The sequence below is a fragment of the Atractosteus spatula genome, chromosome 13 (assembly GCF_055471065.1).
Source record: "Atractosteus spatula isolate fAtrSpa1 chromosome 13, fAtrSpa1.hap1, whole genome shotgun sequence".
Classification (NCBI taxonomy): Eukaryota; Metazoa; Chordata; class Actinopteri; order Semionotiformes; family Lepisosteidae; genus Atractosteus; species Atractosteus spatula.
Genome location: NC_142718.1, coordinates 15,259,806 through 15,331,639, shown reverse-complemented (window position 1 = coordinate 15,331,639; position 71,834 = coordinate 15,259,806).

Here is a 71,834-nt window from a genome sequence, read left to right as displayed (position 1 = left end):
CCCATGTAACTTATAGGGCAGGAACAACACAGTTTTCAAAACGTGTTTTTCAAACCGAAATAAACGCGTTTTGTCAGCCCTTAGAATCGCTGTGTAACTGCCTGGCTCAGAAGAGCACATTGAGTCAGCCCTTAACCCCAGTGTACAGAAATTGTCAAAACGTGTTTTTCAGCAGAAATAAACATGTTTTGGCAACTTTGGTAACCCCCATGTAACTTATAGGGCAGGAACAGCACAGTTTTCAAAACGTGTTTTTCAGCCCGAAATATACGCTTTTTCTCAGCTCTTAGATTCGCAGTGTAACTGCCTGGCTCAGAAGAGCACACTGAGTCAGCCCTTAACCCCAGTGCTCAGAAATTGTCAAAACGTGTTTTTCAGCAGAAATAAACACGTTTTGGCAACTTTGGAAACCCCCATGTAACTTATAGGGCAGGAACAACACTGTTTTCAAAACGTGTTTTTCAGCCCGAAATAAACGCTTTTTCTCAGCTCTTAGATTCGCAGTGTAACTGCTTGGCTCAGAAGAGCACACTGAGTCAGCCCTTAACCCCAGTGCTCAGAAATTGTCAAAACGTGTTTTTCAGCAGAAATAAACACGTTTTGGCAACTTTGGTAACCCCCATGTAACTTATAGGGCAGGAACAACACAGTTTTCAAAACGTGTTTTTCAGCCCGAAATAAACGCGTTTTGTCAGCCCTTAGAATCGCTGTGTAACTGCCTGGCTCAGAAGAGCACATTGAGTCAGCCCTTAACCCCAGTGTACAGAAATTGTCAAAACGTGTTTTTCAGCAGAAATAAACATGTTTTGGCAACTTTGGTAACCCCCATGTAACTTATAGGGCAGGAACAGCACAGTTTTCAAAACGTGTTTTTCAGCCCGAAATAAACGCTTTTTCTCAGCTCTTAGATTCGCAGTGTAACTGCCTGGCTCAGAAGAGCACATTGAGTCAGCCCTTCACCCCAGTGTACAGAAATTGTCAAAACGTGTTTTTCAGCAGAAATAAACATGTTTTGGCAACTTTGGTAACCCCCATGTAACTTATAGGGCAGGAACAACACAGTTTTCAAAACGTGTTTTTCAGCCCGAAATAAACGCGTTTTGTCAGCCCTTAGAATCGCTGTGTAACTGCCTGGCTCAGAAGAGCACATTGAGTCAGCCCTTAACCCCAGAGTACAGAAATTGTCAAAACGTGTTTTTCAGCAGAAATAAACATGTTTTGGCAACTTTGGTAACCCCCATGTAACTTATAGGGCAGGAACAGCACAGTTTTCAAAACGTGTTTTTCAGCCCGAAATAAACGCTTTTTCTCAGCTCTTAGATTCGCAGTGTAACTGCCTGGCTCAGAAGAGCACATTGAGTCAGCCCTTCACCCCAGTGTACAGAAATTGTCAAAACGTGTTTTTCAGCAGAAATAAACATGTTTTGGCAACTTTGGTAACCCCCATGTAACTTATAGGGCAGGAACAGCACAGTTTTCAAAACGTGTTTTTCAGCCCGAAATAAACGCTTTTTCTCAGCTCTTAGATTCGCAGTGTAACTGCTTGGCTCAGAAGAGCACACTGAGTCAGCCCTTAACCCCAGTGCTCAGAAATTGTCAAAACGTGTTTTTCAGCAGAAATAAACACGTTTTGGCAACTTTGGTAACCCCCATGTAACTTATAGGGCAGGAACAACACAGTTTTCAAAACGTGTTTTTCAGCCCGAAATAAACGCGTTTTGTCAGCCCTTAGAATCGCTGTGTAACTGCCTGGCTCAGAAGAGCACATTGAGTCAGCCCTTAACCCCAGTGTACAGAAATTGTCAAAACGTGTTTTTCAGCAGAAATAAACATGTTTTGGCAACTTTGGTAACCCCCATGTAACTTAAAGGGCAGGAACAGCACAGTTTTCAAAACGTGTTTTTCAGCCAGAAATAAACGCTTTTTCTCAGCTCTTAGATTCGCAGTGTAACTGCCTGGCTCAGAAGAGCACATTGAGTCAGCCCTTCACCCCAGTGTACAGAAATTGTCAAAACTTGTTTTTCAGCAGAAATAAACATGTTTTGGCAACTTTGGTAACCCCCATGTAACTTATAGGGCAGGAACAGCACAGTTTTCAAAACGTGTTTTTCAGCCCGAAATAAACGCTTTTTCTCAGCTCTTAGATTCGCAGTGTAACTGCTTGGCTCAGAAGAGCACACTGAGTCAGCCCTTAACCCCAGTGCTCAGAAATTGTCAAAACGTGTTTTTCAGCAGAAATAAACACGTTTTGGCAACTTTGGTAACCCCCATGTAACTTATAGGGCAGGAACAACACAGTTTTCAAAACGTGTTTTTCAGCCCGAAATAAACGCGTTTTGTCAGCCCTTAGAATCGCTGTGTAACTGCCTGGCACAGAAGAGCACATTGAGTCAGCCCTTAACCCCAGTGTACAGAAATTGTCAAAACGTGTTTTTCAGCAGAAATAAACATGTTTTGGCAACTTTGGTAACCCCCATGTAACTTATAGGGCAGGAACAGCACAGTTTTCAAAACGTGTTTTTCAGCCCGAAATAAACGCTTTTTCTCAGCTCTTAGATTCGCAGTGTAACTGCCTGGCTCAGAAGAGCACACTGAGTCAGCCCTTAACCCCAGTGCTCAGAAATTGTCAAAACGTGTTTTTCAGCAGAAATAAACACGTTTTGGCAACTTTGGAAACCCCCATGTAACTTATAGGGCAGGAACAGCACAGTTTTCAAAACGTGTTTTTCAGCCCGAAATAAACGCTTTTTCTCAGCTCTTAGATTCGCAGTGTAACTGCCTGGCTCAGAAGAGCACATTGAGTCAGCCCTTCACCCCAGTGTACAGAAATTGTCAAAACGTGTTTTTCAGCAGAAATAAACATGTTTTGGCAACTTTGGTAACCCCCATGTAACTTATAGGGCAGGAACAGCACAGTTTTCAAAACGTGTTTTTCAGCCCGAAATAAACGCTTTTTCTCAGCTCTTAGATTCGCAGTGTAACTGATTGGCTCAGAAGAGCACACTGAGTCAGCCCTTAACCCCAGTGCTCAGAAATTGTCAAAACGTGTTTTTCAGCAGAAATAAACACGTTTTGGCAACTTTGGTAACCCCCATGTAACTTATAGGGCAGGAGCAACACAGTTTTCAAAACGTGTTTTTCAGCCCGAAATAAACGCGTTTTGTCAGTTCTTAGAATCGCTGTGTAACTGCCTGGCTCAGAAGAGCACATTGAGTCAGCCCTTAACCCCAGTGTACAGAAATTGTCAAAACGTGTTTTTCAGCAGAAATAAACACGTTTTGGCAACTTTGGTAACCCCCATGTAACTTATATGGCAGGAAAAGCACAGTTTTCAAAACGTGTTTTTCAGCCCGAAATAAACGCTTTTTCTCAGCTCTTAGATTCGCAGTGTAACTGCCTGGCTCAGAAGAGCACACTGAGTCAGCCCTTAACCCCAGTGCTCAGAAATTGTCAAAACGTGTTTTTCAGCAGAAATAAACACGTTTTGGCAACTTTGGTAACCCCCATGTAACTTATAGGGCAGGAACAACACTGTTTTCAAAACGTGTTTTTCAGCCCGAAATAAACGCGTTTTGTCAGCCCTTAGAATCGCTGTGTAACTGCCTGGCTCAGAAGAGCACATTGAGTCAGCCCTTAACCCCAGTGTACAGAAATTGTCAAAACGTGTTTTTCAGCAGAAATAAACATGTTTTGGCAACTTTGGTAACCCCCATGTAACTTATAGGGCAGGAACAGCACAGTTTTCAAAACGTGTTTTTCAGCCCGAAATAAACGCTTTTTCTCAGCTCTTAGATTCGCAGTGTAACTGCTTGGCTCAGAAGAGCACACTGAGTCAGCCCTTAACCCCAGTGCTCAGAAATTGTCAAAACGTGTTTTTCAGCAGAAATAAACACGTTTTGGCAACTTTTGTAACCCCCATGTAACTTATAGGGCAGGAACAACACAGTTTTCAAAACGTGTTCTTCAGCCCGAAATCAACGCGTTTTGTCAGCCCTTAGAATCGCTGTGTAACTGCCTGGCTCAGAAGAGCACACTGAGTCAGCCCTTAACCCCAGTGCTCAGAAATTGTCAAAACATGTTTTTCAGCAGAAATAAACACGTTTTGGCAAGTTTGGTAACCCCCATGTAACTTATAGGGCAGGAACAACACAGTTTTCAAAACGTGTTTTTCAGCCCGAAATAAACGCTTTTTGTCAGCCCTTAGAATCGCTGTGTAACTGCCTGGCACAGAAGAGCACATTGAGTCAGCCCTTAACCCCAGTGTACAGAAATTGTCAAAACGTGTTTTTCAGCAGAAATAAACATGTTTTGGCAACTTTGGTAACCCCCATGTAACTTATAGGGCAGGAACAACACAGTTTTCAAAACGTGTTTTTCAGCCCGAAATAAACGCGTTTTGTCAGCCCTTAGAATCGCTGTGTAACTGCCTGGCTCAGAAGAGCACATTGAGTCAGCCCTTAACCCCAGTGTACAGAAATTGTCAAAACGTGTTTTTCAGCAGAAATAAACATGTTTTGGCAACTTTGGTAACCCCCATGTAACTTATAGGGCAGGAACAGCACAGTTTTCAAAACGTGTTTTTCAGCCCGAAATAAACGCTTTTTCTCAGCTCTTAGATTCGCAGTGTAACTGCCTGGCTCAGAAGAGCACATTGAGTCAGCCCTTCACCCCAGTGTACAGAAATTGTCAAAACGTGTTTTTCAGCATAAATAAACATGTTTTGGCAACTTTGGTAACCCCCATGTAACTTATAGGGCAGGAACAGCACAGTTTTCAAAACGTGTTTTTCAGCCCGAAATAAACGCTTTTTCTCAGCTCTTAGATTCGCAGTGTAACTGCTTGGCTCAGAAGAGCACACTGAGTCAGCCCTTAACCCCAGTGCTCAGAAATTGTCAAAACGTGTTTTTCAGCAGAAATAAACACGTTTTGGCAACTTTGGTAACCCCCATGTAACTTATAGGGCAGGAACAACACAGTTTTCAAAACGTGTTTTTCAGCCCGAAATAAACGCGTTTTGTCAGCAATTAGAACCGCTGTGTAACTGCCTGGCACAGAAGAGCACATTGAGTCAGCCCTTAACCCCAGTGTACAGAAATTGTCAAAACGTGTTTTTCAGCAGAAATAAACATGTTTTGGCAACTTTGGTAACCCCCATGTAACTTATAGGGCAGGAACAGCACAGTTTTCAAAACGTGTTTTTCAGCCCGAAATAAACGCTTTTTCTCAGCTCTTAGATTCGCAGTGTAACTGCTTGGCTCAGAAGAGCACACTGAGTCAGCCCTTAACCCCAGTGCTCAGAAATTGTCAAAACGTGTTTTTCAGCAGAAATAAACACGTTTTGGCAACTTTGGTAACCCCCATGTAACTTATAGGGCAGGAACAACACAGTTTTCAAAACGTGTTTTTCAGCCCGAAATAAACGCGTTTTGTCAGCCCTTAGAATCGCTGTGTAACTGCCTGGCTCAGAAGAGCACATTGAGTCAGCCCTTAACCCCAGTGTACAGAAATTGTCAAAACGTGTTTTTCAGCAGAAATAAACATGTTTTGGCAACTTTGGTAACCCCCATGTAACTTAAAGGGCAGGAACAGCACAGTTTTCAAAACGTGTTTTTCAGCCAGAAATAAACGCTTTTTCTCAGCTCTTAGATTCGCAGTGTAACTGCCTGGCTCAGAAGAGCACATTGAGTCAGCCCTTCACCCCAGTGTACAGAAATTGTCAAAACGTGTTTTTCAGCAGAAATAAACATGTTTTGGCAACTTTGGTAACCCCCATGTAACTTATAGGGCAGGAACAGCACAGTTTTCAAAACGTGTTTTTCAGCCCGAAATAAACGCTTTTTCTCAGCTCTTAGATTCGCAGTGTAACTGCTTGGCTCAGAAAAGCACACTGAGTCAGCCCTTAACCCCAGTGCTCAGAAATTGTCAAAACGTGTTTTTCAGCAGAAATAAACACGTTTTGGCAACTTTGGTAACCCCCATGTAACTTATAGGGCAGGAACAACACAGTTTTCAAAACGTGTTTTTCAGCCCGAAATAAACGCGTTTTGTCAGCCCTTAGAATCGCTGTGTAACTGCCTGGCACAGAAGAGCACATTGAGTCAGCCCTTAACCCCAGTGTACAGAAATTGTCAAAACGTGTTTTTCAGCAGAAATAAACATGTTTTGGCAACTTTGGTAACCCCCATGTAACTTATAGGGCAGGAACAGCACAGTTTTCAAAACGTGTTTTTCAGCCCGAAATAAACGCTTTTTCTCAGCTCTTAGATTCGCAGTGTAACTGCCTGGCTCAGAAGAGCACACTGAGTCAGCCCTTAACCCCAGTGCTCAGAAATTGTCAAAACGTGTTTTTCAGCAGAAATAAACACGTTTTGGCAACTTTGGAAACCCCCATGTAACTTATAGGGCAGGAACAGCACAGTTTTCAAAACGTGTTTTTCAGCCCGAAATAAACGCTTTTTCTCAGCTCTTAGATTCGCAGTGTAACTGCCTGGCTCAGAAGAGCACATTGAGTCAGCCCTTCACCCCAGTGTACAGAAATTGTCAAAACGTGTTTTTCAGCAGAAATAAACATGTTTTGGCAACTTTGGTAACCCCCATGTAACTTATAGGGCAGGAACAGCACAGTTTTCAAAACGTGTTTTTCAGCCCGAAATAAACGCTTTTTCTCAGCTCTTAGATTCGCAGTGTAACTGATTGGCTCAGAAGAGCACACTGAGTCAGCCCTTAACCCCAGTGCTCAGAAATTGTCAAAACGTGTTTTTCAGCAGAAATAAACACGTTTTGGCAACTTTGGTAACCCCCATGTAACTTATAGGGCAGGAACAACACTGTTTTCAAAACGTGTTTTTCAGCCCGAAATAAACGCGTTTTGTCAGCCCTTAGAATCGCTGTGTAACTGCCTGGCTCAGAAGAGCACATTGAGTCAGCCCTTAACCCCAGTGTACAGAAATTGTCAAAACGTGTTTTTCAGCAGAAATAAACATGTTTTGGCAACTTTGGTAACCCCCATGTAACTTATAGGGCAGGAACAGCACAGTTTTCAAAACGTGTTTTTCAGCCCGAAATAAACGCTTTTTCTCAGCTCTTAGATTCGCAGTGTAACTGCTTGGCTCAGAAGAGCACATTGAGTCAGCCCTTAACCCCAGTGCTCAGAAATTGTCAAAACGTGTTTTTCAGCAGAAATAAACATGTTTTGGCAACTTTGGTAACCCCCATGTAACTTATAGGGCAGGAACAGCACAGTTTTCAAAACGTGTTTTTCAGCCAGAAATAAACGCTTTTTCTCAGCTCTTAGATTCGCAGTGTAACTGCCTGGCTCAGAAGAGCACACTGAGTCAGCCCTTAACCCCAGTGCTCAGAAATTGTCAAAACGTGTTTTTCAGCAGAAATAAACACGTTTTGGCAACTTTGGTAACCCCCATGTAACTTATATGGCAGGAACAACACTGTTTTCAAAACGTGTTTTTCAGCCCGAAATAAACGCTTTTTCTCAGCTCTTAGATTCGCAGTGTAACTGATTGGCTCAGAAGAGCACACTGAGTCAGCCCTTAACCCCAGTGCTCAGAAATTGTCAAAACGTGTTTTTCAGCAGAAATAAACACGTTTTGGCAACTTTGGTAACCCCCATGTAACTTATAGGGCAGGAACAACACAGTTTTCAAAACGTGTTTTTCAGCACGAAATAAACGCGTTTTGTCAGCCCTTAGAATCGCTGTGTAACTGCCTGGCTCAGAAGAGCACATTGAGTCAGCCCTTAACCCCAGTGTACAGAAATTGTCAAAACGTGTTTTTCAGCAGAAATAAACATGTTTTGGCAACTTTGGTAACCCCCATGTAACTTATAGGGCAGGAACAGCACAGTTTTCAAAACGTGTTTTTCAGCCCGAAATAAACGCTTTTTCTCAGCTCTTAGATTCGCAGAGTAACTGCCTGGCTCAGAAGAGCACATTGAGTCAGCCCTTCACCCCAGTGTACAGAAATTGTCAAAACGTGTTTTTCAGCAGAAATAAACATGTTTTGGCAACTTTGGTAACCCCCATGTAACTTATAGGGCAGGAACAGCACAGTTTTCAAAACGTGTTTTTCAGCCCGAAATAAACGCTTTTTCTCAGCTCTTAGATTCGCAGTGTAACTGCTTGGCTCAGAAGAGCACACTGAGTCAGCCCTTAACCCCAGTGCTCAGAAATTGTCAAAACGTGTTTTTCAGCAGAAATAAACACGTTTTGGCAACTTTGGTAACCCCCATGTAACTTATAGGGCAGGAACAACACAGTTTTCAAAACGTGTTTTTCAGCCCGAAATAAACGCGTTTTGTCAGCCCTTAGAATCGCTGTGTAACTGCTTGGCACATAAGAGCACATTGAGTCAGCCCTTAACCCCAGTGTACAGAAATTGTCAAAACGTGTTTTTCAGCAGAAATAAAGATGTTTTGGCAACTTTGGTAACCCCCATGTAACTTATAGGGCAGGAACAACACAGTTTTCAAAACGTGTTTTTCAAACCGAAATAAACGCGTTTTGTCAGCCCTTAGAATCGCTGTGTAACTGCCTGGCTCAGAAGAGCACATTGAGTCAGCCCTTAACCCCAGTGTACAGAAATTGTCAAAACGTGTTTTTCAGCAGAAATAAACATGTTTTGGCAACTTTGGTAACCCCCATGTAACTTATAGGGCAGGAACAGCACAGTTTTCAAAACGTGTTTTTCAGCCCGAAATATACGCTTTTTCTCAGCTCTTAGATTCGCAGTGTAACTGCCTGGCTCAGAAGAGCACACTGAGTCAGCCCTTAACCCCAGTGCTCAGAAATTGTCAAAACGTGTTTTTCAGCAGAAATAAACACGTTTTGGCAACTTTGGAAACCCCCATGTAACTTATAGGGCAGGAACAACACTGTTTTCAAAACGTGTTTTTCAGCCCGAAATAAACGCTTTTTCTCAGCTCTTAGATTCGCAGTGTAACTGCTTGGCTCAGAAGAGCACACTGAGTCAGCCCTTAACCCCAGTGCTCAGAAATTGTCAAAACGTGTTTTTCAGCAGAAATAAACACGTTTTGGCAACTTTGGTAACCCCCATGTAACTTATAGGGCAGGAACAACACAGTTTTCAAAACGTGTTTTTCAGCCCGAAATAAACGCGTTTTGTCAGCCCTTAGAATCGCTGTGTAACTGCCTGGCTCAGAAGAGCACATTGAGTCAGCCCTTAACCCCAGTGTACAGAAATTGTCAAAACGTGTTTTTCAGCAGAAATAAACATGTTTTGGCAACTTTGGTAACCCCCATGTAACTTATAGGGCAGGAACAGCACAGTTTTCAAAACGTGTTTTTCAGCCCGAAATAAACGCTTTTTCTCAGCTCTTAGATTCGCAGTGTAACTGCCTGGCTCAGAAGAGCACATTGAGTCAGCCCTTCACCCCAGTGTACAGAAATTGTCAAAACGTGTTTTTCAGCAGAAATAAACATGTTTTGGCAACTTTGGTAACCCCCATGTAACTTATAGGGCAGGAACAGCACAGTTTTCAAAACGTGTTTTTCAGCCCGAAATAAACGCTTTTTCTCAGCTCTTAGATTCGCAGTGTAACTGCTTGGCTCAGAAGAGCACACTGAGTCAGCCCTTAACCCCAGTGCTCAGAAATTGTCAAAACGTGTTTTTCAGCAGAAATAAACACGTTTTGGCAACTTTGGTAACCCCCATGTAACTTATAGGGCAGGAACAACACAGTTTTCAAAACGTGTTTTTCAGCCCGAAATAAACGCGTTTTGTCAGCCCTTAGAATCGCTGTGTAACTGCCTGGCTCAGAAGAGCACATTGAGTCAGCCCTTAACCCCAGAGTACAGAAATTGTCAAAACGTGTTTTTCAGCAGAAATAAACATGTTTTGGCAACTTTGGTAACCCCCATGTAACTTATAGGGCAGGAACAGCACAGTTTTCAAAACGTGTTTTTCAGCCCGAAATAAACGCTTTTTCTCAGCTCTTAGATTCGCAGTGTAACTGCCTGGCTCAGAAGAGCACATTGAGTCAGCCCTTCACCCCAGTGTACAGAAATTGTCAAAACGTGTTTTTCAGCAGAAATAAACATGTTTTGGCAACTTTGGTAACCCCCATGTAACTTATAGGGCAGGAACAGCACAGTTTTCAAAACTTGTTTTTCAGCCCGAAATAAACGCTTTTTCTCAGCTCTTAGATTCGCAGTGTAACTGCTTGGCTCAGAAGAGCACACTGAGTCAGCCCTTAACCCCAGTGCTCAGAAATTGTCAAAACGTGTTTTTCAGCAGAAATAAGCACGTTTTGGCAACTTTGGTAACCCCCATGTAACTTATAGGGCAGGAACAACACAGTTTTCAAAACGTGTTTTTCAGCCCGAAATAAACGCGTTTTGTCAGCCCTTAGAATCGCTGTGTAACTGCCTGGCTCAGAAGAGCACATTGAGTCAGCCCTTAACCCCAGTGTACAGAAATTGTCAAAACGTGTTTTTCAGCAGAAATAAACATGTTTTGGCAACTTTGGTAACCCCCATGTAACTTATAGGGCAGGAACAGCACAGTTTTCAAAACGTGTTTTTCAGCCCGAAATAAACGCTTTTTCTCAGCTCTTAGATTCGCAGTGTAACTGCCTGGCTCAGAAGAGCACATTGAATCAGCCCTTCACCCCAGTGTACAGAAATTGTCAAAACGTGTTTTTCAGCAGAAATAAACATGTTTTGGCAACTTTGGTAACCCCCATGTAACTTATAGGGCAGGAACAGCACAGTTTTCAAAACGTGTTTTTCAGCCCGAAATAAACGCTTTTTCTCAGCTCTTAGATTCGCAGTGTAACTGCTTGGCTCAGAAGAGCACACTGAGTCAGCCCTTAACCCCAGTGCTCAGAAATTGTCAAAACGTGTTTTTCAGCAGAAATAAACACGTTTTGGCAACTTTGGTAACCCCCATGTAACTTATAGGGCAGGAACAACACTGTTTTCAAAACGTGTTTTTCAGCCCGAAATAAACGCGTTTTGTCAGCCCTTAGAATCGCTGTGTAACTGCTTGGCACATAAGAGCACATTGAGTCAGCCCTTAACCCCAGTGTACAGAAATTGTCAAAACGTGTTTTTCAGCAGAAATAAAGATGTTTTGGCAACTTTGGTAACCCCCATGTAACTTATAGGGCAGGAACAACACAGTTTTCAAAACGTGTTTTTCAAACCGAAATAAACGCGTTTTGTCAGCCCTTAGAATCGCTGTGTAACTGCCTGGCTCAGAAGAGCACATTGAGTCAGCCCTTAACCCCAGTGTACAGAAATTGTCAAAACGTGTTTTTCAGCAGAAATAAACATGTTTTGGCAACTTTGGTAACCCCCATGTAACTTATAGGGCAGGAACAGCACAGTTTTCAAAACGTGTTTTTCAGCCCGAAATATACGCTTTTTCTCAGCTCTTAGATTCGCAGTGTAACTGCCTGGCTCAGAAGAGCACACTGAGTCAGCCCTTAACCCCAGTGCTCAGAAATTGTCAAAACGTGTTTTTCAGCAGAAATAAACACGTTTTGGCAACTTTGGAAACCCCCATGTAACTTATAGGGCAGGAACAACACTGTTTTCAAAACGTGTTTTTCAGCCCGAAATAAACGCTTTTTCTCAGCTCTTAGATTCGCAGTGTAACTGCTTGGCTCAGAAGAGCACACTGAGTCAGCCCTTAACCCCAGTGCTCAGAAATTGTCAAAACGTGTTTTTCAGCAGAAATAAACACGTTTTGGCAACTTTGGTAACCCCCATGTAACTTATAGGGCAGGAACAACACAGTTTTCAAAACGTGTTTTTCAGCCCGAAATAAACGCGTTTTGTCAGCCCTTAGAATCGCTGTGTAACTGCCTGGCTCAGAAGAGCACATTGAGTCAGCCCTTAACCCCAGTGTACAGAAATTGTCAAAACGTGTTTTTCAGCAGAAATAAACATGTTTTGGCAACTTTGGTAACCCCCATGTAACTTATAGGGCAGGAACAGCACAGTTTTCAAAACGTGTTTTTCAGCCCGAAATAAACGCTTTTTCTCAGCTCTTAGATTCGCAGTGTAACTGCCTGGCTCAGAAGAGCACATTGAGTCAGCCCTTCACCCCAGTGTACAGAAATTGTCAAAACGTGTTTTTCAGCAGAAATAAACATGTTTTGGCAACTTTGGTAACCCCCATGTAACTTATAGGGCAGGAACAACACAGTTTTCAAAACGTGTTTTTCAGTCCGAAATAAACGCGTTTTGTCAGCCCTTAGAATCGCTGTGTAACTGCCTGGCTCAGAAGAGCACATTGAGTCAGCCCTTAACCCCAGAGTACAGAAATTGTCAAAACGTGTTTTTTCAGCAGAAATAAACATGTTTTGGCAACTTTGGTAACCCCCATGTAACTTATAGGGCAGGAACAGCACAGTTTTCAAAACGTGTTTTTCAGCCCGAAATAAACGCTTTTTCTCAGCTCTTAGATTCGCAGTGTAACTGCCTGGCTCAGAAGAGCACATTGAGTCAGCCCTTCACCCCAGTGTACAGAAATTGTCAAAACGTGTTTTTCAGCAGAAATAAACATGTTTTGGCAACTTTGGTAACCCCCATGTAACTTATAGGGCAGGAACAGCACAGTTTTCAAAACTTGTTTTTCAGCCCGAAATAAACGCTTTTTCTCAGCTCTTAGATTCGCAGTGTAACTGCTTGGCTCAGAAGAGCACACTGAGTCAGCCCTTAACCCCAGTGCTCAGAAATTGTCAAAACGTGTTTTTCAGCAGAAATAAACACGTTTTGGCAACTTTGGTAACCCCCATGTAACTTATAGGGCAGGAACAACACAGTTTTCAAAACGTGTTTTTCAGCCCGAAATAAACGCGTTTTGTCAGCCCTTAGAATCGCTGTGTAACTGCCTGGCACAGAAGAGCACATTGAGTCAGCCCTTAACCCCAGTGTACAGAAATTGTCAAAACGTGTTTTTCAGCAGAAATAAACATGTTTTGGCAACTTTGGTAACCCCCATGTAACTTATAGGGCAGGAACAGCACAGTTTTCAAAACGTGTTTTTCAGCCCGAAATAAACGCTTTTTCTCAGCTCTTAGATTCGCAGTGTAAATGCCTGGCTCAGAAGAGCACACTGAGTCAGCCCTTAACCCCAGTGCTCAGAAATTGTCAAAACGTGTTTTTCAGCAGAAATAAACACGTTTTGGCAACTTTGGTAACCCCCATGTAACTTATAAGGCAGGAACAACACTGTTTTCAAAACGTGTTTTTCAGCCCGAAATAAACGCTTTTTCTCAGCTCTTAGATTCGCAGTGTAACTGCTTGGCTCAGAAGAGCACACTGAGTCAGCCCTTAACCCCAGTGCTCAGAAATTGTCAAAACGTGTTTTTCAGCAGAAATAAACACGTTTTGGCAACTTTGGTAACCCCCATGTAACTTATAGGGCAGGAACAACACAGTTTTCAAAACGTGTTTTTCAGCCCGAAATAAACGCGTTTTGTCAGCCCTTAGAATCGCTGTGTAACTGCCTGGCTCAGAAGAGCACATTGAGTCAGCCCTTAACCCCAGTGTACAGAAATTGTCAAAACGTGTTTTTCAGCAGAAATAAACATGTTTTGGCAACTTTGGTAACCCCCATGTAACTTATAGGGCAGGAACAGCACAGTTTTCAAAACGTGTTTTTCAGCCAGAAATAAACGCTTTTTCTCAGCTCTTAGATTCGCTGTGTAACTGCCTGGCTCAGAAGAGCACATTGAGTCAGCCCTTAACCCCAGTGTACAGAAATTGTCAAAACGTGTTTTTCAGCAGAAATAAACATGTTTTGGCAACTTTGGTAACCCCCATGTAACTTATAGGGCAGGAACAGCACAGTTTTCAAAACGTGTTTTTCAGCCCGAAATAAACGCTTTTTCTCAGCTCTTAGATTCGCAGTGTAACTGCCTGGCTCAGAAGAGCACATTGAGTCAGCCCTTCACCCCAGTGTACAGAAATTGTCAAAACGTGTTTTTCAGCAGAAATAAACATGTTTTGGCAACTTTGGTAACCCCCATGTAACTTATAGGGCAGGAACAGCACAGTTTTCAAAACTTGTTTTTCAGCCCGAAATAAACGCTTTTTCTCAGCTCTTAGATTCGCAGTGTAACTGCTTGGCTCAGAAGAGCACACTGAGTCAGCCCTTAACCCCAGTGCTCAGAAATTGTCAAAACGTGTTTTTCAGCAGAAATAAACACGTTTTGGCAACTTTGGTAACCCCCATGTAACTTATAGGGCAGGAACAACACAGTTTTCAAAACGTGTTTTTCAGCCCGAAATAAACGCGTTTTGTCAGCCCTTAGAATCGCTGTGTAACTGCTTGGCACATAAGAGCACATTGAGTCAGCCCTTAACCCCAGTGTACAGAAATTGTCAAAACGTGTTTTTCAGCAGAAATAAAGATGTTTTGGCAACTTTGGTAACCCCCATGTAACTTATAGGGCAGGAACAACACAGTTTTCAAAACGTGTTTTTCAAACCGAAATAAACGCGTTTTGTCAGCCCTTAGAATCGCTGTGTAACTGCCTGGCTCAGAAGAGCACATTGAGTCAGCCCTTAACCCCAGTGTACAGAAATTGTCAAAACGTGTTTTTCAGCAGAAATAAACATGTTTTGGCAACTTTGGTAACCCCCATGTAACTTATAGGGCAGGAACAGCACAGTTTTCAAAACGTGTTTTTCAGCCCGAAATATACGCTTTTTCTCAGCTCTTAGATTCGCAGTGTAACTGCCTGGCTCAGAAGAGCACACTGAGTCAGCCCTTAACCCCAGTGCTCAGAAATTGTCAAAACGTGTTTTTCAGCAGAAATAAACACGTTTTGGCAACTTTGGAAACCCCCATGTAACTTATAGGGCAGGAACAACACTGTTTTCAAAACGTGTTTTTCAGCCCGAAATAAACGCTTTTTCTCAGCTCTTAGATTCGCAGTGTAACTGCTTGGCTCAGAAGAGCACACTGAGTCAGCCCTTAACCCCAGTGCTCAGAAATTGTCAAAACGTGTTTTTCAGCAGAAATAAACACGTTTTGGCAACTTTGGTAACCCCCATGTAACTTATAGGGCAGGAACAACACAGTTTTCAAAACGTGTTTTTCAGCCCGAAATAAACGCGTTTTGTCAGCCCTTAGAATCGCTGTGTAACTGCCTGGCTCAGAAGAGCACATTGAGTCAGCCCTTAACCCCAGTGTACAGAAATTGTCAAAACGTGTTTTTCAGCAGAAATAAACATGTTTTGGCAACTTTGGTAACCCCCATGTAACTTATAGGGCAGGAACAGCACAGTTTTCAAAACGTGTTTTTCAGCCCGAAATAAACGCTTTTTCTCAGCTCTTAGATTCGCAGTGTAACTGCCTGGCTCAGAAGAGCACATTGAGTCAGCCCTTCACCCCAGTGTACAGAAATTGTCAAAACGTGTTTTTCAGCAGAAATAAACATGTTTTGGCAACTTTGGTAACCCCCATGTAACTTATAGGGCAGGAACAACACAGTTTTCAAAACGTGTTTTTCAGCCCGAAATAAACGCGTTTTGTCAGCCCTTAGAATCGCTGTGTAACTGCCTGGCTCAGAAGAGCACATTGAGTCAGCCCTTAACCCCAGAGTACAGAAATTGTCAAAACGTGTTTTTCAGCAGAAATAAACATGTTTTGGCAACTTTGGTAACCCCCATGTAACTTATAGGGCAGGAACAGCACAGTTTTCAAAACGTGTTTTTCAGCCCGAAATAAACGCTTTTTCTCAGCTCTTAGATTCGCAGTGTAACTGCCTGGCTCAGAAGAGCACATTGAGTCAGCCCTTCACCCCAGTGTACAGAAATTGTCAAAACGTGTTTTTCAGCAGAAATAAACATGTTTTGGCAACTTTGGTAACCCCCATGTAACTTATAGGGCAGGAACAGCACAGTTTTCAAAACTTGTTTTTCAGCCCGAAATAAACGCTTTTTCTCAGCTCTTAGATTCGCAGTGTAACTGCTTGGCTCAGAAGAGCACACTGAGTCAGCCCTTAACCCCAGTGCTCAGAAATTGTCAAAACGTGTTTTTCAGCAGAAATAAACACGTTTTGGCAACTTTGGTAACCCCCATGTAACTTATAGGGCAGGAACAACACAGTTTTCAAAACGTGTTTTTCAGCCCGAAATAAACGCGTTTTGTCAGCCCTTAGAATCGCTGTGTAACTGCCTGGCACAGAAGAGCACATTGAGTCAGCCCTTAACCCCAGTGTACAGAAATTGTCAAAACGTGTTTTTCAGCAGAAATAAACATGTTTTGGCAACTTTGGTAACCCCCATGTAACTTATAGGGCAGGAACAGCACAGTTTTCAAAACGTGTTTTTCAGCCCGAAATAAACGCTTTTTCTCAGCTCTTAGATTCGCAGTGTAAATGCCTGGCTCAGAAGAGCACACTGAGTCAGCCCTTAACCCCAGTGCTCAGAAATTGTCAAAACGTGTTTTTCAGCAGAAATAAACACGTTTTGGCAACTTTGGTAACCCCCATGTAACTTATAAGGCAGGAACAACACTGTTTTCAAAACGTGTTTTTCAGCCCGAAATAAACGCTTTTTCTCAGCTCTTAGATTCGCAGTGTAACTGCTTGGCTCAGAAGAGCACACTGAGTCAGCCCTTAACCCCAGTGCTCAGAAATTGTCAAAACGTGTTTTTCAGCAGAAATAAACACGTTTTGGCAACTTTGGTAACCCCCATGTAACTTATAGGGCAGGAACAACACAGTTTTCAAAACGTGTTTTTCAGCCCGAAATAAACGCGTTTTGTCAGCCCTTAGAATCGCTGTGTAACTGCCTGGCTCAGAAGAGCACATTGAGTCAGCCCTTAACCCCAGTGTACAGAAATTGTCAAAACGTGTTTTTCAGCAGAAATAAACATGTTTTGGCAACTTTGGTAACCCCCATGTAACTTATAGGGCAGGAACAGCACAGTTTTCAAAACGTGTTTTTCAGCCAGAAATAAACGCTTTTTCTCAGCTCTTAGATTCGCTGTGTAACTGCCTGGCTCAGAAGAGCACATTGAGTCAGCCCTTAACCCCAGTGTACAGAAATTGTCAAAACGTGTTTTTCAGCAGAAATAAACATGTTTTGGCAACTTTGGTAACCCCCATGTAACTTATAGGGCAGGAACAGCACAGTTTTCAAAACGTGTTTTTCAGCCCGAAATAAACGCTTTTTCTCAGCTCTTAGATTCGCAGTGTAACTGCCTGGCTCAGAAGAGCACACTGAGTCAGCCCTTAACCCCAGTGCTCAGAAATTGTCAAAACGTGTTTTTCAGCAGAAATAAACACGTTTTGGCAACTTTGGAAACCCCCATGTAACTTATAGGGCAGGAACAGCACAGTTTTCAAAACGTGTTTTTCAGCCCGAAATAAACGCTTTTTCTCAGCTCTTAGATTCGCAGTGTAACTGCCTGGCTCAGAAGAGCACATTGAGTCAGCCCTTCACCCCAGTGTACAGAAATTGTCAAAACGTGTTTTTCAGCAGAAATAAACATGTTTTGGCAACTTTGGTAACCCCCATGTAACTTATAGGGCAGGAACAGCACAGTTTTCAAAACGTGTTTTTCAGCCCGAAATAAACGCTTTTTCTCAGCTCTTAGATTCGCAGTGTAACTGCTTGGCTCAGAAGAGCACACTGAGTCAGCCCTTAACCCCAGTGCTCAGAAATTGTCAAAACGTGTTTTTCAGCAGAAATAAACACGTTTTGGCAGCTTTGGTAACCCCCATGTAACTTATAGGGCAGGAACAACACAGTTTTCAAAACGTGTTTTTCAGCCCGAAATAAACGCGTTTTGTCAGCCCTTAGAATCGCTGTGTAACTGCCTGGCACAGAAGAGCACATTGAGTCAGCCCTTAACCCCAGTGTACAGAAATTGTCAAAACGTGTTTTTCAGCAGAAATAAACATGTTTTGGCAACTTTGGTAACCCCCATGTAACTTATAGGGCAGGAACAACACAGTTTTCAAAACGTGTTTTTCAGCCCGAAATAAACGCGTTTTGTCAGCCCTTAGAATCGCTGTGTAACTGCCTGGCTCAGAAGAGCACATTGAGTCAGCCCTTAACCCCAGTGTACAGAAATTGTCAAAACGTGTTTTTCAGCAGAAATAAACATGTTTTGGCAACTTTGGTAACCCCCATGTAACTTATAGGGCAGGAACAGCACAGTTTTCAAAACGTGTTTTTCAGCCCGAAATAAACGCTTTTTCTCAGCTCTTAGATTCGCAGTGTAAATGCCTGGCTCAGAAGAGCACACTGAGTCAGCCCTTAACCCCAGTGCTCAGAAATTGTCAAAACGTGTTTTTCAGCAGAAATAAACACGTTTTGGCAACTTTGGTAACCCCCATGTAACTTATAAGGCAGGAACAACACTGTTTTCAAAACGTGTTTTTCAGCCCGAAATAAACGCTTTTTCTCAGCTCTTAGATTCGCAGTGTAACTGCTTGGCTCAGAAGAGCACACTGAGTCAGCCCTTAACCCCAGTGCTCAGAAATTGTCAAAACGTGTTTTTCAGCAGAAATAAACACGTTTTGGCAACTTTGGTAACCCCCATGTAACTTATAGGGCAGGAACAACACAGTTTTCAAAACGTGTTTTTCAGCCCGAAATAAACGCGTTTTGTCAGCCCTTAGAATCGCTGTGTAACTGCCTGGCTCAGAAGAGCACATTGAGTCAGCCCTTAACCCCAGTGTACAGAAATTGTCAAAACGTGTTTTTCAGCAGAAATAAACATGTTTTGGCAACTTTGGTAACCCCCATGTAACTTATAGGGCAGGAACAGCACAGTTTTCAAAACGTGTTTTTCAGCCAGAAATAAACGCTTTTTCTCAGCTCTTAGATTCGCTGTGTAACTGCCTGGCTCAGAAGAGCACATTGAGTCAGCCCTTAACCCCAGTGTACAGAAATTGTCAAAACGTGTTTTTCAGCAGAAATAAACATGTTTTGGCAACTTTGGTAACCCCCATGTAACTTATAGGGCAGGAACAGCACAGTTTTCAAAACGTGTTTTTCAGCCCGAAATAAACGCTTTTTCTCAGCTCTTAGATTCGCAGTGTAACTGCCTGGCTCAGAAGAGCACACTGAGTCAGCCCTTAACCCCAGTGCTCAGAAATTGTCAAAACGTGTTTTTCAGCAGAAATAAACACGTTTTGGCAACTTTGGAAACCCCCATGTAACTTATAGGGCAGGAACAGCACAGTTTTCAAAACGTGTTTTTCAGCCCGAAATAAACGCTTTTTCTCAGCTCTTAGATTCGCAGTGTAACTGCCTGGCTCAGAAGAGCACATTGAGTCAGCCCTTCACCCCAGTGTACAGAAATTGTCAAAACGTGTTTTTCAGCAGAAATAAACATGTTTTGGCAACTTTGGTAACCCCCATGTAACTTATAGGGCAGGAACAGCACAGTTTTCAAAACGTGTTTTTCAGCCCGAAATAAACGCTTTTTCTCAGCTCTTAGATTCGCAGTGTAACTGCTTGGCTCAGAAGAGCACACTGAGTCAGCCCTTAACCCCAGTGCTCAGAAATTGTCAAAACGTGTTTTTCAGCAGAAATAAACACGTTTTGGCAGCTTTGGTAACCCCCATGTAACTTATAGGGCAGGAACAACACAGTTTTCAAAACGTGTTTTTCAGCCCGAAATAAACGCGTTTTGTCAGCCCTTAGAATCGCTGTGTAACTGCCTGGCACAGAAGAGCACATTGAGTCAGCCCTTAACCCCAGTGTACAGAAATTGTCAAAACGTGTTTTTCAGCAGAAATAAACATGTTTTGGCAACTTTGGTAACCCCCATGTAACTTATAGGGCAGGAACAACACAGTTTTCAAAACGTGTTTTTCAGCCCGAAATAAACGCGTTTTGTCAGCCCTTAGAATCGCTGTGTAACTGCCTGGCTCAGAAGAGCACATTGAGTCAGCCCTTAACCCCAGTGTACAGAAATTGTCAAAACGTGTTTTTCAGCAGAAATAAACATGTTTTGGCAACTTTGGTAACCCCCATGTAACTTATAGGGCAGGAACAGCACAGTTTTCAAAACGTGTTTTTCAGCCCGAAATAAACGCTTTTTCTCAGCTCTTAGATTCGCAGTGTAACTGCTTGGCTCAGAAGAGCACACTGAGTCAGCCCTTAACCCCAGTGCTCAGAAATTGTCAAAACGTGTTTTTCAGCAGAAATAAACACGTTTTGGCAACTTTGGTAACCCCCATGTAACTTATAGGGCAGGAACAACACAGTTTTCAAAACGTGTTTTTCAGCCCGAAATAAACGCGTTTTGTCAGCCCTTAGAATCGCTGTGTAACTGCCTGGCTCAGAAGAGCACATTGAGTCAGCCCTTAACCCCAGTGTACAGAAATTGTCAAAACGTGTTTTTCAGCAGAAATAAACATGTTTTGGCAACTTTGGTAACCCCCATGTAACTTAAAGGGCAGGAACAGCACAGTTTTCAAAACGTGTTTTTCAGCCAGAAATAAACGCTTTTTCTCAGCTCTTAGATTCGCAGTGTAACTGCCTGGCTCAGAAGAGCACATTGAGTCAGCCCTTCACCCCAGTGTACAGAAATTGTCAAAACTTGTTTTTCAGCAGAAATAAACATGTTTTGGCAACTTTGGTAACCCCCATGTAACTTATAGGGCAGGAACAGCACAGTTTTCAAAACGTGTTTTTCAGCCCGAAATAAACGCTTTTTCTCAGCTCTTAGATTCGCAGTGTAACTGCTTGGCTCAGAAGAGCACACTGAGTCAGCCCTTAACCCCAGTGCTCAGAAATTGTCAAAACGTGTTTTTCAGCAGAAATAAACACGTTTTGGCAACTTTGGTAACCCCCATGTAACTTATAGGGCAGGAACAACACAGTTTTCAAAACGTGTTTTTCAGCCCGAAATAAACGCGTTTTGTCAGCCCTTAGAATCGCTGTGTAACTGCCTGGCACAGAAGAGCACATTGAGTCAGCCCTTAACCCCAGTGTACAGAAATTGTCAAAACGTGTTTTTCAGCAGAAATAAACATGTTTTGGCAACTTTGGTAACCCCCATGTAACTTATAGGGCAGGAACAGCACAGTTTTCAAAACGTGTTTTTCAGCCCGAAATAAACGCTTTTTCTCAGCTCTTAGATTCGCAGTGTAACTGCTTGGCTCAGAAGAGCACACTGAGTCAGCCCTTAACCCCAGTGCTCAGAAATTGTCAAAACGTGTTTTTCAGCAGAAATAAACACGTTTTGGCAACTTTGGTAACCCCCATGTAACTTATAGGGCAGGAACAACACAGTTTTCAAAACGTGTTTTTCAGCCCGAAATAAACGCGTTTTGTCAGCCCTTAGAATCGCTGTGTAACTGCCTGGCTCAGAAGAGCACATTGAGTCAGCCCTTAACCCCAGTGTACAGAAATTGTCAAAACGTGTTTTTCAGCAGAAATAAACATGTTTTGGCAACTTTGGTAACCCCCATGTAACTTATAGGGCAGGAACAGCACAGTTTTCAAAACGTGTTTTTCAGCCAGAAATAAACGCTTTTTCTCAGCTCTTAGATTCGCTGTGTAACTGCCTGGCTCAGAAGAGCACATTGAGTCAGCCCTTAACCCCAGTGTACAGAAATTGTCAAAACGTGTTTTTCAGCAGAAATAAACATGTTTTGGCAACTTTGGTAACCCCCATGTAACTTATAGGGCAGGAACAGCACAGTTTTCAAAACGTGTTTTTCAGCCCGAAATAAACGCTTTTTCTCAGCTCTTAGATTCGCAGTGTAACTGCCTGGCTCAGAAGAGCACATTGAGTCAGCCCTTCACCCCAGTGTACAGAAATTGTCAAAACGTGTTTTTCAGCAGAAATAAACATGTTTTGGCAACTTTGGTAACCCCCATGTAACTTATAGGGCAGGAACAGCACAGTTTTCAAAACTTGTTTTTCAGCCCGAAATAAACGCTTTTTCTCAGCTCTTAGATTCGCAGTGTAACTGCTTGGCTCAGAAGAGCACACTGAGTCAGCCCTTAACCCCAGTGCTCAGAAATTGTCAAAACGTGTTTTTCAGCAGAAATAAACACGTTTTGGCAACTTTGGTAACCCCCATGTAACTTATAGGGCAGGAACAACACAGTTTTCAAAACGTGTTTTTCAGCCCGAAATAAACGCGTTTTGTCAGCCCTTAGAATCGCTGTGTAACTGCTTGGCACATAAGAGCACATTGAGTCAGCCCTTAACCCCAGTGTACAGAAATTGTCAAAACGTGTTTTTCAGCAGAAATAAAGATGTTTTGGCAACTTTGGTAACCCCCATGTAACTTATAGGGCAGGAACAACACAGTTTTCAAAACGTGTTTTTCAAACCGAAATAAACGCGTTTTGTCAGCCCTTAGAATCGCTGTGTAACTGCCTGGCTCAGAAGAGCACATTGAGTCAGCCCTTAACCCCAGTGTACAGAAATTGTCAAAACGTGTTTTTCAGCAGAAATAAACATGTTTTGGCAACTTTGGTAACCCCCATGTAACTTATAGGGCAGGAACAGCACAGTTTTCAAAACGTGTTTTTCAGCCCGAAATATACGCTTTTTCTCAGCTCTTAGATTCGCAGTGTAACTGCCTGGCTCAGAAGAGCACACTGAGTCAGCCCTTAACCCCAGTGCTCAGAAATTGTCAAAACGTGTTTTTCAGCAGAAATAAACACGTTTTGGCAACTTTGGAAACCCCCATGTAACTTATAGGGCAGGAACAACACTGTTTTCAAAACGTGTTTTTCAGCCCGAAATAAACGCTTTTTCTCAGCTCTTAGATTCGCAGTGTAACTGCTTGGCTCAGAAGAGCACACTGAGTCAGCCCTTAACCCCAGTGCTCAGAAATTGTCAAAACGTGTTTTTCAGCAGAAATAAACACGTTTTGGCAACTTTGGTAACCCCCATGTAACTTATAGGGCAGGAACAACACAGTTTTCAAAACGTGTTTTTCAGCCCGAAATAAACGCGTTTTGTCAGCCCTTAGAATCGCTGTGTAACTGCCTGGCTCAGAAGAGCACATTGAGTCAGCCCTTAACCCCAGTGTACAGAAATTGTCAAAACGTGTTTTTCAGCAGAAATAAACATGTTTTGGCAACTTTGGTAACCCCCATGTAACTTATAGGGCAGGAACAGCACAGTTTTCAAAACGTGTTTTTCAGCCCGAAATAAACGCTTTTTCTCAGCTCTTAGATTCGCAGTGTAACTGCCTGGCTCAGAAGAGCACATTGAGTCAGCCCTTCACCCCAGTGTACAGAAATTGTCAAAACGTGTTTTTCAGCAGAAATAAACATGTTTTGGCAACTTTGGTAACCCCCATGTAACTTATAGGGCAGGAACAACACAGTTTTCAAAACGTGTTTTTCAGCCCGAAATAAACGCGTTTTGTCAGCCCTTAGAATCGCTGTGTAACTGCCTGGCTCAGAAGAGCACATTGAGTCAGCCCTTAACCCCAGAGTACAGAAATTGTCAAAACGTGTTTTTCAGCAGAAATAAACATGTTTTGGCAACTTTGGTAACCCCCATGTAACTTATAGGGCAGGAACAGCACAGTTTTCAAAACGTGTTTTTCAGCCCGAAATAAACGCTTTTTCTCAGCTCTTAGATTCGCAGTGTAACTGCCTGGCTCAGAAGAGCACATTGAGTCAGCCCTTCACCCCAGTGTACAGAAATTGTCAAAACGTGTTTTTCAGCAGAAATAAACATGTTTTGGCAACTTTGGTAACCCCCATGTAACTTATAGGGCAGGAACAGCACAGTTTTCAAAACTTGTTTTTCAGCCCGAAATAAACGCTTTTTCTCAGCTCTTAGATTCGCAGTGTAACTGCTTGGCTCAGAAGAGCACACTGAGTCAGCCCTTAACCCCAGTGCTCAGAAATTGTCAAAACGTGTTTTTCAGCAGAAATAAACACGTTTTGGCAACTTTGGTAACCCCCATGTAACTTATAGGGCAGGAACAACACAGTTTTCAAAACGTGTTTTTCAGCCCGAAATAAACGCGTTTTGTCAGCCCTTAGAATCGCTGTGTAACTGCCTGGCACAGAAGAGCACATTGAGTCAGCCCTTAACCCCAGTGTACAGAAATTGTCAAAACGTGTTTTTCAGCAGAAATAAACATGTTTTGGCAACTTTGGTAACCCCCATGTAACTTATAGGGCAGGAACAGCACAGTTTTCAAAACGTGTTTTTCAGCCCGAAATAAACGCTTTTTCTCAGCTCTTAGATTCGCAGTGTAAATGCCTGGCTCAGAAGAGCACACTGAGTCAGCCCTTAACCCCAGTGCTCAGAAATTGTCAAAACGTGTTTTTCAGCAGAAATAAACACGTTTTGGCAACTTTGGTAACCCCCATGTAACTTATAAGGCAGGAACAACACTGTTTTCAAAACGTGTTTTTCAGCCCGAAATAAACGCTTTTTCTCAGCTCTTAGATTCGCAGTGTAACTGCTTGGCTCAGAAGAGCACACTGAGTCAGCCCTTAACCCCAGTGCTCAGAAATTGTCAAAACGTGTTTTTCAGCAGAAATAAACACGTTTTGGCAACTTTGGTAACCCCCATGTAACTTATAGGGCAGGAACAACACAGTTTTCAAAACGTGTTTTTCAGCCCGAAATAAACGCGTTTTGTCAGCCCTTAGAATCGCTGTGTAACTGCCTGGCTCAGAAGAGCACATTGAGTCAGCCCTTAACCCCAGTGTACAGAAATTGTCAAAACGTGTTTTTCAGCAGAAATAAACATGTTTTGGCAACTTTGGTAACCCCCATGTAACTTATAGGGCAGGAACAGCACAGTTTTCAAAACGTGTTTTTCAGCCAGAAATAAACGCTTTTTCTCAGCTCTTAGATTCGCTGTGTAACTGCCTGGCTCAGAAGAGCACATTGAGTCAGCCCTTAACCCCAGTGTACAGAAATTGTCAAAACGTGTTTTTCAGCAGAAATAAACATGTTTTGGCAACTTTGGTAACCCCCATGTAACTTATAGGGCAGGAACAGCACAGTTTTCAAAACGTGTTTTTCAGCCCGAAATAAACGCTTTTTCTCAGCTCTTAGATTCGCAGTGTAACTGCCTGGCTCAGAAGAGCACACTGAGTCAGCCCTTAACCCCAGTGCTCAGAAATTGTCAAAACGTGTTTTTCAGCAGAAATAAACACGTTTTGGCAACTTTGGAAACCCCCATGTAACTTATAGGGCAGGAACAGCACAGTTTTCAAAACGTGTTTTTCAGCCCGAAATAAACGCTTTTTCTCAGCTCTTAGATTCGCAGTGTAACTGCCTGGCTCAGAAGAGCACATTGAGTCAGCCCTTCACCCCAGTGTACAGAAATTGTCAAAACGTGTTTTTCAGCAGAAATAAACATGTTTTGGCAACTTTGGTAACCCCCATGTAACTTATAGGGCAGGAACAGCACAGTTTTCAAAACGTGTTTTTCAGCCCGAAATAAACGCTTTTTCTCAGCTCTTAGATTCGCAGTGTAACTGCTTGGCTCAGAAGAGCACACTGAGTCAGCCCTTAACCCCAGTGCTCAGAAATTGTCAAAACGTGTTTTTCAGCAGAAATAAACACGTTTTGGCAGCTTTGGTAACCCCCATGTAACTTATAGGGCAGGAACAACACAGTTTTCAAAACGTGTTTTTCAGCCCGAAATAAACGCGTTTTGTCAGCCCTTAGAATCGCTGTGTAACTGCCTGGCACAGAAGAGCACATTGAGTCAGCCCTTAACCCCAGTGTACAGAAATTGTCAAAACGTGTTTTTCAGCAGAAATAAACATGTTTTGGCAACTTTGGTAACCCCCATGTAACTTATAGGGCAGGAACAACACAGTTTTCAAAACGTGTTTTTCAGCCCGAAATAAACGCGTTTTGTCAGCCCTTAGAATCGCTGTGTAACTGCCTGGCTCAGAAGAGCACATTGAGTCAGCCCTTAACCCCAGTGTACAGAAATTGTCAAAACGTGTTTTTCAGCAGAAATAAACATGTTTTGGCAACTTTGGTAACCCCCATGTAACTTATAGGGCAGGAACAGCACAGTTTTCAAAACGTGTTTTTCAGCCCGAAATAAACGCTTTTTCTCAGCTCTTAGATTCGCAGTGTAAATGCCTGGCTCAGAAGAGCACACTGAGTCAGCCCTTAACCCCAGTGCTCAGAAATTGTCAAAACGTGTTTTTCAGCAGAAATAAACACGTTTTGGCAACTTTGGTAACCCCCATGTAACTTATAAGGCAGGAACAACACTGTTTTCAAAACGTGTTTTTCAGCCCGAAATAAACGCTTTTTCTCAGCTCTTAGATTCGCAGTGTAACTGCTTGGCTCAGAAGAGCACACTGAGTCAGCCCTTAACCCCAGTGCTCAGAAATTGTCAAAACGTGTTTTTCAGCAGAAATAAACACGTTTTGGCAACTTTGGTAACCCCCATGTAACTTATAGGGCAGGAACAACACAGTTTTCAAAACGTGTTTTTCAGCCCGAAATAAACGCGTTTTGTCAGCCCTTAGAATCGCTGTGTAACTGCCTGGCTCAGAAGAGCACATTGAGTCAGCCCTTAACCCCAGTGTACAGAAATTGTCAAAACGTGTTTTTCAGCAGAAATAAACATGTTTTGGCAACTTTGGTAACCCCCATGTAACTTATAGGGCAGGAACAGCACAGTTTTCAAAACGTGTTTTTCAGCCAGAAATAAACGCTTTTTCTCAGCTCTTAGATTCGCTGTGTAACTGCCTGGCTCAGAAGAGCACATTGAGTCAGCCCTTAACCCCAGTGTACAGAAATTGTCAAAACGTGTTTTTCAGCAGAAATAAACATGTTTTGGCAACTTTGGTAACCCCCATGTAACTTATAGGGCAGGAACAGCACAGTTTTCAAAACGTGTTTTTCAGCCCGAAATAAACGCTTTTTCTCAGCTCTTAGATTCGCAGTGTAACTGCCTGGCTCAGAAGAGCACACTGAGTCAGCCCTTAACCCCAGTGCTCAGAAATTGTCAAAACGTGTTTTTCAGCAGAAATAAACACGTTTTGGCAACTTTGGAAACCCCCATGTAACTTATAGGGCAGGAACAGCACAGTTTTCAAAACGTGTTTTTCAGCCCGAAATAAACGCTTTTTCTCAGCTCTTAGATTCGCAGTGTAACTGCCTGGCTCAGAAGAGCACATTGAGTCAGCCCTTCACCCCAGTGTACAGAAATTGTCAAAACGTGTTTTTCAGCAGAAATAAACATGTTTTGGCAACTTTGGTAACCCCCATGTAACTTATAGGGCAGGAACAGCACAGTTTTCAAAACGTGTTTTTCAGCCCGAAATAAACGCTTTTTCTCAGCTCTTAGATTCGCAGTGTAACTGCTTGGCTCAGAAGAGCACACTGAGTCAGCCCTTAACCCCAGTGCTCAGAAATTGTCAAAACGTGTTTTTCAGCAGAAATAAACACGTTTTGGCAGCTTTGGTAACCCCCATGTAACTTATAGGGCAGGAACAACACAGTTTTCAAAACGTGTTTTTCAGCCCGAAATAAACGCGTTTTGTCAGCCCTTAGAATCGCTGTGTAACTGCCTGGCACAGAAGAGCACATTGAGTCAGCCCTTAACCCCAGTGTACAGAAATTGTCAAAACGTGTTTTTCAGCAGAAATAAACATGTTTTGGCAACTTTGGTAACCCCCATGTAACTTATAGGGCAGGAACAACACAGTTTTCAAAACGTGTTTTTCAGCCCGAAATAAACGCGTTTTGTCAGCCCTTAGAATCGCTGTGTAACTGCCTGGCTCAGAAGAGCACATTGAGTCAGCCCTTAACCCCAGTGTACAGAAATTGTCAAAACGTGTTTTTCAGCAGAAATAAACATGTTTTGGCAACTTTGGTAACCCCCATGTAACTTATAGGGCAGGAACAGCACAGTTTTCAAAACGTGTTTTTCAGCCCGAAATAAACGCTTTTTCTCAGCTCTTAGATTCGCAGTGTAACTGCTTGGCTCAGAAGAGCACACTGAGTCAGCCCTTAACCCCAGTGCTCAGAAATTGTCAAAACGTGTTTTTCAGCAGAAATAAACACGTTTTGGCAACTTTGGTAACCCCCATGTAACTTATAGGGCAGGAACAACACAGTTTTCAAAACGTGTTTTTCAGCCCGAAATAAACGCGTTTTGTCAGCCCTTAGAATCGCTGTGTAACTGCCTGGCTCAGAAGAGCACATTGAGTCAGCCCTTAACCCCAGTGTACAGAAATTGTCAAAACGTGTTTTTCAGCAGAAATAAACATGTTTTGGCAACTTTGGTAACCCCCATGTAACTTAAAGGGCAGGAACAGCACAGTTTTCAAAACGTGTTTTTCAGCCAGAAATAAACGCTTTTTCTCAGCTCTTAGATTCGCAGTGTAACTGCCTGGCTCAGAAGAGCACATTGAGTCAGCCCTTCACCCCAGTGTACAGAAATTGTCAAAACTTGTTTTTCAGCAGAAATAAACATGTTTTGGCAACTTTGGTAACCCCCATGTAACTTATAGGGCAGGAACAGCACAGTTTTCAAAACGTGTTTTTCAGCCCGAAATAAACGCTTTTTCTCAGCTCTTAGATTCGCAGTGTAACTGCTTGGCTCAGAAGAGCACACTGAGTCAGCCCTTAACCCCAGTGCTCAGAAATTGTCAAAACGTGTTTTTCAGCAGAAATAAACACGTTTTGGCAACTTTGGTAACCCCCATGTAACTTATAGGGCAGGAACAACACAGTTTTCAAAACGTGTTTTTCAGCCCGAAATAAACGCGTTTTGTCAGCCCTTAGAATCGCTGTGTAACTGCCTGGCACAGAAGAGCACATTGAGTCAGCCCTTAACCCCAGTGTACAGAAATTGTCAAAACGTGTTTTTCAGCAGAAATAAACATGTTTTGGCAACTTTGGTAACCCCCATGTAACTTATAGGGCAGGAACAGCACAGTTTTCAAAACGTGTTTTTCAGCCCGAAATAAACGCTTTTTCTCAGCTCTTAGATTCGCAGTGTAACTGCTTGGCTCAGAAGAGCACACTGAGTCAGCCCTTAACCCCAGTGCTCAGAAATTGTCAAAACGTGTTTTTCAGCAGAAATAAACACGTTTTGGCAACTTTGGAAACCCCCATGTAACTTATAGGGCAGGAACAGCACAGTTTTCAAAACGTGTTTTTCAGCCCGAAATAAACGCTTTTTCTCAGCTCTTAGATTCGCAGTGTAACTGCCTGGCTCAGAAGAGCACATTGAGTCAGCCCTTCACCCCAGTGTACAGAAATTGTCAAAACGTGTTTTTCAGCAGAAATAAACATGTTTTGGCAACTTTGGTAACCCCCATGTAACTTATAGGGCAGGAACAGCACAGTTTTCAAAACGTGTTTTTCAGCCCGAAATAAACGCTTTTTCTCAGCTCTTAGATTCGCAGTGTAACTGATTGGCTCAGAAGAGCACACTGAGTCAGCCCTTAACCCCAGTGCTCAGAAATTGTCAAAACGTGTTTTTCAGCAGAAATAAACACGTTTTGGCAACTTTGGTAACCCCCATGTAACTTATAGGGCAGGAACAACACAGTTTTCAAAACGTGTTTTTCAGCCCGAAATAAACGCGTTTTGTCAGTTCTTAGAATCGCTGTGTAACTGCCTGGCTCAGAAGAGCACATTGAGTCAGCCCTTAACCCCAGTGTACAGAAATTGTCAAAACGTGTTTTTCAGCAGAAATAAACACGTTTTGGCAACTTTGGTAACCCCCATGTAACTTATAGGGCAGGAAAAGCACAGTTTTCAAAACGTGTTTTTCAGCCCGAAATAAACGCTTTTTCTCAGCTCTTAGATTCGCAGTGTAACTGCCTGGCTCAGAAGAGCACACTGAGTCAGCCCTTAACCCCAGTGCTCAGAAATTGTCAAAACGTGTTTTTCAGCAGAAATAAACACGTTTTGGCAACTTTGGTAACCCCCATGTAACTTATAGGGCAGGAACAACACTGTTTTCAAAACGTGTTTTTCAGCCCGAAATAAACGCGTTTTGTCAGCCCTTAGAATCGCTGTGTAACTGCCTGGCTCAGAAGAGCACATTGAGTCAGCCCTTAACCCCAGTGTACAGAAATTGTCAAAACGTGTTTTTCAGCAGAAATAAACATGTTTTGGCAACTTTGGTAACCCCCATGTAACTTATAGGGCAGGAACAGCACAGTTTTCAAAACGTGTTTTTCAGCCCGAAATAAACGCTTTTTCTCAGCTCTTAGATTCGCAGTGTAACTGCTTGGCTCAGAAGAGCACACTGAGTCAGCCCTTAACCCCAGTGCTCAGAAATTGTCAAAACGTGTTTTTCAGCAGAAATAAACACGTTTTGGCAACTTTTGTAACCCCCATGTAACTTATAGGGCAGGAACAACACAGTTTTCAAAACGTGTTCTTCAGCCCGAAATAAACGCGTTTTGTCAGCCCTTAGAATCGCTGTGTAACTGCCTGGCTCAGAAGAGCACACTGAGTCAGCCCTTAACCCCAGTGCTCAGAAATTGTCAAAACGTGTTTTTCAGCAGAAATAAACACGTTTTGGCAACTTTGGGAACCCCCATGTAACTTATAGGGCAGGAACAACACAGTTTTCAAAACGTGCTTTTCAGCCCGAAATAAACGCTTTTTCTCATCTGTTAGATTCGCAGTGTAACTGCTTGGCTCAGAAGAGCACACTGAGTCAGCCCTTAACCCCAGTGCTCAGAAATTGTCAAAACGTGTTTTTCAGCAGAAATAAACACGTTTTGGCAACTTTTGTAACCCCCATGTAACTTATAGGGCAGGAACAACACAGTTTTCAAAACGTGTTCTTCAGCCCGAAATCAACGCGTTTTGTCAGCCCTTAGAATCGCTGTGTAACTGCCTGGCTCAGAAGAGCACACTGAGTCAGCCCTTAACCCCAGTGCTCAGAAATTGTCAAAACATGTTTTTCAGCAGAAATAAACACGTTTTGGCAAGTTTGGTAACCCCCATGTAACTTATAGGGCAGGAACAACACAGTTTTCAAAACGTGTTTTTCAGCCCGAAATAAACGCGTTTTGTCAGCCCTTAGAATCGCTGTGTAACTGCCTGGCACAGAAGAGCACATTGAGTCAGCCCTTAACCCCAGTGTACAGAAATTGTCAAAACGTGTTTTTCAGCAGAAATAAACATGTTTTGGCAACTTTGGTAACCCCCATGTAACTTATAGGGCAGGAACAGCACAGTTTTCAAAACGTGTTTTTCAGCCCGAAATAAACGCTTTTTCTCAGCTCTTAGATTCGCAGTGTAACTGCCTGGCTCAGAAGAGCACATTGAGTCAGCCCTTCACCCCAGTGTACAGAAATTGTCAAAACGTGTTTTTCAGCAGAAATAAACATGTTTTGGCAACTTTGGTAACCCCCATGTAACTTATAGGGCAGGAACAGCACAGTTTTCAAAACGTGTTTTTCAGCCCGAAATAAACGCTTTTTCTCAGCTCTTAGATTCGCAGTGTAACTGCTTGGCTCAGAAGAGCACACTGAGTCAGCCCTTAACCCCAGTGCTCAGAAATTGTCAAAACGTGTTTTTCAGCAGAAATAAACACGTTTTGGCAACTTTGGTAACCCCCATGTAACTTATAGGGCAGGAACAACACAGTTTTCAAAACGTGTTTTTCAGCCCGAAATAAACGCGTTTTGTCAGCCCTTAGAATCGCTGTGTAACTGCCTGGCACAGAAGAGCACATTGAGTCAGCCCTTAACCCCAGTGTACAGAAATTGTCAAAACGTGTTTTTCAGCAGAAATAAACATGTTTTGGCAACTTTGGTAACCCCCATGTAACTTATAGGGCAGGAACAGCACAGTTTTCAAAACGTGTTTTTCAGCCCGAAATAAACGCTTTTTCTCAGCTCTTAGATTCGCAGTGTAACTGCTTGGCTCAGAAGAGCACACTGAGTCAGCCCTTAACCCCAGTGCTCAGAAATTGTCAAAACGTGTTTTTCAGCAGAAATAAACACGTTTTGGCAACTTTGGTAACCCCCATGTAACTTATAGGGCAGGAACAACACAGTTTTCAAAACGTGTTTTTCAGCCCGAAATAAACGCGTTTTGTCAGCCCTTAGAATCGCTGTGTAACTGCCTGGCTCAGAAGAGCACATTGAGTCAGCCCTTAACCCCAGTGTACAGAAATTGTCAAAACGTGTTTTTCAGCAGAAATAAACATGTTTTGGCAACTTTGGTAACCCCCATGTAACTTAAAGGGCAGGAACAGCACAGTTTTCAAAACGTGTTTTTCAGCCAGAAATAAACGCTTTTTCTCAGCTCTTAGATTCGCAGTGTAACTGCCTGGCTCAGAAGAGCACATTGAGTCAGCCCTTCACCCCAGTGTACAGAAATTGTCAAAACGTGTTTTTCAGCAGAAATAAACATGTTTTGGCAACTTTGGTAACCCCCATGTAACTTATAGGGCAGGAACAGCACAGTTTTCAAAACGTGTTTTTCAGCCCGAAATAAACGCTTTTTCTCAGCTCTTAGATTCGCAGTGTAACTGCTTGGCTCAGAAGAGCACACTGAGTCAGCCCTTAACCCCAGTGCTCAGAAATTGTCAAAACGTGTTTTTCAGCAGAAATAAACACGTTTTGGCAACTTTGGTAACCCCCATGTAACTTATAGGGCAGGAACAACACAGTTTTCAAAACGTGTTTTTCAGCCCGAAATAAACGCGTTTTGTCAGCCCTTAGAATCGCTGTGTAACTGCCTGGCACAGAAGAGCACATTGAGTCAGCCCTTAACCCCAGTGTACAGAAATTGTCAAAACGTGTTTTTCAGCAGAAATAAACATGTTTTGGCAACTTTGGTAACCCCCATGTAACTTATAGGGCAGGAACAGCACAGTTTTCAAAACGTGTTTTTCAGCCCGAAATAAACGCTTTTTCTCAGCTCTTAGATTCGCAGTGTAACTGCTTGGCTCAGAAGAGCACACTGAGTCAGCCCTTAACCCCAGTGCTCAGAAATTGTCAAAACGTGTTTTTCAGCAGAAATAAACACGTTTTGGCAACTTTGGAAACCCCCATGTAACTTATAGGGCAGGAACAGCACAGTTTTCAAAACGTGTTTTTCAGCCCGAAATAAACGCTTTTTCTCAGCTCTTAGATTCGCAGTGTAACTGCCTGGCTCAGAAGAGCACATTGAGTCAGCCCTTCACCCCAGTGTACAGAAATTGTCAAAACGTGTTTTTCAGCAGAAATAAACATGTTTTGGCAACTTTGGTAACCCCCATGTAACTTATAGGGCAGGAACAGCACAGTTTTCAAAACGTGTTTTTCAGCCCGAAATAAACGCTTTTTCTCAGCTCTTAGATTCGCAGTGTAACTGATTGGCTCAGAAGAGCACACTGAGTCAGCCCTTAACCCCAGTGCTCAGAAATTGTCAAAACGTGTTTTTCAGCAGAAATAAACACGTTTTGGCAACTTTGGTAACCCCCATGTAACTTATAGGGCAGGAACAACACTGTTTTCAAAACGTGTTTTTCAGCCCGAAATAAACGCGTTTTGTCAGCCCTTAGAATCGCTGTGTAACTGCCTGGCTCAGAAGAGCACATTGAGTCAGCCCTTAACCCCAGTGTACAGAAATTGTCAAAACGTGTTTTTCAGCAGAAATAAACATGTTTTGGCAACTTTGGTAACCCCCATGTAACTTATAGGGCAGGAACAGCACAGTTTTCAAAACGTGTTTTTCAGCCCGAAATAAACGCTTTTTCTCAGCTCTTAGATTCGCAGTGTAACTGCTTGGCTCAGAAGAGCACATTGAGTCAGCCCTTAACCCCAGTGCTCAGAAATTGTCAAAACGTGTTTTTCAGCAGAAATAAACATGTTTTGGCAACTTTGGTAACCCCCATGTAACTTATAGGGCAGGAACAGCACAGTTTTCAAAACGTGTTTTTCAGCCCGAAATAAACGCTTTTTCTCAGCTCTTAGATTCGCAGTGTAACTGCCTGGCTCAGAAGAGCACACTGAGTCAGCCCTTAACCCCAGTGCTCAGAAATTGTCAAAACGTGTTTTTCAGCAGAAATAAACACGTTTTGGCAACTTTGGTAACCCCCATGTAACTTATAGGGCAGGAACAACACTGTTTTCAAAACGTGTTTTTCAGCCCGAAATAAACGCTTTTTCTCAGCTCTTAGATTCGCAGTGTAACTGATTGGCTCAGAAGAGCACACTGAGTCAGCCCTTAACCCCAGTGCTCAGAAATTGTCAAAACGTGTTTTTCAGCAGAAATAAACACGTTTTGGCAACTTTGGTAACCCCCATGTAACTTATAGGGCAGGAACAACACAGTTTTCAAAACGTGTTTTTCAGCACGAAATAAACGCGTTTTGTCAGCCCTTAGAATCGCTGTGTAACTGCCTGGCTCAGAAGAGCACATTGAGTCAGCCCTTAACCCCAGTGTACAGAAATTGTCAAAACGTGTTTTTCAGCAGAAATAAACATGTTTTGGCAACTTTGGTAACCCCCATGTAACTTATAGGGCAGGAACAGCACAGTTTTCAAAACGTGTTTTTCAGCCCGAAATAAACGCTTTTTCTCAGCTCTTAGATTCGCAGAGTAACTGCCTGGCTCAGAAGAGCACATTGAGTCAGCCCTTCACCCCAGTGTACAGAAATTGTCAAAACGTGTTTTTCAGCAGAAATAAACATGTTTTGGCAACTTTGGTAACCCCCATGTAACTTATAGGGCAGGAACAGCACAGTTTTCAAAACGTGTTTTTCAGCCCGAAATAAACGCTTTTTCTCAGCTCTTAGATTCGCAGTGTAACTGCTTGGCTCAGAAGAGCACACTGAGTCAGCCCTTAACCCCAGTGCTCAGAAATTGTCAAAACGTGTTTTTCAGCAGAAATAAAGATGTTTTGGCAACTTTGGTAACCCCCATGTAACTTATAGGGCAGGAACAACACAGTTTTCAAAACGTGTTTTTCAAACCGAAATAAACGCGTTTTGTCAGCCCTTAGAATCGCTGTGTAACTGCCTGGCTCAGAAGAGCACATTGAGTCAGCCCTTAACCCCAGTGTACAGAAATTGTCAAAACGTGTTTTTCAGCAGAAATAAACATGTTTTGGCAACTTTGGTAACCCCCATGTAACTTATAGGGCAGGAACAGCACAGTTTTCAAAACGTGTTTTTCAGCCCGAAATATACGCTTTTTCTCAGCTCTTAGATTCGCAGTGTAACTGCCTGGCTCAGAAGAGCACACTGAGTCAGCCCTTAACCCCAGTGCTCAGAAATTGTCAAAACGTGTTTTTCAGCAGAAATAAACACGTTTTGGCAACTTTGGAAACCCCCATGTAACTTATAGGGCAGGAACAACACTGTTTTCAAAACGTGTTTTTCAGCCCGAAATAAACGCTTTTTCTCAGCTCTTAGATTCGCAGTGTAACTGCTTGGCTCAGAAGAGCACACTGAGTCAGCCCTTAACCCCAGTGCTCAGAAATTGTCAAAACGTGTTTTTCAGCAGAAATAAACACGTTTTGGCAACTTTGGTAACCCCCATGTAACTTATAGGGCAGGAACAACACAGTTTTCAAAACGTGTTTTTCAGCCCGAAATAAACGCGTTTTGTCAGCCCTTAGAATCGCTGTGTAACTGCCTGGCTCAGAAGAGCACATTGAGTCAGCCCTTAACCCCAGTGTACAGAAATTGTCAAAACGTGTTTTTCAGCAGAAATAAACATGTTTTGGCAACTTTGGTAACCCCCATGTAACTTATAGGGCAGGAACAGCACAGTTTTCAAAACGTGTTTTTCAGCCCGAAATAAACGCTTTTTCTCAGCTCTTAGATTCGCAGTGTAACTGCCTGGCTCAGAAGAGCACATTGAGTCAGCCCTTCACCCCAGTGTACAGAAATTGTCAAAACGTGTTTTTCAGCAGAAATAAACATGTTTTGGCAACTTTGGTAACCCCCATGTAACTTATAGGGCAGGAACAGCACAGTTTTCAAAACGTGTTTTTCAGCCCGAAATAAACGCTTTTTCTCAGCTCTTAGATTCGCAGTGTAACTGCTTGGCTCAGAAGAGCACACTGAGTCAGCCCTTAACCCCAGTGCTCAGAAATTGTCAAAACGTGTTTTTCAGCAGAAATAAACACGTTTTGGCAACTTTGGTAACCCCCATGTAACTTATAGGGCAGGAACAACACAGTTTTCAAAACGTGTTTTTCAGCCCGAAATAAACGCGTTTTGTCAGCCCTTAGAATCGCTGTGTAACTGCTTGGCACAGAAGAGCACATTGAGTCAGCCCTTAACCCCAGTGTACAGAAATTGTCAAAACGTGTTTTTCAGCAGAAATAAACATGTTTTGGCAACTTTGGTAACCCCCATGTAACTTATAGGGCAGGAACAACACAGTTTTCAAAACGTGTTTTTCAGCCCGAAATAAACGCGTTTTGTCAGCCCTTAGAATCGCTGTGTAACTGCCTGGCTCAGAAGAGCACATTGAGTCAGCCCTTAACCCCAGAGTACAGAAATTGTCAAAACGTGTTTTTCAGCAGAAATAAACATGTTTTGGCAACTTTGGTAACCCCCATGTAACTTATAGGGCAGGAACAGCACAGTTTTCAAAACGTGTTTTTCAGCCCGAAATAAACGCTTTTTCTCAGCTCTTAGATTCGCAGTGTAACTGCTTGGCTCAGAAGAGCACACTGAGTCAGCCCTTAACCCCAGTGCTCAGAAATTGTCAAAACGTGTTTTTCAGCTGAAATAAACACGTTTTGGCAACTTTGGTAACCCCCATGTAACTTATAGGGCAGGAACAACACAGTTTTCAAAACGTGTTTTTCAGCCCGAAATAAACGCGTTTTGTCAGCCCTTAGAATCGCTGTGTAACTGCTTGGCTCAGAAGAGCACACTGAGTCAGCCCTTAACCCCAGTGCTCAGAAATTGTCAAAACGTGTTTTTCAGCAGAAATAAACACGTTTTGGCAACTTTGGTAACCCCCATGTAACTTATAGGGCAGGAACAACACAGTTTTCAAAACGTGTTTTTCAGCCCGAAATAAACGCGTTTTGTCAGCCCTTAGAATCGCTGTGTAACTGCCTGGCACAGAAGAGCACATTGAGTCAGCCCTTAACCCCAGTGTACAGAAATTGTCAAAACGTGTTTTTCAGCAGAAATAAACATGTTTTGGCAACTTTGGTAACCCCCATGTAACTTATAGGGCAGGAACAGCACAGTTTTCAAAACGTGTTTTTCAGCCCGAAATAAACGCTTTTTCTCAGCTCTTAGATTCGCAGTGTAACTGCTTGGCTCAGAAGAGCACACTGAGTCAGCCCTTAACCCCAGTGCTCAGAAATTGTCAAAACGTGTTTTTCAGCAGAAATAAACACGTTTTGGCAACTTTGGTAACCCCCATGTAACTTATAGGGCAGGAACAACACAGTTTTCAAAACGTGTTTTTCAGCCCGAAATAAACGCGTTTTGTCAGCCCTTAGAATCGCTGTGTAACTGCCTGGCTCAGAAGAGCACATTGAGTCAGCCCTTAACCCCAGTGTACAGAAATTGTCAAAACGTGTTTTTCAGCAGAAATAAACATGTTTTGGCAACTTTGGTAACCCCCATGTAACTTAAAGGGCAGGAACAGCACAGTTTTCAAAACGTGTTTTTCAGCCAGAAATAAACGCTTTTTCTCAGCTCTTAGATTCGCAGTGTAACTGCCTGGCTCAGAAGAGCACATTGAGTCAGCCCTTCACCCCAGTGTACAGAAATTGTCAAAACGTGTTTTTCAGCAGAAATAAACATGTTTTGGCAACTTTGGTAACCCCCATGTAACTTATAGGGCAGGAACAGCACAGTTTTCAAAACGTGTTTTTCAGCCCGAAATAAACGCTTTTTCTCAGCTCTTAGATTCGCAGTGTAACTGCTTGGCTCAGAAGAGCACACTGAGTCAGCCCTTAACCCCAGTGCTCAGAAATTGTCAAAACGTGTTTTTCAGCTGAAATAAACACGTTTTGGCAACTTTGGTAACCCCCATGTAACTTATAGGGCAGGAACAACACAGTTTTCAAAACGTGTTTTTCAGCCCGAAATAAACGCGTTTTGTCAGCCCTTAGAATCGCTGTGTAACTGCCTGGCTCAGAAGAGCACATTGAGTCAGCCCTTAACCCCAGTGTACAGAAATTGTCAAAACGTGTTTTTCAGCAGAAATAAACATGTTTTGGCAACTTTGGTAACCCCCATGTAACTTAAAGGGCAGGAACAGCACAGTTTTCAAAACGTGTTTTTCAGCCAGAAATAAACGCTTTTTCTCAGCTCTTAGATTCGCAGTGTAACTGCCTGGCTCAGAAGAGCACATTGAGTCAGCCCTTCACCCCAGTGTACAGAAATTGTCAAAACGTGTTTTTCAGCAGAAATAAACATGTTTTGGCAACTTTGGTAACCCCCATGTAACTTAAAGGGCAGGAACAGCACAGTTTTCAAAACGTGTTTTTCAGCCAGAAATAAACGCTTTTTCTCAGCTCTTAGATTCGCAGTGTAACTGCCTGGCTCAGAAGAGCACATTGAGTCAGCCCTTCACCCCAGTGTACAGAAATTGTCAAAACGTGTTTTTCAGCAGAAATAAACATGTTTTGGCAACTTTGGTAACCCCCATGTAACTTATAGGGCAGGAACAGCACAGTTTTCAAAACGTGTTTTTCAGCCCGAAATAAACGCTTTTTCTCAGCTCTTAGATTCGCAGTGTAACTGCTTGGCTCAGAAGAGCACACTGAGTCAGCCCTTAACCCCAGTGCTCAGAAATTGTCAAAACGTGTTTTTCAGCTGAAATAAACACGTTTTGGCAACTTTGGTAACCCCCATGTAACTTATAGGGCAGGAACAACACAGTTTTCAAAACGTGTTTTTCAGCCCGAAATAAACGCGTTTTGTCAGCCCTTAGAATCGCTGTGTAACTGCCTGGCTCAGAAGAGCACATTGAGTCAGCCCTTAACCCCAGTGTACAGAAATTGTCAAAACGTGTTTTTCAGCAGAAATAAACATGTTTTGGCAACTTTGGTAACCCCCATGTAACTTAAAGGGCAGGAACAGCACAGTTTTCAAAACGTGTTTTTCAGCCAGAAATAAACGCTTTTTCTCAGCTCTTAGATTCGCAGTGTAACTGCCTGGCTCAGAAGAGCACATTGAGTCAGCCCTTCACCCCAGTGTACAGAAATTGTCAAAACGTGTTTTTCAGCAGAAATAAACATGTTTTGGCAACTTTGGTAACCCCCATGTAACTTATAGGGCAGGAACAGCACAGTTTTCAAAACGTGTTTTTCAGCCCGAAATAAACGCTTTTTCTCAGCTCTTAGATTCGCAGTGTAACTGCTTGGCTCAGAAGAGCACACTGAGTCAGCCCTTAACCCCAGTGCTCAGAAATTGTCAAAACGTGTTTTTCAGCAGAAATAAACACGTTTTGGCAACTTTGGTAACCCCCATGTAACTTATAGGGCAGGAACAACACAGTTTTCAAAACGTGTTTTTCAGCACGAAATAAACGCGTTTTGTCAGCCCTTAGAATCGCTGTGTAACTGCCTGGCTCAGAAGAGCACATTGAGTCAGCCCTTAACCCCAGTGTACAGAAATTGTCAAAACGTGTTTTTCAGCAGAAATAAACATGTTTTGGCAACTTTGGTAACCCCCATGTAACTTATAGGGCAGGAACAGCACAGTTTTCAAAACGTGTTTTTCAGCCCGAAATAAACGCTTTTTCTCAGCTCTTAGATTCGCAGAGTAACTGCCTGGCTCAGAAGAGCACATTGAGTCAGCCCTTCACCCCAGTGTACAGAAATTGTCAAAACGTGTTTTTCAGCAGAAATAAACATGTTTTGGCAACTTTGGTAACCCCCATGTAACTTATAGGGCAGGAACAGCACAGTTTTCAAAACGTGTTTTTCAGCCCGAAATAAACGCTTTTTCTCAGCTCTTAGATTCGCAGTGTAACTGCTTGGCTCAGAAGAGCACACTGAGTCAGCCCTTAACCCCAGTGCTCAGAAATTGTCAAAACGTGTTTTTCAGCAGAAATAAACACGTTTTGGCAACTTTGGTAACCCCCATGTAACTTATAGGGCAGGAACAACACAGTTTTCAAAACGTGTTTTTCAGCCCGAAATAAACGCGTTTTGTCAGCCCTTAGAATCGCTGTGTAACTGCTTGGCACATAAGAGCACATTGAGTCAGCCCTTAACCCCAGTGTACAGAAATTGTCAAAACGTGTTTTTCAGCAGAAATAAAGATGTTTTGGCAACTTTGGTAACCCCCATGTAACTTATAGGGCAGGAACAACACAGTTTTCAAAACGTGTTTTTCAAACCGAAATAAACGCGTTTTGTCAGCCCTTAGAATCGCTGTGTAACTGCCTGGCTCAGAAGAGCACATTGAGTCAGCCCTTAACCCCAGTGTACAGAAATTGTCAAAACGTGTTTTTCAGCAGAAATAAACATGTTTTGGCAACTTTGGTAACCCCCATGTAACTTATAGGGCAGGAACAGCACAGTTTTCAAAACGTGTTTTTCAGCCCGAAATATACGCTTTTTCTCAGCTCTTAGATTCGCAGTGTAACTGCCTGGCTCAGAAGAGCACACTGAGTCAGCCCTTAACCCCAGTGCTCAGAAATTGTCAAAACGTGTTTTTCAGCAGAAATAAACACGTTTTGGCAACTTTGGAAACCCCCATGTAACTTATAGGGCAGGAACAACACTGTTTTCAAAACGTGTTTTTCAGCCCGAAATAAACGCTTTTTCTCAGCTCTTAGATTCGCAGTGTAACTGCTTGGCTCAGAAGAGCACACTGAGTCAGCCCTTAACCCCAGTGCTCAGAAATTGTCAAAACGTGTTTTTCAGCAGAAATAAACACGTTTTGGCAACTTTGGTAACCCCCATGTAACTTATAGGGCAGGAACAACACAGTTTTCAAAACGTGTTTTTCAGCCCGAAATAAACGCGTTTTGTCAGCCCTTAGAATCGCTGTGTAACTGCCTGGCTCAGAAGAGCACATTGAGTCAGCCCTTAACCCCAGTGTACAGAAATTGTCAAAACGTGTTTTTCAGCAGAAATAAACATGTTTTGGCAACTTTGGTAACCCCCATGTAACTTATAGGGCAGGAACAGCACAGTTTTCAAAACGTGTTTTTCAGCCCGAAATAAACGCTTTTTCTCAGCTCTTAGATTCGCAGTGTAACTGCCTGGCTCAGAAGAGCACATTGAGTCAGCCCTTCACCCCAGTGTACAGAAATTGTCAAAACGTGTTTTTCAGCAGAAATAAACATGTTTTGGCAACTTTGGTAACCCCCATGTAACTTATAGGGCAGGAACAGCACAGTTTTCAAAACGTGTTTTTCAGCCCGAAATAAACGCTTTTTCTCAGCTCTTAGATTCGCAGTGTAACTGCCTGGCTCAGAAGAGCACATTGAGTCAGCCCTTCACCCCAGTGTACAGAAATTGTCAAAACGTGTTTTTCAGCAGAAATAAACACGTTTTGGCAACTTTGGTAACCCCCATGTAACTTATAGGGCAGGAACAACACAGTTTTCAAAACGTGTTTTTCAGCCCGAAATAAACGCGTTTTGTCAGCCCTTAGAATCGCTGTGTAACTGCCTGGCTCAGAAGAGCACATTGAGTCAGCCCTTAACCCCAGTGTACAGAAATTGTCAAAACGTGTTTTTCAGCAGAAATAAACATGTTTTGGCAACTTTGGTAACCCCCATGTAACTTATAGGGCAGGAACAGCACAGTTTTCAAAACGTGTTTTTCAGCCCGAAATAAACGCTTTTTCTCAGCTCTTAGATTCGCAGTGTAACTGCCTGGCTCAGAAGAGCACATTGAGTCAGCCCTTCACCCCAGTGTACAGAAATTGTCAAAACGTGTTTTTCAGCAGAAATAAACATGTTTTGGCAACTTTGGTAACCCCCATGTAACTTATAGGGCAGGAACAGCACAGTTTTCAAAACGTGTTTTTCAGCCCGAAATAAACGCTTTTTCTCAGCTCTTAGATTCGCAGTGTAACTGCTTGGCTCAGAAGAGCACACTGAGTCAGCCCTTAACCCCAGTGCTCAGAAATTGTCAAAACGTGTTTTTCAGCAGAAATAAACACGTTTTGGCAACTTTGGTAACCCCCATGTAACTTATAGGGCAGGAACAACACAGTTTTCAAAACGTGTTTTTCAGCCCGAAATAAACGCGTTTTGTCAGCCCTTAGAATCGCTGTGTAACTGCTTGGCACATAAGAGCACATTGAGTCAGCCCTTAACCCCAGTGTACAGAAATTGTCAAAACGTGTTTTTCAGCAGAAATAAAGATGTTTTGGCAACTTTGGTAACCCCCATGTAACTTATAGGGCAGGAACAACACAGTTTTCAAAACGTGTTTTTCAAACCGAAATAAACGCGTTTTGTCAGCCCTTAGAATCGCTGTGTAACTGCCTGGCTCAGAAGAGCACATTGAGTCAGCCCTTAACCCCAGTGTACAGAAATTGTCAAAACGTGTTTTTCAGCAGAAATAAACATGTTTTGGCAACTTTGGTAACCCCCATGTAACTTATAGGGCAGGAACAGCACAGTTTTCAAAACGTGTTTTTCAGCCCGAAATATACGCTTTTTCTCAGCTCTTAGATTCGCAGTGTAACTGCCTGGCTCAGAAGAGCACACTGAGTCAGCCCTTAACCCCAGTGCTCAGAAATTGTCAAAACGTGTTTTTCAGCAGAAATAAACACGTTTTGGCAACTTTGGAAACCCCCATGTAACTTATAGGGCAGGAACAACACTGTTTTCAAAACGTGTTTTTCAGCCCGAAATAAACGCTTTTTCTCAGCTCTTAGATTCGCAGTGTAACTGCTTGGCTCAGAAGAGCACACTGAGTCAGCCCTTAACCCCAGTGCTCAGAAATTGTCAAAACGTGTTTTTCAGCAGAAATAAACACGTTTTGGCAACTTTGGTAACCCCCATGTAACTTATAGGGCAGGAACAACACAGTTTTCAAAACGTGTTTTTCAGCCCGAAATAAACGCGTTTTGTCAGCCCTTAGAATCGCTGTGTAACTGCCTGGCTCAGAAGAGCACATTGAGTCAGCCCTTAACCCCAGTGTACAGAAATTGTCAAAACGTGTTTTTCAGCAGAAATAAACATGTTTTGGCAACTTTGGTAACCCCCATGTAACTTATAGGGCAGGAACAGCACAGTTTTCAAAACGTGTTTTTCAGCCCGAAATAAACGCTTTTTCTCAGCTCTTAGATTCGCAGTGTAACTGCCTGGCTCAGAAGAGCACATTGAGTCAGCCCTTCACCCCAGTGTACAGAAATTGTCAAAACGTGTTTTTCAGCAGAAATAAACATGTTTTGGCAACTTTGGTAACCCCCATGTAACTTATAGGGCAGGAACAGCACAGTTTTCAAAACGTGTTTTTCAGCCCGAAATAAACGCTTTTTCTCAGCTCTTAGATTCGCAGTGTAACTGCTTGGCTCAGAAGAGCACACTGAGTCAGCCCTTAACCCCAGTGCTCAGAAATTGTCAAAACGTGTTTTTCAGCAGAAATAAACACGTTTTGGCAACTTTGGTAACCCCCATGTAACTTATAGGGCAGGAACAACACAGTTTTCAAAACGTGTTTTTCAGCCCGAAATAAACGCGTTTTGTCAGCCCTTAGAATCGCTGTGTAACTGCTTGGCACATAAGAGCACATTGAGTCAGCCCTTAACCCCAGTGTACAGAAATTGTCAAAACGTGTTTTTCAGCAGAAATAAACATGTTTTGGCAACTTTGGTAACCCCCATGTAACTTATAGGGCAGGAACAACACAGTTTTCAAAACGTGTTTTTCAAACCGAAATAAACGCGTTTTGTCAGCCCTTAGAATCGCTGTGTAACTGCCTGGCTCAGAAGAGCACATTGAGTCAGCCCTTAACCCCAGTGTACAGAAATTGTCAAAACGTGTTTTTCAGCAGAAATAAACATGTTTTGGCAACTTTGGTAACCCCCATGTAACTTATAGGGCAGGAACAGCACAGTTTTCAAAACGTGTTTTTCAGCCCGAAATATACGCTTTTTCTCAGCTCTTAGATTCGCAGTGTAACTGCCTGGCTCAGAAGAGCACACTGAGTCAGCCCTTAACCCCAGTGCTCAGAAATTGTCAAAACGTGTTTTTCAGCAGAAATAAACACGTTTTGGCAACTTTGGAAACCCCCATGTAACTTATAGGGCAGGAACAACACTGTTTTCAAAACGTGTTTTTCAGCCCGAAATAAACGCTTTTTCTCAGCTCTTAGATTCGCAGTGTAACTGCTTGGCTCAGAAGAGCACACTGAGTCAGCCCTTAACCCCAGTGCTCAGAAATTGTCAAAACGTGTTTTTCAGCAGAAATAAACACGTTTTGGCAACTTTGGTAACCCCCATGTAACTTATAGGGCAGGAACAACACAGTTTTCAAAACGTGTTTTTCAGCCCGAAATAAACGCGTTTTGTCAGCCCTTAGAATCGCTGTGTAACTGCCTGGCTCAGAAGAGCACATTGAGTCAGCCCTTAACCCCAGTGTACAGAAATTGTCAAAACGTGTTTTTCAGCAGAAATAAACATGTTTTGGCAACTTTGGTAACCCCCATGTAACTTATAGGGCAGGAACAGCACAGTTTTCAAAACGTGTTTTTCAGCCCGAAATAAACGCTTTTTCTCAGCTCTTAGATTCGCAGTGTAACTGCCTGGCTCAGAAGAGCACATTGAGTCAGCCCTTCACCCCAGTGTACAGAAATTGTCAAAACGTGTTTTTCAGCAGAAATAAACATGTTTTGGCAACTTTGGTAACCCCCATGTAACTTATAGGGCAGGAACAGCACAGTTTTCAAAACGTGTTTTTCAGCCCGAAATAAACGCTTTTTCTCAGCTCTTAGATTCGCAGTGTAACTGCTTGGCTCAGAAGAGCACACTGAGTCAGCCCTTAACCCCAGTGCTCAGAAATTGTCAAAACGTGTTTTTCAGCAGAAATAAACACGTTTTGGCAACTTTGGTAACCCCCATGTAACTTATAGGGCAGGAACAACACAGTTTTCAAAACGTGTTTTTCAGCCCGAAATAAACGCGTTTTGTCAGCCCTTAGAATCGCTGTGTAACTGCTTGGCACAGAAGAGCACATTGAGTCAGCCCTTAACCCCAGTGTACAGAAATTGTCAAAACGTGTTTTTCAGCAGAAATAAACATGTTTTGGCAACTTTGGTAACCCCCATGTAACTTATAGGGCAGGAACAGCACAGTTTTCAAAACGTGTTTTTCAGCCCGAAATAAACGCTTTTTCTCAGCTCTTAGATTCGCAGTGTAACTGCCTGGCTCAGAAGAGCACATTGAGTCAGCCCTTCACCCCAGTGTACAGAAATTGTCAAAACGTGTTTTTCAGCAGAAATAAACATGTTTTGGCAACTTTGGTAACCCCCATGTAACTTATAGGGCAGGAACAGCACAGTTTTCAAAACGTGTTTTTCAGCCCGAAATAAACGCTTTTTCTCAGCTCTTAGATTCGCAGTGTAACTGCTTGGCTCAGAAGAGCACACTGAGTCAGCCCTTAACCCCAGTGCTCAGAAATTGTCAAAACGTGTTTTTCAGCAGAAATAAACACGTTTTGGCAACTTTGGTAACCCCCATGTAACTTATAGGGCAGGAACAACACAGTTTTCAAAACGTGTTTTTCAGCCCGAAATAAACGCGTTTTGTCAGCCCTTAGAATCGCTGTGTAACTGCTTGGCACATAAGAGCACATTGAGTCAGCCCTTAACCCCAGTGTACAGAAATTGTCAAAACGTGTTTTTCAGCAGAAATAAAGATGTTTTGGCAACTTTGGTAACCCCCATGTAACTTATAGGGCAGGAACAACACAGTTTTCAAAACGTGTTTTTCAAACCGAAATAAACGCGTTTTGTCAGCCCTTAGAATCGCTGTGTAACTGCCTGGCTCAGAAGAGCACATTGAGTCAGCCCTTAACCCCAGTGTACAGAAATTGTCAAAACGTGTTTTTCAGCAGAAATAAACATGTTTTGGCAACTTTGGTAACCCCCATGTAACTTATAGGGCAGGAACAGCACAGTTTTCAAAACGTGTTTTTCAGCCCGAAATATACGCTTTTTCTCAGCTCTTAGATTCGCAGTGTAACTGCCTGGCTCAGAAGAGCACACTGAGTCAGCCCTTAACCCCAGTGCTCAGAAATTGTCAAAACGTGTTTTTCAGCAGAAATAAACACGTTTTGGCAACTTTGGAAACCCCCATGTAACTTATAGGGCAGGAACAACACTGTTTTCAAAACGTGTTTTTCAGCCCGAAATAAACGCTTTTTCTCAGCTCTTAGATTCGCAGTGTAACTGCTTGGCTCAGAAGAGCACACTGAGTCAGCCCTTAACCCCAGTGCTCAGAAATTGTCAAAACGTGTTTTTCAGCAGAAATAAACACGTTTTGGCAACTTTGGTAACCCCCATGTAACTTATAGGGCAGGAACAACACAGTTTTCAAAACGTGTTTTTCAGCCCGAAATAAATGCGTTTTGTCAGCCCTTAGAATCGCTGTGTAACTGCCTGGCTCAGAAGAGCACATTGAGTCAGCCCTTAACCCCAGTGTACAGAAATTGTCAAAACGTGTTTTTCAGCAGAAATAAACATGTTTTGGCAACTTTGGTAACCCCCATGTAACTTATAGGGCAGGAACAGCACAGTTTTCAAAACGTGTTTTTCAGCCCGAAATAAACGCTTTTTCTCAGCTCTTAGATTCGCAGTGTAACTGCCTGGCTCAGAAGAGCACATTGAGTCAGCCCTTCACCCCAGTGTACAGAAATTGTCAAAACGTGTTTTTCAGCAGAAATAAACATGTTTTGGCAACTTTGGTAACCCCCATGTAACTTATAGGGCAGGAACAGCACAGTTTTCAAAACGTGTTTTTCAGCCCGAAATAAACGCTTTTTCTCAGCTCTTAGATTCGCAGTGTAACTGCTTGGCTCAGAAGAGCACACTGAGTCAGCCCTTAACCCCAGTGCTCAGAAATTGTCAAAACGTGTTTTTCAGCAGAAATAAACACGTTTTGGCAACTTTGGTAACCCCCATGTAACTTATAGGGCAGGAACAACACAGTTTTCAAAACGTGTTTTTCAGCCCGAAATAAACGCGTTTTGTCAGCCCTTAGAATCGCTGTGTAACTGCTTGGCACAGAAGAGCACATTGAGTCAGCCCTTAACCCCAGTGTACAGAAATTGTCAAAACGTGTTTTTCAGCAGAAATAAACATGTTTTGGCAACTTTGGTAACCCCCATGTAACTTATAGGGCAGGAACAACACAGTTTTCAAAACGTGTTTTTCAGCCCGAAATAAACGCGTTTTGTCAGCCCTTAGAATCGCTGTGTAACTGCCTGGCTCAGAAGAGCACATTGAGTCAGCCCTTAACCCCAGAGTACAGAAATTGTCAAAACGTGTTTTTCAGCAGAAATAAACATGTTTTGGCAACTTTGGTAACCCCCATGTAACTTATAGGGCAGGAACAGCACAGTTTTCAAAACGTGTTTTTCAGCCCGAAATAAACGCTTTTTCTCAGCTCTTAGATTCGCAGTGTAACTGCCTGGCTCAGAAGAGCACATTGAGTCAGCCCTTCACCCCAGTGTACAGAAATTGTCAAAACGTGTTTTTCAGCAGAAATAAACATGTTTTGGCAACTTTGGTAACCCCCATGTAACTTATAGGGCAGGAACAGCACAGTTTTCAAAACTTGTTTTTCAGCCCGAAATAAACGCTTTTTCTCAGCTCTTAGATTCGCAGTGTAACTGCTTGGCTCAGAAGAGCACACTGAGTCAGCCCTTAACCCCAGTGCTCAGAAATTGTCAAAACGTGTTTTTCAGCAGAAATAAACACGTTTTGGCAACTTTGGTAACCCCCATGTAACTTATAGGGCAGGAACAACACAGTTTTCAAAACGTGTTTTTCAGCCCGAAATAAACGCGTTTTGTCAGCCCTTAGAATCGCTGTGTAACTGCCTGGCTCAGAAGAGCACATTGAGTCAGCCCTTAACCCCAGTGTACAGAAATTGTCAAAACGTGTTTTTCAGCAGAAATAAACACGTTTTGGCAACTTTGGTAACCCCCATGTAACTTATAGGGCAGGAACAGCACAGTTTTCAAAACGTGTTTTTCAGCCCGAAATAAACGCTTTTTCTCAGCTCTTAGATTCGCAGTGTAACTGCCTGGCTCAGAAGAGCACATTGAGTCAGCCCTTCACCCCAGTGTACAGAAATTGTCAAAACGTGTTTTTCAGCAGAAATAAACACGTTTTGGCAACTTTGGTAACCCCCATGTAACTTATAGGGCAGGAACAACACAGTTTTCAAAACGTGTTTTTCAGCCCGAAATAAACGCGTTTTGTCAGCCCTTAGAATCGCTGTGTAACTGCCTGGCTCAGAAGAGCACATTGAGTCAGCCCTTAACCCCAGTGTACAGAAATTGTCAAAACGTGTTTTTCAGCAGAAATAAACATGTTTTGGCAACTTTGGTAACCCCCATGTAACTTATAGGGCAGGAACAACACAGTTTTCAAAACGTGTTTTTCAAACCGAAATAAACGCGTTTTGTCAGCCCTTAGAATCGCTGTGTAACTGCCTGGCTCAGAAGAGCACATTGAGTCAGCCCTTAACCCCAGTGTACAGAAATTGTCAAAACGTGTTTTTCAGCAGAAATAAACATGTTTTGGCAACTTTGGTAACCCCCATGTAACTTATAGGGCAGGAACAGCACAGTTTTCAAAACGTGTTTTTCAGCCCGAAATATACGCTTTTTCTCAGCTCTTAGATTCGCAGTGTAACTGCCTGGCTCAGAAGAGCACACTGAGTCAGCCCTTAACCCCAGTGCTCAGAAATTGTCAAAACGTGTTTTTCAGCAGAAATAAACACGTTTTGGCAACTTTGGAAACCCCCATGTAACTTATAGGGCAGGAACAACACTGTTTTCAAAACGTGTTTTTCAGCCCGAAATAAACGCTTTTTCTCAGCTCTTAGATTCGCAGTGTAACTGCTTGGCTCAGAAGAGCACACTGAGTCAGCCCTTAACCCCAGTGCTCAGAAATTGTCAAAACGTGTTTTTCAGCAGAAATAAACACGTTTTGGCAACTTTGGTAACCCCCATGTAACTTATAGGGCAGGAACAACACAGTTTTCAAAACGTGTTTTTCAGCCCGAAATAAACGCGTTTTGTCAGCCCTTAGAATCGCTGTGTAACTGCCTGGCTCAGAAGAGCACATTGAGTCAGCCCTTAACCCCAGTGTACAGAAATTGTCAAAACGTGTTTTTCAGCAGAAATAAACATGTTTTGGCAACTTTGGTAACCCCCATGTAACTTATAGGGCAGGAACAGCACAGTTTTCAAAACGTGTTTTTCAGCCCGAAATAAACGCTTTTTCTCAGCTCTTAGATTCGCAGTGTAACTGCCTGGCTCAGAAGAGCACATTGAGTCAGCCCTTCACCCCAGTGTACAGAAATTGTCAAAACGTGTTTTTCAGCAGAAATAAACATGTTTTGGCAACTTTGGTAACCCCCATGTAACTTATAGGGCAGGAACAACACAGTTTTCAAAACGTGTTTTTCAGCCCGAAATAAACGCGTTTTGTCAGCCCTTAGAATCGCTGTGTAACTGCCTGGCTCAGAAGAGCACATTGAGTCAGCCCTTAACCCCAGAGTACAGAAATTGTCAAAACGTGTTTTTCAGCAGAAATAAACATGTTTTGGCAACTTTGGTAACCCCCATGTAACTTATAGGGCAGGAACAGCACAGTTTTCAAAACGTGTTTTTCAGCCCGAAATAAACGCTTTTTCTCAGCTCTTAGATTCGCAGTGTAACTGCCTGGCTCAGAAGAGCACATTGAGTCAGCCCTTCACCCCAGTGTACAGAAATTGTCAAAACGTGTTTTTCAGCAGAAATAAACATGTTTTGGCAACTTTGGTAACCCCCATGTAACTTATAGGGCAGGAACAGCACAGTTTTCAAAACTTGTTTTTCAGCCCGAAATAAACTCTTTTTCTCAGCTCTTAGATTCGCAGTGTAAATGCCTGGCTCAGAAGAGCACACTGAGTCAGCCCTTAACCCCAGTGCTCAGAAATTGTCAAAACGTGTTTTTCAGCAGAAATAAACACGTTTTGGCAACTTTGGTAACCCCCATGTAACTTATAGGGCAGGAACAACACAGTTTTCAAAACGTGTTTTTCAGCCCGAAATAAACGCGTTTTGTCAGCCCTTAGAATCGCTGTGTAACTGCCTGGCACAGAAGAGCACATTGAGTCAGCCCTTAACCCCAGTGTACAGAAATTGTCAAAACGTGTTTTTCAGCAGAAATAAACATGTTTTGGCAACTTTGGTAACCCCCATGTAACTTATAGGGCAGGAACAGCACAGTTTTCAAAACGTGTTTTTCAGCCCGAAATAAACGCTTTTTCTCAGCTCTTAGATTCGCAGTGTAAATGCCTGGCTCAGAAGAGCACACTGAGTCAGCCCTTAACCCCAGTGCTCAGAAATTGTCAAAACGTGTTTTTCAGCAGAAATAAACACGTTTTGGCAACTTTGGTAACCCCCATGTAACTTATAAGGCAGGAACAACACTGTTTTCAAAACGTGTTTTTCAGCCCGAAATAAACGCTTTTTCTCAGCTCTTAGATTCGCAGTGTAACTGCTTGGCTCAGAAGAGCACACTGAGTCAGCCCTTAACCCCAGTGCTCAGAAATTGTCAAAACGTGTTTTTCAGCAGAAATAAACACGTTTTGGCAACTTTGGTAACCCCCATGTAACTTATAGGGCAGGAACAACACAGTTTTCAAAACGTGTTTTTCAGCCCGAAATAAACGCGTTTTGTCAGCCCTTAGAATCGCTGTGTAACTGCCTGGCTCAGAAGAGCACATTGAGTCAGCCCTTAACCCCAGTGTACAGAAATTGTCAAAACGTGTTTTTCAGCAGAAATAAACATGTTTTGGCAACTTTGGTAACCCCCATGTAACTTATAGGGCAGGAACAGCACAGTTTTCAAAACGTGTTTTTCAGCCAGAAATAAACGCTTTTTCTCAGCTCTTAGATTCGCTGTGTAACTGCCTGGCTCAGAAGAGCACATTGAGTCAGCCCTTAACCCCAGTGTACAGAAATTGTCAAAACGTGTTTTTCAGCAGAAATAAACATGTTTTGGCAACTTTGGTAACCCCCATGTAACTTATAGGGCAGGAACAGCACAGTTTTCAAAACGTGTTTTTCAGCCCGAAATAAACGCTTTTTCTCAGCTCTTAGATTCGCAGTGTAACTGCCTGGCTCAGAAGAGCACACTGAGTCAGCCCTTAACCCCAGTGCTCAGAAATTGTCAAAACGTGTTTTTCAGCAGAAATAAACACGTTTTGGCAACTTTGGAAACCCCCATGTAACTTATAGGGCAGGAACAGCACAGTTTTCAAAACGTGTTTTTCAGCCCGAAATAAACGCTTTTTCTCAGCTCTTAGATTCGCAGTGTAACTGCCTGGCTCAGAAGAGCACATTGAGTCAGCCCTTCACCCCAGTGTACAGAAATTGTCAAAACGTGTTTTTCAGCAGAAATAAACATGTTTTGGCAACTTTGGTAACCCCCATGTAACTTATAGGGCAGGAACAGCACAGTTTTCAAAACGTGTTTTTCAGCCCGAAATAAACGCTTTTTCTCAGCTCTTAGATTCGCAGTGTAACTGCTTGGCTCAGAAGAGCACACTGAGTCAGCCCTTAACCCCAGTGCTCAGAAATTGTCAAAACGTGTTTTTCAGCAGAAATAAACATGTTTTGGCAACTTTGGTAACCCCCATGTAACTTATAGGGCAGGAACAACACAGTTTTCAAAACGTGTTTTTCAGCCCGAAATAAACGCGTTTTGTCAGCCCTTAGAATCGCTGTGTAACTGCCTGGCACAGAAGAGCACATTGAGTCAGCCCTTAACCCCAGTGTACAGAAATTGTCAAAACGTGTTTTTCAGCAGAAATAAACATGTTTTGGCAACTTTGGTAACCCCCATGTAACTTATAGGGCAGGAACAACACAGTTTTCAAAACGTGTTTTTCAGCCCGAAATAAACGCGTTTTGTCAGCCCTTAGAATCGCTGTGTAACTGCCTGGCTCAGAAGAGCACATTGAGTCAGCCCTTAACCCCAGTGTACAGAAATTGTCAAAACGTGTTTTTCAGCAGAAATAAACATGTTTTGGCAACTTTGGTAACCCCCATGTAACTTATAGGGCAGGAACAGCACAGTTTTCAAAACGTGTTTTTCAGCCCGAAATAAACGCTTTTTCTCAGCTCTTAGATTCGCAGTGTAACTGCTTGGCTCAGAAGAGCACACTGAGTCAGCCCTTAACCCCAGTGCTCAGAAATTGTCAAAACGTGTTTTTCAGCAGAAATAAACACGTTTTGGCAACTTTGGAAACCCCCATGTAACTTATAGGGCAGGAACAGCACAGTTTTCAAAACGTGTTTTTCAGCCCGAAATAAACGCTTTTTCTCAGCTCTTAGATTCGCAGTGTAACTGCCTGGCTCAGAAGAGCACATTGAGTCAGCCCTTCACCCCAGTGTACAGAAATTGTCAAAACGTGTTTTTCAGCAGAAATAAACATGTTTTGGCAACTTTGGTAACCCCCATGTAACTTAAAGGGCAGGAACAGCACAGTTTTCAAAACGTGTTTTTCAGCCCGAAATAAACGCTTTTTCTCAGCTCTTAGATTCGCAGTGTAACTGATTGGCTCAGAAGAGCACACTGAGTCAGCCCTTAACCCCAGTGCTCAGAAATTGTCAAAACGTGTTTTTCAGCAGAAATAAACACGTTTTGGCAACTTTGGTAACCCCCATGTAACTTATAGGGCAGGAACAACACAGTTTTCAAAACGTGTTTTTCAGCCCGAAATAAACGCGTTTTGTCAGTTCTTAGAATCGCTGTGTAACTGCCTGGCTCAGAAGAGCACATTGAGTCAGCCCTTAACCCCAGTGTACAGAAATTGTCAAAACGTGTTTTTCAGCAGAAATAAACACGTTTTGGCAACTTTGGTAACCCCGATGTAACTTATAGGGCAGGAAAAGCACAGTTTTCAAAACGTGTTTTTCAGCCCGAAATAAACGCTTTTTCTCAGCTCTTAGATTCGCAGTGTAACTGCCTGGCTCAGAAGAGCACACTGAGTCAGCCCTTAACCCCAGTGCTCAGAAATTGTCAAAACGTGTTTTTCAGCAGAAATAAACACGTTTTGGCAACTTTGGTAACCCCCATGTAACTTATAGGGCAGGAACAACACTGTTTTCAAAACGTGTTTTTCAGCCCGAAATAAACGCGTTTTGTCAGCCCTTAGAATCGCTGTGTAACTGCCTGGCTCAGAAGAGCACATTGAGTCAGCCCTTAACCCCAGTGTACAGAAATTGTCAAAACGTGTTTTTCAGCAGAAATAAACATGTTTTGGCAACTTTGGTAACCCCCATGTAACTTATAGGGCAGGAACAGCACAGTTTTCAAAACGTGTTTTTCAGCCCGAAATAAACGCTTTTTCTCAGCTCTTAGATTCGCAGTGTAACTGCTTGGCTCAGAAGAGCACACTGAGTCAGCCCTTAACCCCAGTGCTCAGAAATTGTCAAAACGTGTTTTTCAGCAGAAATAAACACGTTTTGGCAACTTTTGTAACCCCCATGTAACTTATAGGGCAGGAACAACACAGTTTTCAAAACGTGTTCTTCAGCCCGAAATAAACGCGTTTTGTCAGCCCTTAGAATCGCTGTGTAACTGCCTGGCTCAGAAGAGCACACTGAGTCAGCCCTTAACCCCAGTGCTCAGAAATTGTCAAAACGTGTTTTTCAGCAGAAATAAACACGTTTTAGCAACTTTGGGAACCCCCATGTAACTTATAGGGCAGGAACAACACAGTTTTCAAAACGTGCTTTTCAGCCCGAAATAAACGCTTTTTCTCATCTGTTAGATTCGCAGTGTAACTGCTTGGCTCAGAAGAGCACACTGAGTCAGCCCTTAACCCCAGTGCTCAGAAATTGTCAAAACGTGTTTTTCAGCAGAAATAAACACGTTTTGGCAACTTTTGTAACCCCCATGTAACTTATAGGGCAGGAACAACACAGTTTTCAAAACGTGTTCTTCAGCCCGAAATCAACGCGTTTTGTCAGCCCTTAGAATCGCTGTGTAACTGCCTGGCTCAGAAGAGCACACTGAGTCAGCCCTTAACCCCAGTGCTCAGAAATTGTCAAAACATGTTTTTCAGCAGAAATAAACACGTTTTGGCAAGTTTGGTAACCCCCATGTAACTTATAGGGCAGGAACAACACAGTTTTCAAAACGTGTTTTTCAGCCCGAAATAAACGCGTTTTGTCAGCCCTTAGAATCGCTGTGTAACTGCCTGGCACAGAAGAGCACATTGAGTCAGCCCTTAACCCCAGTGTACAGAAATTGTCAAAACGTGTTTTTCAGCAGAAATAAACATGTTTTGGCAACTTTGGTAACCCCCATGTAACTTATAGGGCAGGAACAACACAGTTTTCAAAACGTGTTTTTCAGCCCGAAATAAACGCGTTTTGTCAGCCCTTAGAATCGCTGTGTAACTGCCTGGCTCAGAAGAGCACATTGAGTCAGCCCTTAACCCCAGTGTACAGAAATTGTCAAAACGTGTTTTTCAGCAGAAATAAACATGTTTTGGCAACTTTGGTAACCCCCATGTAACTTATAGGGCAGGAACAGCACAGTTTTCAAAACGTGTTTTTCAGCCCGAAATAAACGCTTTTTCTCAGCTCTTAGATTCGCAGTGTAACTGCCTGGCTCAGAAGAGCACATTGAGTCAGCCCTTCACCCCAGTGTACAGAAATTGTCAAAACGTGTTTTTCAGCAGAAATAAACATGTTTTGGCAACTTTAGTAACCCCCATGTAACTTATAGGGCAGGAACAGCACAGTTTTCAAAACGTGTTTTTCAGCCCGAAATAAACGCTTTTTCTCAGCTCTTAGATTCGCAGTGTAACTGCTTGGCTCAGAAGAGCACACTGAGTCAGCCCTTAACCCCAGTGCTCAGAAATTGTCAAAACGTGTTTTTCAGCAGAAATAAACACGTTTTGGCAACTTTGGTAACCCCCATGTAACTTATAGGGCAGGAACAACACAGTTTTCAAAACGTGTTTTTCAGCCCGAAATAAACGCGTTTTGTCAGCCCTTAGAATCGCTGTGTAACTGCCTGGCACAGAAGAGCACATTGAGTCAGCCCTTAACCCCAGTGTACAGAAATTGTCAAAACGTGTTTTTCAGCAGAAATAAACATGTTTTGGCAACTTTGGTAACCCCCATGTAACTTATAGGGCAGGAACAGCACAGTTTTCAAAACGTGTTTTTCAGCCCGAAATAAACGCTTTTTCTCAGCTCTTAGATTCGCAGTGTAACTGCTTGGCTCAGAAGAGCACACTGAGTCAGCCCTTAACCCCAGTGCTCAGAAATTGTCAAAACGTGTTTTTCAGCAGAAATAAACACGTTTTGGCAACTTTGGTAACCCCCATGTAACTTATAGGGCAGGAACAACACAGTTTTCAAAACGTGTTTTTCAGCCCGAAATAAACGCGTTTTGTCAGCCCTTAGAATCGCTGTGTAACTGCCTGGCTCAGAAGAGCACATTGAGTCAGCCCTTAACCCCAGTGTACAGAAATTGTCAAAACGTGTTTTTCAGCAGAAATAAACATGTTTTGGCAACTTTGGTAACCCCCATGTAACTTAAAGGGCAGGAACAGCACAGTTTTCAAAACGTGTTTTTCAGCCAGAAATAAACGCTTTTTCTCAGCTCTTAGATTCGCAGTGTAACTGCCTGGCTCAGAAGAGCACATTGAGTCAGCCCTTCACCCCAGTGTACAGAAATTGTCAAAACGTGTTTTTAAGCAGAAATAAACATGTTTTGGCAACTTTGGTAACCCCCATGTAACTTATAGGGCAGGAACAGCACAGTTTTCAAAACGTGTTTTTCAGCCCGAAATAAACGCTTTTTCTCAGCTCTTAGATTCGCAGTGTAACTGCTTGGCTCAGAAGAGCACACTGAGTCAGCCCTTAACCCCAGTGCTCAGAAATTGTCAAAACGTGTTTTTCAGCAGAAATAAACACGTTTTGGCAACTTTGGTAACCCCCATGTAACTTATAGGGCAGGAACAACACAGTTTTCAAAACGTGTTTTTCAGCCCGAAATAAACGCGTTTTGTCAGCCCTTAGAATCGCTGTGTAACTGCCTGGCACAGAAGAGCACATTGAGTCAGCCCTTAACCCCAGTGTACAGAAATTGTCAAAACGTGTTTTTCAGCAGAAATAAACATGTTTTGGCAACTTTGGTAACCCCCATGTAACTTACAGGGCAGGAACAGCACAGTTTTCAAAACGTGTTTTTCAGCCCGAAATAAACGCTTTTTCTCAGCTCTTAGATTCGCAGTGTAACTGCCTGGCTCAGAAGAGCACACTGAGTCAGCCCTTAACCCCAGTGCTCAGAAATTGTCAAAACGTGTTTTTCAGCAGAAATAAACACGTTTTGGCAACTTTGGAAACCCCCATGTAACTTATAGGGCAGGAACAGCACAGTTTTCAAAACGTGTTTTTCAGCCCGAAATAAACGCTTTTTCTCAGCTCTTAGATTCGCAGTGTAACTGCCTGGCTCAGAAGAGCACATTGAGTCAGCCCTTCACCCCAGTGTACAGAAATTGTCAAAACGTGTTTTTCAGCAGAAATAAACATGTTTTGGCAACTTTGGTAACCCCCATGTAACTTATAGGGCAGGAACAGCACAGTTTTCAAAACGTGTTTTTCAGCCCGAAATAAACGCTTTTTCTCAGCTCTTAGATTCGCAGTGTAACTGATTGGCTCAGAAGAGCACACTGAGTCAGCCCTTAACCCCAGTGCTCAGAAATTGTCAAAACGTGTTTTTCAGCAGAAATAAACACGTTTTGGCAACTTTGGTAACCCCCATGTAACTTATAGGGCAGGAACAACACTGTTTTCAAAACGTGTTTTTCAGCCCGAAATAAACGCGTTTTGTCAGCCCTTAGAATCGCTGTGTAACTGCCTGGCTCAGAAGAGCACATTGAGTCAGCCCTTAACCCCAGTGTACAGAAATTGTCAAAACGTGTTTTTCAGCAGAAATAAACATGTTTTGGCAACTTTGGTAACCCCCATGTAACTTATAGGGCAGGAACAGCACAGTTTTCAAAACGTGTTTTTCAGCCCGAAATAAACGCTTTTTCTCAGCTCTTAGATTCGCAGTGTAACTGCCTGGCTCAGAAGAGCACACTGAGTCAGCCCTTAACCCCAGTGCTCAGAAATTGTCAAAACGTGTTTTTCAGCAGAAATAAACACGTTTTGGCAACTTTGGTAACCCCCATGTAACTTATAGGGCAGGAACAACACTGTTTTCAAAACGTGTTTTTCAGCCCGAAATAAACGCTTTTTCTCAGCTCTTAGATTCGCAGTGTAACTGATTGGCTCAGAAGAGCACACTGAGTCAGCCCTTAACCCCAGTGCTCAGAAATTGTCAAAACGTGTTTTTCAGCAGAAATAAACACGTTTTGGCAACTTTGGTAACCCCCATGTAACTTATAGGGCAGGAACAACACAGTTTTCAAAACGTGTTTTTCAGCACGAAATAAACGCGTTTTGTCAGCCCTTAGAATCGCTGTGTAACTGCCTGGCTCAGAAGAGCACATTGAGTCAGCCCTTAACCCCAGTGTACAGAAATTGTCAAAACGTGTTTTTCAGCAGAAATAAACATGTTTTGGCAACTTTGGTAACCCCCATGTAACTTATAGGGCAGGAACAGCACAGTTTTCAAAACGTGTTTTTCAGCCCGAAATAAACGCTTTTTCTCAGCTCTTAGATTCGCAGAGTAACTGCCTGGCTCAGAAGAGCACATTGAGTCAGCCCTTCACCCCAGTGTACAGAAATTGTCAAAACGTGTTTTTCAGCAGAAATAAACATGTTTTGGCAACTTTGGTAACCCCCATGTAACTTATAGGGCAGGAACAGCACAGTTTTCAAAACGTGTTTTTCAGCCCGAAATAAACGCTTTTTCTCAGCTCTTAGATTCGCAGTGTAACTGCTTGGCTCAGAAGAGCACACTGAGTCAGCCCTTAACCCCAGTGCTCAGAAATTGTCAAAACGTGTTTTTCAGCAGAAATAAACACGTTTTGGCAACTTTGGTAACCCCCATGTAACTTATAGGGCAGGAACAACACAGTTTTCAAAACGTGTTTTTCAGCCCGAAATAAACGCGTTTTGTCAGCCCTTAGAATCGCTGTGTAACTGCTTGGCACATAAGAGCACATTGAGTCAGCCCTTAACCCCAGTGTACAGAAATTGTCAAAACGTGTTTTTCAGCAGAAATAAAGATGTTTTGGCAACTTTGGTAACCCCCATGTAACTTATAGGGCAGGAACAACACAGTTTTCAAAACGTGTTTTTCAAACCGAAATAAACGCGTTTTGTCAGCCCTTAGAATCGCTGTGTAACTGCCTGGCTCAGAAGAGCACATTGAGTCAGCCCTTAACCCCAGTGTACAGAAATTGTCAAAACGTGTTTTTCAGCAGAAATAAACATGTTTTGGCAACTTTGGTAACCCCCATGTAACTTATAGGGCAGGAACAGCACAGTTTTCAAAACGTGTTTTTCAGCCCGAAATATACGCTTTTTCTCAGCTCTTAGATTCGCAGTGTAACTGCCTGGCTCAGAAGAGCACACTGAGTCAGCCCTTAACCCCAGTGCTCAGAAATTGTCAAAACGTGTTTTTCAGCAGAAATAAACACGTTTTGGCAACTTTGGAAACCCCCATGTAACTTATAGGGCAGGAACAACACTGTTTTCAAAACGTGTTTTTCAGCCCGAAATAAACGCTTTTTCTCAGCTCTTAGATTCGCAGTGTAACTGCTTGGCTCAGAAGAGCACACTGAGTCAGCCCTTAACCCCAGTGCTCAGAAATTGTCAAAACGTGTTTTTCAGCAGAAATAAACACGTTTTGGCAACTTTGGTAACCCCCATGTAACTTATAGGGCAGGAACATCACAGTTTTCAAAACGTGTTTTTCAGCCCGAAATAAACGCGTTTTGTCAGCCCTTAGAATCGCTGTGTAACTGCCTGGCTCAGAAGAGCACATTGAGTCAGCCCTTAACCCCAGTGTACAGAAATTGTCAAAACGTGTTTTTCAGCAGAAATAAACATGTTTTGGCAACTTTGGTAACCCCCATGTAACTTATAGGGCAGGAACAGCACAGTTTTCAAAACGTGTTTTTCAGCCCGAAATAAACGCTTTTTCTCAGCTCTTAGATTCGCAGTGTAACTGCCTGGCTCAGAAGAGCACATTGAGTCAGCCCTTCACCCCAGTGTACAGAAATTGTCAAAACGTGTTTTTCAGCAGAAATAAACATGTTTTGGCAACTTTGGTAACCCCCATGTAACTTATAGGGCAGGAACAGCACAGTTTTCAAAACGTGTTTTTCAGCCCGAAATAAACGCTTTTTCTCAGCTCTTAGATTCGCAGTGTAACTGCTTGGCTCAGAAGAGCACACTGAGTCAGCCCTTAACCCCAGTGCTCAGAAATTGTCAAAACGTGTTTTTCAGCAGAAATAAACACGTTTTGGCAACTTTGGTAACCCCCATGTAACTTATAGGGCAGGAACAACACAGTTTTCAAAACGTGTTTTTCAGCCCGAAATAAACGCGTTTTGTCAGCCCTTAGAATCGCTGTGTAACTGCTTGGCACAGAAGAGCACATTGAGTCAGCCCTTAACCCCAGTGTACAGAAATTGTCAAAACGTGTTTTTCAGCAGAAATAAACATGTTTTGGCAACTTTGGTAACCCCCATGTAACTTATAGGGCAGGAACAACACAGTTTTCAAAACGTGTTTTTCAGCCCGAAATAAACGCGTTTTGTCAGCCCTTAGAATCGCTGTGTAACTGCCTGGCTCAGAAGAGCACATTGAGTCAGCCCTTAACCCCAGAGTACAGAAATTGTCAAAACGTGTTTTTCAGCAGAAATAAACATGTTTTGGCAACTTTGGTAACCCCCATGTAACTTATAGGGCAGGAACAGCACAGTTTTCAAAACGTGTTTTTCAGCCCGAAATAAACGCTTTTTCTCAGCTCTTAGATTCGCAGTGTAACTGCCTGGCTCAGAAGAGCACATTGAGTCAGCCCTTCACCCCAGTGTACAGAAATTGTCAAAACGTGTTTTTCAGCAGAAATAAACATGTTTTGGCAACTTTGGTAACCCCCATGTAACTTATAGGGCAGGAACAGCACAGTTTTCAAAACTTGTTTTTCAGCCCGAAATAAACGCTTTTTCTCAGCTCTTAGATTCGCAGTGTAACTGCTTGGCTCAGAAGAGCACACTGAGTCAGCCCTTAACCCCAGTGCTCAGAAATTGTCAAAACGTGTTTTTCAGCAGAAATAAACACGTTTTGGCAACTTTGGTAACCCCCATGTAACTTATAGGGCAGGAACAACACAGTTTTCAAAACGTGTTTTTCAGCCCGAAATAAACGCGTTTTGTCAGCCCTTAGAATCGCTGTGTAACTGCCTGGCTCAGAAGAGCACATTGAGTCAGCCCTTAACCCCAGTGTACAGAAATTGTCAAAACGTGTTTTTCAGCAGAAATAAACATGTTTTGGCAACTTTGGTAACCCCCATGTAACTTATAGGGCAGGAACAGCACAGTTTTCAAAACGTGTTTTTCAGCCAGAAATAAACGCTTTTTCTCAGCTCTTAGATTCGCTGTGTAACTGCCTGGCTCAGAAGAGCACATTGAGTCAGCCCTTAACCCCAGTGTACAGAAATTGTCAAAACGTGTTTTTCAGCAGAAATAAACATGTTTTGGCAACTTTGGTAACCCCCATGTAACTTATAGGGCAGGAACAGCACAGTTTTCAAAACGTGTTTTTCAGCCCGAAATAAACGCTTTTTCTCAGCTCTTAGATTCGCAGTGTAACTGCTTGGCTCAGAAGAGCACACTGAGTCAGCCCTTAACCCCAGTGCTCAGAAATTGTCAAAACGTGTTTTTCAGCAGAAATAAACACGTTTTGGCAACTTTGGTAACCCCCATGTAACTTATAGGGCAGGAACAACACAGTTTTCAAAACGTGTTTTTCAGCCCGAAATAAACGCGTTTTGTCAGCCCTTAGAATCGCTGTGTAACTGCCTGGCTCAGAAGAGCACATTGAGTCAGCCCTTAACCCCAGTGTACAGAAATTGTCAAAACGTGTTTTTCAGCAGAAATAAACATGTTTTGGCAACTTTGGTAACCCCCATGTAACTTATAGGGCAGGAACAGCACAGTTTTCAAAACGTGTTTTTCAGCCAGAAATAAACGCTTTTTCTCAGCTCTTAGATTCGCTGTGTAACTGCCTGGCTCAGAAGAGCACATTGAGTCAGCCCTTAACCCCAGTGTACAGAAATTGTCAAAACGTGTTTTTCAGCAGAAATAAACATGTTTTGGCAACTTTGGTAACCCCCATGTAACTTATAGGGCAGGAACAGCACAGTTTTCAAAACGTGTTTTTCAGCCCGAAATAAACGCTTTTTCTCAGCTCTTAGATTCGCAGTGTAACTGCTTGGCTCAGAAGAGCACACTGAGTCAGCCCTTAACCCCAGTGCTCAGAAATTGTCAAAACGTGTTTTTCAGCAGAAATAAACACGTTTTGGCAACTTTGGTAACCCCCATGTAACTTATAGGGCAGGAACAACACAGTTTTCAAAACGTGTTTTTCAGCCCGAAATAAACGCGTTTTGTCAGCCCTTAGAATCGCTGTGTAACTGCTTGGCACAGAAGAGCACATTGAGTCAGCCCTTAACCCCAGTGTACAGAAATTGTCAAAACGTGTTTTTCAGCAGAAATAAACATGTTTTGGCAACTTTGGTAACCCCCATGTAACTTATAGGGCAGGAACAACACAGTTTTCAAAACGTGTTTTTCAGCCCGAAATAAACGCGTTTTGTCAGCCCTTAGAATCGCTGTGTAACTGCCTGGCTCAGAAGAGCACATTGAGTCAGCCCTTAACCCCAGAGTACAGAAATTGTCAAAACGTGTTTTTCAGCAGAAATAAACATGTTTTGGCAACTTTGGTAACCCCCATGTAACTTATAGGGCAAGAACAGCACAGTTTTCAAAACGTGTTTTTCAGCCCGAAATAAACGCTTTTTCTCAGCTCTTAGATTCGCAGTGTAACTGCTTGGCTCAGAAGAGCACACTGAGTCAGCCCTTAACCCCAGTGCTCAGAAATTGTCAAAACGTGTTTTTCAGCTGAAATAAACACGTTTTGGCAACTTTGGTAACCCCCATGTAACTTATAGGGCAGGAACAACACAGTTTTCAAAACGTGTTTTTCAGCCCGAAATAAACGCGTTTTGTCAGCCCTTAGAATCGCTGTGTAACTGCTTGGCTCAGAAGAGCACACTGAGTCAGCCCTTAACCCCAGTGCTCAGAAATTGTCAAAACGTGTTTTTCAGCAGAAATAAACACGTTTTGGCAACTTTGGTAACCCCCATGTAACTTATAGGGCAGGAACAACACAGTTTTCAAAACGTGTTTTTCAGCCCGAAATAAACGCGTTTTGTCAGCCCTTAGAATCGCTGTGTAACTGCCTGGCACAGAAGAGCACATTGAGTCAGCCCTTAACCCCAGTGTACAGAAATTGTCAAAACGTGTTTTTCAGCAGAAATAAACATGTTTTGGCAACTTTGGTAACCCCCATGTAACTTATAGGGCAGGAACAGCACAGTTTTCAAAACGTGTTTTTCAGCCCGAAATAAACGCTTTTTCTCAGCTCTTAGATTCGCAGTGTAACTGCTTGGCTCAGAAGAGCACACTGAGTCAGCCCTTAACCCCAGTGCTCAGAAATTGTCAAAACGTGTTTTTCAGCAGAAATAAACACGTTTTGGCAACTTTGGTAACCCCCATGTAACTTATAGGGCAGGAACAACACAGTTTTCAAAACGTGTTTTTCAGCCCGAAATAAACGCGTTTTGTCAGCCCTTAGAATCGCTGTGTAACTGCCTGGCTCAGAAGAGCACATTGAGTCAGCCCTTAACCCCAGTGTACAGAAATTGTCAAAACGTGTTTTTCAGCAGAAATAAACATGTTTTGGCAACTTTGGTAACCCCCATGTAACTTAAAGGGCAGGAACAGCACAGTTTTCAAAACGTGTTTTTCAGCCAGAAATAAACGCTTTTTCTCAGCTCTTAGATTCGCAGTGTAACTGCCTGGCTCAGAAGAGCACATTGAGTCAGCCCTTCACCCCAGTGTACAGAAATTGTCAAAACGTGTTTTTCAGCAGAAATAAACATGTTTTGGCAACTTTGGTAACCCCCATGTAACTTATAGGGCAGGAACAGCACAGTTTTCAAAACGTGTTTTTCAGCCCGAAATAAACGCTTTTTCTCAGCTCTTAGATTCGCAGTGTAACTGCTTGGCTCAGAAGAGCACACTGAGTCAGCCCTTAACCCCAGTGCTCAGAAATTGTCAAAACGTGTTTTTCAGCAGAAATAAACACGTTTTGGCAACTTTGGTAACCCCCATGTAACTTATAGGGCAGGAACAACACAGTTTTCAAAACGTGTTTTTCAGCCCGAAATAAACGCGTTTTGTCAGCCCTTAGAATCGCTGTGTAACTGCCTGGCACAGAAGAGCACATTGAGTCAGCCCTTAACCCCAGTGTACAGAAATTGTCAAAACGTGTTTTTCAGCAGAAATAAACATGTTTTGGCAACTTTGGTAACCCCCATGTAACTTATAGGGCAGGAACAGCACAGTTTTCAAAACGTGTTTTTCAGCCCGAAATAAACGCTTTTTCTCAGCTCTTAGATTCGCAGTGTAACTGCCTGGCTCAGAAGAGCACACTGAGTCAGCCCTTAACCCCAGTGCTCAGAAATTGTCAAAACGTGTTTTTCAGCAGAAATAAACACGTTTTGGCAACTTTGGAAACCCCCATGTAACTTATAGGGCAGGAACAGCACAGTTTTCAAAACGTGTTTTTCAGCCCGAAATAAACGCTTTTTCTCAGCTCTTAGATTCGCAGTGTAACTGCCTGGCTCAGAAGAGCACATTGAGTCAGCCCTTCACCCCAGTGTACAGAAATTGTCAAAACGTGTTTTTCAGCAGAAATAATCATGTTTTGGCAACTTTGGTAACCCCCATGTAACTTATAGGGCAGGAACAGCACAGTTTTCAAAACGTGTTTTTCAGCCCGAAATAAACGCTTTTTCTCAGCTCTTAGATTCGCAGTGTAACTGCTTGGCTCAGAAGAGCACACTGAGTCAGCCCTTAACCCCAGTGCTCAGAAATTGTCAAAACGTGTTTTTCAGCAGAAATAAACACGTTTTGGCAACTTTGGTAACCCCCATGTAACTTATAGGGCAGGAACAACACAGTTTTCAAAACGTGTTTTTCAGCCCGAAATAAACGCGTTTTGTCAGTTCTTAGAATCGCTGTGTAACTGCCTGGCTCAGAAGAGCACATTGAGTCAGCCCTTAACCCCAGTGTACAGAAATTGTCAAAACGTGTTTTTCAGCAGAAATAAACACGTTTTGGCAACTTTGGTAACCCCCATGTAACTTATAGGGCAGGAAAAGCACAGTTTTCAAAACGTGTTTTTCAGCCCGAAATAAACGCTTTTTCTCAGCTCTTAGATTCGCAGTGTAACTGCCTGGCTCAGAAGAGCACACTGAGTCAGCCCTTAACCCCAGTGCTCAGAAATTGTCAAAACGTGTTTTTCAGCAGAAATAAACACGTTTTGGCAACTTTGGTAACCCCCATGTAACTTATAGGGCAGGAACAACACTGTTTTCAAAACGTGTTTTTCAGCCCGAAATAAACGCGTTTTGTCAGCCCTTAGAATCGCTGTGTAACTGCCTGGCTCAGAAGAGCACATTGAGTCAGCCCTTAACCCCAGTGTACAGAAATTGTCAAAACGTGTTTTTCAGCAGAAATAAACATGTTTTGGCAACTTTGGTAACCCCCATGTCACTTATAGGGCAGGAACAGCACAGTTTTCAAAACGTGTTTTTCAGCCCGAAATAAACGCTTTTTCTCAGCTCTTAGATTCGCAGTGTAACTGCTTGGCTCAGAAGAGCACACTGAGTCAGCCCTTAACCCCAGTGCTCAGAAATTGTCAAAACGTGTTTTTCAGCAGAAATAAACACGTTTTGGCAACTTTGGGAACCCCCATGTAACTTATAGGGCAGGAACAACACAGTTTTCAAAACGTGCTTTTCAGCCCGAAATAAACGCTTTTTCTCAGCTCTTAGATTCGCAGTGTAACTGCTTGGCTCAGAAGAGCACACTGAGTCAGCCCTTAACCCCAGTGCTCAGAAATTGTCAAAACGTGTTTTTCAGCAGAAATAAACACGTTTTGGCAACTTTTGTAACCCCCATGTAACTTATAGGGCAGGAACAACACAGTTTTCAAAACGTGTTCTTCAGCCCGAAATCAACGCGTTTTGTCAGCCCTTAGAATCGCTGTGTAACTGCCTGGCTCAGAAGAGCACACTGAGTCAGCCCTTAACCCCAGTGCTCAGAAATTGTCAAAACATGTTTTTCAGCAGAAATAAACACGTTTTGGCAACTTTGGTAACCCCCATGTAACTTATAGGGCAGGAACAACACAGTTTTCAAAACGTGTTTTTCAGCCCGAAATAAACGCGTTTTGTCAACCCTTAGAATCGCTGTGTAACTGCCTGGCACAGAAGAGCACATTGAGTCAGCCCTTAACCCCAGTGTACAGAAATTGTCAAAACGTGTTTTTCAGCAGAAATAAACATGTTTTGGCAACTTTGGTAACCCCCATGTAACTTATAGGGCAGGAACAATACAGTTTTCAAAACGTGTTTTTCAGCCCGAAATAAACGCGTTTTGTCAGCCCTTAGAATCGCTGTGTAACTGCCTGGCTCAGAAGAGCACATTGAGTCAGCCCTTAACCCCAGTGTACAGAAATTGTCAAAACGTGTTTTTCAGCAGAAATAAACATGTTTTGGCAACTTTGGTAACCCCCATGTAACTTATAGGGCAGGAACAGCACAGTTTTCAAAACGTGTTTTTCAGCACGAAATAAACGCTTTTTCTCAGCTCTTAGATTCGCAGTGTAACTGCCTGGCTCAGAAGAGCACATTGAGTCAGCCCTTCACCCCAGTGTACAGAAATTGTCAAAACGTGTTTTTCAGCAGAAATAAACATGTTTTGGCAACTTTGGTAACCCCCATGTAACTTATAGGGCAGGAACAGCACAGTTTTCAAAACGTGTTTTTCAGCCCGAAATAAACGCTTTTTCTCAGCTCTTAGATTCGCAGTGTAACTGCTTGGCTCAGAAGAGCACACTGAGTCAGCCCTTAACCCCAGTGCTCAGAAATTGTCAAAACGTGTTTTTCAGCAGAAATAAACACGTTTTGGCAACTTTGGTAACCCCCATGTAACTTATAGGGCAGGAACAACACAGTTTTCAAAACGTGTTTTTCAGCCCGAAATAAACGCGTTTTGTCAGCCCTTAGAATCGCTGTGTAACTGCCTGGCACAGAAGAGCACATTGAGTCAGCCCTTAACCCCAGTGTACAGAAATTGTCAAAACGTGTTTTTCAGCAGAAATAAACATGTTTTGGCAACTTTGGTAACCCCCATGTAACTTATAGGGCAGGAACAGCACAGTTTTCAAAACGTGTTTTTCAGCCCGAAATAAACGCTTTTTCTCAGCTCTTAGATTCGCAGTGTAACTGCTTGGCTCAGAAGAGCACACTGAGTCAGCCCTTAACCCCAGTGCTCAGAAATTGTCAAAACGTGTTTTTCAGCAGAAATAAACACGTTTTGGCAACTTTGGGAACCCCCATGTAACTTATAGGGCAGGAACAACACAGTTTTCAAAACGTGTTTTTCAGCCCGAAATAAACGCGTTTTGTCAGCCCTTAGAATCGCTGTGTAACTGCCTGGCACAGAAGAGCACATTGAGTCAGCCCTTAACCCCAGTGTACAGAAATTGTCAAAACGTGTTTTTCAGCAGAAATAAACATGTTTTGGCAACTTTGGTAACCCCCATGTAACTTATAGGGCAGGAACAGCACAGTTTTCAAAACGTGTTTTTCAGCCCGAAATAAACGCTTTTTCTCAGCTCTTAGATTCGCAGTGTAACTGCTTGGCTCAGAAGAGCACACTGAGTCAGCCCTTAACCCCAGTGCTCAGAAATTGTCAAAACGTGTTTTTCAGCAGAAATAAACACGTTTTGGCAACTTTGGTAACCCCCATGTAACTTATAGGGCAGGAACAACACAGTTTTCAAAACGTGTTTTTCAGCCCGAAATAAACGCGTTTTGTCAGCCCTTAGAATCGCTGTGTAACTGCCTGGCACAGAAGAGCACATTGAGTCAGCCCTTAACCCCAGTGTACAGAAATTGTCAAAACGTGTTTTTCAGCAGAAATAAACATGTTTTGGCAACTTTGGTAACCCCCATGTAACTTATAGGGCAGGAACAACACAGTTTTCAAAACGTGTTTTTCAGCCCGAAATAAACGCGTTTTGTCAGCCCTTAGAATCGCTGTGTAACTGCCTGGCTCAGAAGAGCACATTGAGTCAGCCCTTAACCCCAGTGTACAGAAATTGTCAAAACGTGTTTTTCAGCAGAAATAAACATGTTTTGGCAACTTTGGTAACCCCCATGTAACTTATAGGGCAGGAACAGCACAGTTTTCAAAACGTGTTTTTCAGCCCGAAATAAACGCTTTTTCTCAGCTCTTAGATTCGCAGTGTAACTGCCTGGCTCAGAAGAGCACATTGAGTCAGCCCTTCACCCCAGTGTACAGAAATTGTCAAAACGTGTTTTTCAGCAGAAATAAACATGTTTTGGCAACTTTGGTAACCCCCATGTAACTTATAGGGCAGGAACAGCACAGTTTTCAAAACGTGTTTTTCAGCCCGAAATAAACGCTTTTTCTCAGCTCTTAGATTCGCAGTGTAACTGCTTGGCTCAGAAGAGCACACTGAGTCAGCCCTTAACCCCAGTGCTCAGAAATTGTCAAAACGTGTTTTTCAGCAGAAATAAACACGTTTTGGCAACTTTGGTAACCCCCATGTAACTTATAGGGCAGGAACAACACAGTTTTCAAAACGTGTTTTTCAGCCCGAAATAAACGCGTTTTGTCAGCCCTTAGAATCGCTGTGTAACTGCCTGGCACAGAAGAGCACATTGAGTCAGCCCTTAACCCCAGTGTACAGAAATTGTCAAAACGTGTTTTTCAGCAGAAATAAACATGTTTTGGCAACTTTGGTAACCCCCATGTAACTTATAGGGTAGGAACAGCACAGTTTTCAAAACGTGTTTTTCAGCCCGAAATAAACGCTTTTTCTCAGCTCTTAGATTCGCAGTGTAACTGCTTGGCTCAGAAGAGCACACTGAGTCAGCCCTTAACCCCAGTGCTCAGAAATTGTCAAAACGTGTTTTTCAGCAGAAATAAACACGTTTTGGCAACTTTGGTAACCCCCATGTAACTTATAGGGCAGGAACAACACAGTTTTCAAAACGTGTTTTTCAGCCCGAAATAAACGCGTTTTGTCAGCCCTTAGAATCGCTGTGTAACTGCCTGGCTCAGAAGAGCACATTGAGTCAGCCCTTAACCCCAGTGTACAGAAATTGTCAAAACGTGTTTTTCAGCAGAAATAAACATGTTTTGGCAACTTTGGTAACCCCCATGTAACTTATAGGGCAGGAACAGCACAGTTTTCAAAACGTGTTTTTCAGCCCGAAATAAACGCTTTTTCTCAGCTCTTAGATTCGCAGTGTAACTGCCTGGCTCAGAAGAGCACATTGAGTCAGCCCTTCACCCCAGTGTACAGAAATTGTCAAAACGTGTTTTTCAGCAGAAATAAACATGTTTTGGCAACTTTGGTAACCCCCATGTAACTTATAGGGCAGGAACAGCACAGTTTTCAAAACGTGTTTTTCAGCCCGAAATAAACGCTTTTTCTCAGCTCTTAGATTCGCAGTGTAACTGCTTGGCTCAGAAGAGCACACTGAGTCAGCCCTTAACCCCAGTGCTCAGAAATTGTCAAAACGTGTTTTTCAGCAGAAATAAACACGTTTTGGCAACTTTGGTAACCCCCATGTAACTTATAGGGCAGGAACAACACAGTTTTCAAAACGTGTTTTTCAGCCCGAAATAAACGCGTTTTGTCAGCCCTTAGAATCGCTGTGTAACTGCCTGGCTCAGAAGAGCACATTGAGTCAGCCCTTAACCCCAGTGTACAGAAATTGTCAAAACGTGTTTTTCAGCAGAAATAAACATGTTTTGGCAACTGTGGTAACCCCCATGTAACTTATAGGGCAGGAACAGCACAGTTTTCAAAACGTGTTTTTCAGCCCGAAATAAACGCTTTTTCTCAGCTCTTAGATTCGCAGTGTAACTGCCTGGCTCAGAAGAGCACATTGAGTCAGCCCTTCACCCCAGTGTACAGAAATTGTCAAAACGTGTTTTTCAGCAGAAATAAACATGTTTTGGCAACTTTGGTAACCCCCATGTAACTTATAGGGCAGGAACAGCACAGTTTTCAAAACGTGTTTTTCAGCCCGAAATAAACGCTTTTTCTCAGCTCTTAGATTCGCAGTGTAACTGCCTGGCTCAGAAGAGCACACTGAGTCAGCCCTTAACCCCAGTGCTCAGAAATTGTCAAAACGTGTTTTTCAGCAGAAATAAACACGTTTTGGCAACTTTGGTAACCCCCATGTAACTTATAGGGCAGGAACAACACTGTTTTCAAAACGTGTTTTTCAGCCCGAAATAAACGCTTTTTCTCAGCTCTTAGATTCGCAGTGTAACTGATTGGCTCAGAAGAGCACACTGAGTCAGCCCTTAACCCCAGTGCTCAGAAATTGTCAAAACGTGTTTTTCAGCAGAAATAAACACGTTTTGGCAACTTTGGTAACCCCCATGTAACTTATAGGGCAGGAAAACACAGTTTTCAAAACGTGTTTTTCAGCACGAAATAAACGCGTTTTGTCAGCCCTTAGAATCGCTGTGTAACTGCCTGGCTCAGAAGAGCACATTGAGTCAGCCCTTAACCCCAGTGTACAGAAATTGTCAAAACGTGTTTTTCAGCAGAAATAAACATGTTTTGGCAACTTTGGTAACCCCCATGTAACTTATAGGGCAGGAACAGCACAGTTTTCAAAACGTGTTTTTCAGCCCGAAATAAACGCTTTTTCTCAGCTCTTAGATTCGCAGTGTAACTGCCTGGCTCAGAAGAGCACATTGAGTCAGCCCTTCACCCCAGTGTACAGAAATTGTCAAAACGTGTTTTTCAGCAGAAATAAACATGTTTTGGCAACTTTGGTAACCCCCATGTAACTTATAGGGCAGGAACAGCACAGTTTTCAAAACGTGTTTTTCAGCCCGAAATAAACGCTTTTTCTCAGCTCTTAGATTCGCAGTGTAACTGCTTGGCTCAGAAGAGCACACTGAGTCAGCCCTTAACCCCAGTGCTCAGAAATTGTCAAAACGTGTTTTTCAGCAGAAATAAACACGTTTTGGCAACTTTGGTAACCCCCATGTAACTTATAGGGCAGGAACAACACAGTTTTCAAAACGTGTTTTTCAGCCCGAAATAAACGCGTTTTGTCAGCCCTTAGAATCGCTGTGTAACTGCCTGGCACAGAAGAGCACATTGAGTCAGCCCTTAACCCCAGTGTACAGAAATTGTCAAAACGTGTTTTTCAGCAGAAATAAACATGTTTTGGCAACTTTGGTAACCCCCATGTAACTTATAGGGCAGGAACAGCACAGTTTTCAAAACGTGTTTTTCAGCCCGAAATAAACGCTTTTTCTCAGCTCTTAGATTCGCAGTGTAACTGCCTGGCTCAGAAGAGCACACTGAGTCAGCCCTTAACCCCAGTGCTCAGAAATTGTCAAAACGTGTTTTTCAGCAGAAATAAACACGTTTTGGCAACTTTGGTAACCCCCATGTAACTTATAAGGCAGGAACAACACTGTTTTCAAAACGTGTTTTTCAGCCCGAAATAAACGCTTTTTCTCAGCTCTTAGATTCGCAGTGTAACTGCTTGGCTCAGAAGAGCACACTGAGTCAGCCCTTAACCCCAGTGCTCAGAAATTGTCAAAACGTGTTTTTCAGCAGAAATAAACACGTTTTGGCAACTTTGGTAACCCCCATGTAACTTATAGGGCAGGAACAACACAGTTTTCAAAACGTGTTTTTCAGCCCGAAATAAACGCGTTTTGTCAGCCCTTAGAATCGCTGTGTAACTGCCTGGCTCAGAAGAGCACATTGAGTCAGCCCTTAACCCCAGTGTACAGAAATTGTCAAAACGTGTTTTTCAGCAGAAATAAACATGTTTTGGCAACTTTGGTAACCCCCATGTAACTTATAGGGCAGGAACAGCACAGTTTTCAAAACGTGTTTTTCAGCCAGAAATAAACGCTTTTTCTCAGCTCTTAGATTCGCTGTGTAACTGCCTGGCTCAGAAGAGCACATTGAGTCAGCCCTTAACCCCAGTGTACAGAAATTGTCAAAACGTGTTTTTCAGCAGAAATAAACATGTTTTGGCAACTTTGGTAACCCCCATGTAACTTATAGGGCAGGAACAGCACAGTTTTCAAAACGTGTTTTTCAGCCCGAAATAAACGCTTTTTCTCAGCTCTTAGATTCGCAGTGTAACTGCCTGGCTCAGAAGAGCACACTGAGTCAGCCCTTAACCCCAGTGCTCAGAAATTGTCAAAACGTGTTTTTCAGCAGAAATAAACACGTTTTGGCAACTTTGGTAACCCCCATGTAACTTATAGGGCAGGAACAGCACAGTTTTCAAAACGTGTTTTTCAGCCCGAAATAAACGCTTTTTCTCAGCTCTTAGATTCGCAGTGTAACTGCCTGGCTCAGAAGAGCACATTGAGTCAGCCCTTCACCCCAGTGTAC